General features: G+C 35.5%; 4 protein-coding genes across 6 annotated transcripts; 3 read left to right on the plus strand and 1 right to left on the minus strand.

Annotated features, from left to right (window-relative positions):
- Nucleotides 1–9,657: 9,657 nt before the first annotated feature.
- Nucleotides 9,658–14,040, minus strand: LOC123528204 (deacetylase EF_0837-like). The gene is made up of 5 exons (XM_053522756.1): nt 13,619–14,040; nt 12,834–12,984; nt 12,318–12,403; nt 10,766–10,999; nt 9,658–10,265 (listed from the first exon to the last, which is right to left on the minus strand). The coding sequence occupies exons 3-5, from the start codon at nt 12,361–12,363 to the stop codon at nt 9,925–9,927; spliced, it is 621 nt and encodes a 206-aa protein (XP_053378731.1). The 5' UTR covers nt 12,364–12,403; nt 12,834–12,984; nt 13,619–14,040; the 3' UTR covers nt 9,658–9,924.
- An 8,419-nt stretch (nt 14,041–22,459) lies between these two features.
- On the plus strand, nt 22,460–24,386 carry LOC128548150 (uncharacterized). Its single transcript, XM_053522566.1, has 3 exons — nt 22,460–22,532; nt 23,565–23,705; nt 24,241–24,386. The coding sequence occupies exons 1-3, from the start codon at nt 22,460–22,462 to the stop codon at nt 24,384–24,386; spliced, it is 360 nt and encodes a 119-aa protein (XP_053378541.1).
- Nucleotides 24,387–28,215: 3,829 nt separating this feature from the next.
- Nucleotides 28,216–44,807, plus strand: LOC123527160 (deacetylase EF_0837-like). 3 transcript variants are annotated; one of them, XM_045306459.2, is made up of 7 exons: nt 28,216–28,573; nt 33,377–33,832; nt 36,226–36,342; nt 40,832–40,982; nt 42,900–42,985; nt 43,232–43,465; nt 44,407–44,807. In XM_045306459.2, exons 2-7 carry the CDS (start codon nt 33,556–33,558, stop codon nt 44,793–44,795), a joined length of 1,254 nt encoding a protein of 417 aa, XP_045162394.1. In that variant the 5' UTR covers nt 28,216–28,573; nt 33,377–33,555; the 3' UTR covers nt 44,796–44,807. The 3 variants fall into 3 exon arrangements, with proteins under 3 accessions (XP_045162394.1, XP_045162393.1, XP_053379137.1); XM_045306458.2 differs by having other exon boundaries at nt 33,398–33,832; XM_053523162.1 differs by lacking the exon at nt 28,216–28,573 and having other exon boundaries at nt 33,669–33,832; nt 40,832–41,010.
- Nucleotides 44,808–47,626: 2,819 nt separating this feature from the next.
- On the plus strand, nt 47,627–51,256 carry LOC123566676 (chromatin assembly factor 1 subunit A-like). Its single transcript, XM_053523163.1, has 6 exons — nt 47,627–48,107; nt 48,430–48,603; nt 49,040–49,313; nt 49,524–49,761; nt 50,017–50,228; nt 50,534–51,256. The coding sequence occupies exons 5-6, from the start codon at nt 50,112–50,114 to the stop codon at nt 50,948–50,950; spliced, it is 534 nt and encodes a 177-aa protein (XP_053379138.1). The 5' UTR covers nt 47,627–48,107; nt 48,430–48,603; nt 49,040–49,313; nt 49,524–49,761; nt 50,017–50,111; the 3' UTR covers nt 50,951–51,256.
- The last annotated feature ends 20,833 nt before the right edge of the window (nt 51,257–72,089 follow it).

Below are 72,089 nucleotides of genomic sequence, written 5' to 3' on the forward strand. Positions count from 1 at the left end.
ATTTCTTGTTCACTGAATTTTACACTGTTTGGTATAACTCTTAATCGACACCTAACTTTATGCACTTACATTAACTCTTGCGGCTAAAATGACTTTTAAAGCAACTTTATTATCAGAAACAATGTGTTAAACTGGTAAATCTTTAGGAGCGATGGGTAGAAAGATTAGCTGATCAAATATTTTAAATTAGTAGAATTGTTGGCAAACTTTTAGGTTTTTAGTCCTCGCTTTAAATAATTACTGGAATATAACGTTAGATTATAACATGATAAACTCATTGTTTCAAACGGAGAGAAATCCAAATATGATTTTTCACTAGTACGGAACAACACTTGAACGAAAAAGGATATGAATTGTATGTAAGGACTGAAAACTTGCTTCAAATAGAAAAAAAGATGTATAATACTGCTTACAAAACACTAAAATAATACACGCCAAACTATTAAAATCTAAAAGAAACATATATGTATATCGCGTAGACATATTTAACCATATTTTTTTCCAACAGCATTGTGACATCATGAAATATAGCGTGACGTTACGCATGGCGCAGGTCTCAGCGCGGTTTAATAAGATAACATGAGATAAATTTATTTTGACTCTACAAGATAATAAAGCGGTACAAAATAAGCGATGGGTTTTTCAATTAGTTAAAAATTAAGAATTAAAATGAACGTGCAATACATATATACATATATAAATCTGGTGTAATAATAATGATGAAGATGATGATGATGATAAAAATAATTATAATAGATAAGTTTTTCAATAAATTAAACATTAAGAATAAAAATGAACGTGCAATACATAAATACATATATAAATCTGGTATAATAATAATAATGATAATATCAATAATAATAATAATAAGGAATCAATTTTCACGTAATGCCGAATTAACTTCCACTCGGAACACCAGTTTTCAGTTTATTCGGTGAAATAAATTTCGATCTTATACGGAAACAAACACATGCCCCATTTCTATATATTTTTACAGCAGTAGTAGGTAACAAACATCCATATTTTGAGGAGATACGGCTTAAAAAATAAGGTTACACAACCTAGGACTGAAATCATTTTAACTGTTGTTACATATTTTTTGTATTATGTTCCAAAGATATTCCCGTGAAGAAATTTAACTTCACATTATTATTCCTCAAGACTAGATGACATGTTGAACACATCACCTATGCCTGATGGTCAAAGGCCAAAGGTCACAATTCAAGGTCAAAGGTCAGATATTTGGATTTTGCTCCATAACTTCTGTGCCTAGAAGAGTTTTATTACTTTAATGGATTTGATTCAAACTTAAAATAGTTGTTCAACATCATCAACCATATCATATGACACAAGGTCTATAACTCTTGCAACAATATTTTATAAATTATGACCCCCCCCCCCCCATTTTAACTTAGAATAAAGTTTTTATACGCTTTCACTCTCAGTTATTACTAAATGGATTTGATTCAAACTTTAAATAGATGTTCCACCTTATCAGTCACATCATGTGACATAAGGCGCATAGCTCTGACACAAATTTTTCATGAATTATGTCCCCTTTTACTTAAGATTTAAGGTTAATTTTTATGTTTTGATACACTTTATCTGTACCTCTCTTATAATTTGATATTTTTTAACACAGACTCAAGCTATTGTGCAACATTTATCCACCATTGGAGTCATTAAACACTACAGTGACAGTTCTTGACATATTTAAATGTTTTTGGTACACAGGTGTAACATCATAAAATACAATTTTGATGCATTTTCACTATATCTCAGTTATTACGAAATACATTTGATTCAAACTTGAAGTATTTGTTCCACATCATCACCCACATCATATGACACAAGGTGCATAACTCTTGCACCAATATTTCCTGAATTATGCCCCCTTTTTAGTTAAAATTATACTTATATAGTGTTTTCATACACTTTATCTGTACCTCTCTTATAATTTGATATTTTTAACACAGACTCGGGCTATTGTGCAATTTTCATCCACCTCTGGAGTCAAATCAAACACGTCAGTGACAAATCTTGACAGGTATAAATGTTTTGGTACACAGGTGTAACATCATAAAATACAGGTCAAGTTCGATTTAAATTGCACCTTCTTTTGGCCATGTATTTCTTATGATTGCCATTCTTCTGTGACAAGACCGTATTGTGGGGGTATTCGTCACTCCATTGACAGTTCTAGTTCTGCTTGCTGGTGGTTTCTTAATGACAGTCAAAACTTTATATATATTCCTTCGATTATATTTTTGTCTGACGGAGTTTTACGTTTTTAGTGAAAGCGTAGTTCAAAGCAATGATTTTATTGTACATGTATTAAATTTTAAAAGTATTCTTCAGATTGAATATTTCCATTATGATTATACTTTACAATGTCATTTGTGACTACGTGTGCTATTTATTGCAGCTTGAGAAATGAATAAAATACCATACAGTTGTGTTGTTTATTTTGTTTAAATAAAATAGGACATACAGTTGCATTGATTATTGATGTTCATTTCCTTTAATAGGTTTATTTCCTTCATACCATTTGCAAAATGCAGGTTTGTTCAATTGGTCGTACTTCCTTGTCATTTGCAAAATACATGTAAAGAGAAGAGTATCCTTAACAACTAGCGCTTTGTCATCAATAGTTACCCTTCTTCCATTGACGCCATTTGTAAAATGCAGGTTACAATTGTTACCCTCGTACTGCCAGATAACCCCGACTTGCAAAATCATGGGGGAGTTACTGTTACATCTATTCCCATAAAAGGCGAGGTTAACTGACTCACTTTTCATCCAAAATTACTTCCCTTACCCAAAAGACGCCATTCCTAAATGGGAGGTTACGCTAACACCTCTTTTCCATGCAAAGTTTCTTTCCCTATCCCCTTTATTTGCAAAACCTGTTTTATCCATTAGAAATTACTTCCCCTACCACTCTGTCGCCATTTGCAAAATTAAGGGGAGGTCACCGACCTTTTTCCATTAAAGGTTACTTCCCTAACCCCCATGACGCTATTTGCAAAATTAAGGTGAGGTCACTCTAACCGACATTGTTTTATTTCTATTAAGAGTTACTTCCCCTACCCACCTTGACGCCATTTGCAAAATTAAGGGGAGGTCACTCTAACCGACCTTGACGCCTTTTGCAAAATTAAGTGGAGGTCACTATCCGACCTTGTTTTTTTCATTAAGAGTTACTTCCCCTACCCGCCTTGACGCCATTTGCAAAATTAAAGGAAGGTCACTCTTACCGACCTTGTTTTTCAATTAGGAGTTACTTCCCCTACCCGCCTTGACGCCATTTGCAATAAGGGGAGGTCACTCTATTCGACCTTGTTTTTTTCCAGTAATAGTTACTTACCCTACCTGTCTTGACGCCATTTGCAATATTAAGGGGAGGTCACTCTAACAGACCTGATTTTTTCCATTAAGAGTTACTTACCCTACCCGCCTTGACGCCATTTGCAATGTTAAGGGGAGGTCACTAACCGACCAATTTTTTCCATTAAGAGTTACTTCCCCAACCCGCCCTGACGCCATTTGCAAAATTAAAGGGAGGTCACTTACCGACCTTGTTTCTTTCCATTAAGAGTTACTTCCCCTACCCGCCTTGATGCCATTTGCAATATTAAGGGGAGGTCATTCTTACCGACCAATTTTTTCCATTGAGTTACTTCCCCAACCCGCCCTGACGCCATTTGCAAAATTAAAGGGAGGTCTATTCGACCTTGTTTTTTTTCCATTAAGAGTTACTTCCCCTACCCGCCTTGACGCCAATTGCAAAATTAACGGGAGGTCACTATCCGACCTTGTTTCTTTCCATTAAGAGTTACTTCCCCTACCCGCCTTGACGCCATTTGCAAAATTAAGGGGAGGTTACTCTATTCGACATTGTTTTTTTCCAGTAAGAGTTACTTTCCCTACCCGCCTTGACGCCATTTGCAATGTTAAGGGGAGGTCACTCTAACCGACCAATTTTTTCGATTAAGAGTTACTTCCCTTACCCGCCTTGACGCCATTTGCAATGTTAAGGGGAGGTCACTCTAACCGACCAATTTTTTTCATTAAGAGTTACTTCCCCTACCCGCCTTGACGCCATTTGCAAAATTAAAGGGAGGTCACTGTTACAGACCTTGTTTTTTTGCATTAAGAGTTACTTCCCCTGCCCGCCTTGACGCCATTTGCAAAATTAAAGGGAGGTCACTCTTACAGACTTTGCATTTTTTTTGCATTAAGAGTTACTTCCCCTACCCGCTTTGACGCCATTTGCAAAATTAAAGAGAGGTCACTCTTACCGACCTTGTGTTTTTTTTGCATTAAGAGTTACTTCCCCTACCCGCCTTGACGCCATTTGCAAAATTAAAGGGAGGTCACTGTTAACGACCTTGTTTTTTTCATTAAGAGTTACTTCCCCTACCCGCCTTGACGCCATTTGCAAAATTAAAGGGAGGTCACTATCCGACCTTGTTTTTTTCTCATTAAGAGTAACATCCCCTACCCGCCTTGACGCCATTTGCAAAATTAAAGGGAGGTCACTGTTGACGACCTTTTTTTTTTTTTTCATTAAGAGTTACTTCCCCTACCCGCCATTTGCAAAATTAAAGGGAGGTCACTCTTACCGACCTTGTTTTTTTTATTAAGAGTGACTACCCCTACCCGCCTTGACGCCATTTGCAAAATTAAGTGGAGGTCACTCTATCCAACCTTGTTTTTTTCATTAAGAGTTACTTCCCCTACACGCCTTGACGCCATTTGCAAAATTAAGGGGAGGTCACTCTATCCGACCTTTTTTTTTGCATTAAGGGTTACTTCCCCTATCCGTCTTGACGCCATTTGCAAAATTAAAGGGAGGTCACACTTACCGACCTTGTTTTTTTTTTGCATTAAGAGTTACATCCCCTACCCGCCTTGACGTCATTTGCAAAATTAAAGAGAGGTCACTCTATCCGACCTTTTTTTTTTTGCATGAAGAGTTATTTCCCCTACCCGCCTTGACGCCATTTGCAAAATAAAAGGGAGGTCACACATACCGACCTTGTTTTTTTTTTTGCATTAAGAGTTACATCCCCTACCCGCCTTGACGTCATTTGCAAAATTAAAGAGAGGTCACTCTTACCGACCTCTTTTTTTTGCATGAAGAGTTATTTCCCCTACCCACCTTGACGCCATTTGCAAAATTAAAGGGAGGTCACTCTTAACGACCTTGTTTTTTTCATTAAGAGTTACTTCCCATACCCGCCTTGACGCCATTTGCAAAATTAAAGGGAGGTCACTATCCGACCTTGTTTTTTTTCATTAAGAGTTACTTCCCCTACCCGCCTTGACGCCATTTGCAAAATTAAAGGGAGGTCACTCTTACCGACTTGTGTTTTTTTTGCATTAAGAGTTACTTCCCCTACCCGCCTTGACACCATTTGCAAAATTAAAGGGAGGTCACTCTTAACGACCTTGTGTTTTTTTGCATTAGGAGTTACTTCCCCTACCCGCCTTGACGCAATTTGCAAAATTAAAGGGAGGTCACTATCCGACCTTGTTTTTTTCTCATTAAGAGTAACATCCCCTACCCGCCTTGACGCCATTTGCAAAATTAAAGGGAGGTCACTCTTAACGACCTTTTTTTTCATTAAGAGTTACTTCCCCTACCCGCCATTTGCAAAATTAAAGGGAGGTCACTCTTACCGACCTTGTTTTTTTATTAAGAGTTACTTCCCCTACCCGCCTTGACGCCATTTGCAATGTTAAGGGGAGGTCACTCTAACCGACCAATTTTTTCCATTAAGAGTTACTTCCCCTGCCCGCCTTGACGCCATTTGCAAAATTAAGGGGAGGTCACTCTATCCAACCTTGTTTTTTTCATTAAGAGTTACTTCCCCTACCCGCCTTGACGCCATTTGCAAAATTAAGGGGAGGTCACTCTATCCGACTTTTTTTTTTGCATTAAGGGTTACTTCCCCTATCCGTCTTGACGCCATTTGCAAAATCAAAGGGAGGTCACTCTTACAGACCTTGTTTTTTTTTTCATTTAGAGTTACTTCCCCTACCCGCCTTGACGCCATTTGCAAAATTAAAGAGAGGTCACTCTTACCGACCTTTTTTTTGCATGAAGAGTTACTTCCCCTACCCGCCTTGACGCCATTTGCAAAATTAAAGGGAGGTCACTCTTACCGACCTTGTTTTTTTTCATTTAGAGTTACTTCCCCTACCCGCCTTGACGCCATTTGCAATATTAAGGGGGGTTACTCTAACCGACCAATTTTTTCCATTAAGAGTTACTTCCCCTACCCACCTTGACGCCATTTGCAAATTAAAGGGAGTTCACTCTTAACGACCTTGTTTTTTTTTCATTAAGAGTTACTTCCCCTACCCGCCTTGACACCATTTGCAAAATTAAGGGGAGGTCACTCTATCCGACCTTGTTTTTTTTTCATTAAGAGTTACTTCCCCTACCCGCCTTGACGCCATTTGCAAAATTAAAGGGAGATCACTCTTACTGACCTTGTTTTTTTTTTTCATTATGAGTTACTTCCCTTACCCGCCTTGACGCCATTTGCAAAATTAAAGGGAGGTCACTTTTACCGACCTTGTTTTTTTTTCATTAAGAGTTACTTCCCCTACCCGCCTTGACGCCATTTGCAAAATTAAGGGGAGGTCACTCTATCCGACAGTTTTTTTTTTATTAAGAGTTACTTCCCCTCACCGCCTTGACGCCATTTGCAATGTTAAGGGGAGGTCACTCTAACCGACCAATTTTTTCCATTAAGAGTTACTTCCCCTGCCCGCCTTGACGCCATTTGCAAAATTAAGGGGAGGTCACTCTATCCAACCTTGTTTTTTTCATTAAGAGTTACTTCCCCTACCCGCCTTGACGCCATTTGCAAAATTAAGGGGAGGTCACTATCCGACCTTTTTTTTTGCATTAAGGGTTACTTCCCCTATCCGTCTTGACTGCATTTGCAAAATCAAAGGGAGGTCACTCTTACCGACCTTGTTTTTTTTGCATTAAGAGTTACATCCCCTACCCGCCTTGACGCCATTTGCAAAATTAAAGAGAGGTCACTCTTACCGACCTTTTTTTTTGCATGAAGAGTTACTTCCCCTACCCGCCTTGACGCCATTTGCAAAATTAAAGGGAGGTCACTCTTACCGACCTTGTTTTTTTTCATTTAGAGTTACTTCCCCTACCCGCCTTGACGCCATTTGCAAAATTAAAGGGAGATCGCTCTTACTGACCTTGTTTTTTTTTTCATCATGAGTTACTTCCCTTACCCGCCTTGACGCCATTTGCAAAATTAAGGGGAGGTCACTCTATCCGACATTGTTTTTTTTTCATTAAGAGTTACTTCCCCTACCCGACTTGACGCCATTTGCAAAATTAAGGGGAGATCACTCTTATCGACCAATTTATTCCATTAAGAGTTACTTCCCCTACCCGCTTTGACGCCATTTGCAAAATTAAAGGGAGGTCACTCTATCCGACCTTGTTTTTTTTTTCATTAAATTTACTTCCCCTACCCGCCTTGACGCCATTTGCAAAATTAAGGGGTGGTCACTCTATCAGACCTTATTTTTTTCATTAAGAGTTACTTCCCCTACCCGCATTGACGCCATTTGCAAAATTAAGGGGAGGTCACTCTATCCGACCTTGTTTTTTTCCATTAAGAGTTACTTCCCCTACCCGCCTTGACGCCATTTGCAAAATTAAAGGGAGGTCACTCTTACCGACCTTGTTTTTTTCCATTAAGAGTTACTTCCCCTACTCGCCTTGACGCCATTTGCAAAATTAAGGAGAGGTTACTCTAACCGATCTTGGCTTTTTACCCATTAAGAGTTACTTCCCCTACCCGCCTTGACGCCATTTGCAAAATTAAGGGGAGGTCACTCTATTCGACATTGTTTGTTTTTTTTCACTAAGAGTTACTTCCCCTACCCGCCTTGATGCCATTTGCAAAATTACAGGGAGGTCATTCTTACCGACCTTGTTTTTTTCATTAATAGTTACTTCCCCTACCCGCCTTGACACCATTTGCAAAATTAAGGGGAGGTCACTCTATCCGACCAATTTTTTCCATTAAGAGTTACTTCCCAAACCCGCCTTGACGCCATTTGCAAAATTAAGGGGAGGTCACTCTATCCGACCTTGTTTTTTTACATTAAGAGTAACTTCTCCTATCCGCCTTGACGCCATTCAATTGGGGAGGTGACTACCGGCCGTTACTTGCGGCGAACAGGTTTGTACTCAGTAGGTTAACTAATCACCGTTATAATATGAAAAAGGCAAAGCCTCTGAGCGTAGCTTAAACGACAAAGAAACTATTCACTGCTTAAAACAATGCCGAGAACCTATTCACTTGAAAAGAAACAAAAAATGAGTGTCATTATACCTGTAACAGGCCCGGTACAAACCTTAATCTTTTAGACTTCAACTGTGTAAATGACCTGCACGGATGACATACATATTTTATATTACACCGGCTAATGTTCTATTATTTGACTTCTAGTAAATGTCGGCTGCTCATACGATGCATTTGATTGGAACGCGCAGCGCTAATAACCAATCATTGTCACTTGTATGTCATCTTGTGCATGGTTGGTCAATTGCACTTACGGAAACTTACGAAGTGTTGTTTTGTAATGCGTTGCTTAGATACTATTGCTGCGACCAATGAAACAATTGTTAAATCTTTTTACGCGGTAAAATGTGCATAAAATGGATAAACGATGATTGTTCGAGAGGGTTCTTTCTCTCGCTGCACAAGCGTCGAGTTCCCTCACTTGCTAACATGTAGGATTTATACATTGTTAATATGTACATTATATATTATTTGGGATATAACACAGGTTGAATATTAAATGTGATATCTACTTTTAAATTGTTGATTTACTTCAAGGTCTGAACTTTATTCCCGAGTCGGATTCGAACCCCGTACTTATATTTCTCTTACCAACTGATCTTGTCCCCTAAACCCCGGCTTAGGAAGGCGGTGCCCGTTACATACCTGTAACAGCGAATATCATACGTTGCAAAATTTATGGAAAGCCGGTGTCACGGTGACGTCATTACCTGTTTGCGGCGTTCTTATGGCTTTTGCTTATTTATGACATTTTATCCCATTTTCTGGCCAATGCTTGATCTTTTAAAAGAAAATCATATTTTTTCTACGAACTGAAAATTTTTCTTGCATTATTTTTGAGTGATGGATAATATTCAGCAATCAAATGAAGTTCTGTATTCACTGCCAACAAAACATTTCCTGTGAGCACCTGTCCTCTAGGGATACGCACTTCGTAAAATAAAAGCAAAATTGAAATTATTTCCATAACATAACTTTTTTAAAAATAAAGACACCTAATGAACATGGAGATTGTAACTCAAATATAAAATCAAAACAAAAAAAAAAAAAAAAAAAAAAAAAAAAAAAAACCCAACTTTGACGGAAGTAGAACAAAATGGCGGCGCCCAGACGAGAGGAAAATTTTTCAGCTACATCACTTTGCCCCATTCGGCACACCTTTGTTATATTCGCCTACACATTGCCGTAAGGCGAGCTACGCGCTCGCAATTGCTCGCGAGCTACGCTCGCTATTAACATAAATACTGTTGAAAAAACGGCGTTAAACCCAACAGATTCTCGTTTCTACTATAGCGTTTATTTGCATACTATAAACAGTCTTTATATCATATACGTTAGACAAATAATCTGTTTTTCGTACATTAGCCTGGGAATAAATATAACATACAGATCTATATTTTCACTTATATTAAATGGATGTATTTAACGACTTCTTCCAGTTGCAAAATTTTGTATGGAAACACTGATTTCAATCTTTTTTTCTTTTAATTTTAATCTACGCTAAATCAAACAGACGCAGCTGTGGTTTATAATATTTAACACTAAAAAATTATTGTTTATCTTTTCGTTAAAAAACACTCGTATATTCCCTGATCGCTGGAACAGTAACCGGATGATTTTTACCATCACGCCATACTGCAACCGGAAGTATTCTTTTCTTGACGTTCCTCGTTTGACCAACTGCGTCCTCAAGTTTGATGTCACACTCATCGATTCTTAAAATAGAAACGTCTGCGTCCATTCCATCCGATAAAGATCCAATAGAATTTAAACAATATGCACGAGCAGGTGATGACGTCACACTTCTGACGATTTCGGTCAATGGCATTCCTAAGTGAAAGAATTTTGTCATGACTGTTGGGAGGTCGTAAACTGGTCCATGTTGGTTCACTGTGTGTAAGTCACTTCCTAGATAAACAAAACAAACATATAAAAATGCAAAATGAGACAGTTGCTTGTAAAGCTACATTGATTCCTTTTGGTAAACATTACAAATACTTATTTAAAGTAGGTCCAGTTGATTCAGACAAAACGACAAACTATCATTCAAATATTAAAGCGAGATCAACAGTTACACAAAAGACACGGATCAGCAGGTCAATGTAAAAACGTCTCGACAATATAAATAACTGGCAGATCTAGATTTACGTAAATGCTATAACCGGATGGAAATCGGTTTTGATGTCAACCTTGTTCCTTTTAACTATATGCGTTTTCATTTTACTTTGCCTATATATCTTCTTTATACTTATGTTGTGCGTTTTCAAATTTTAGTTGATTAATTTGCTTTTAGGGGGGTACATGCATTTTAAATGAGTTATTCTTCTTTGGTGTTTGTCCATTTCTTTGATTTGATTAGTCAGTGAATTTTATATTCCACTTTTAATCCTACTTTCATAAAAAGTTACCCATTAAATCTGGCCAGAAATTTTTATTAGCAGCTATTTCTGCCACCTTCCAGTCGAATGAGCCTGCGCCATGTCCGCAGCCAAACAATACACCACGTGACTTAGCTTCTATGACGTCACTGTAAATTTTTTCAGTTTCCCGATCCACGATAGAACATTTCAAGCAATGGTAGGTATGAGTGTATATATCACCAACCTGCAGGTCTTTCGGACAGCCAAGTCTGGATGGAGATTCTGTAGAAAATAAAAACTGATGACTATGTTGATAGGAATGAAGCTGTTATGAAATTACTTGCACCGTTTTTGTATAAACTTTGCGTACAAAATGGTAAATTTACAGAGATATTTCATGCTGGTATTGTAGATGTATATTAAGAATTCAATCGCTATTATAATAGCTAGATAAATGTTTAACGTGTAACCACTCATAACATTTTCAATTTTCACATAAGTCTGCAATACTCTTTCACGATATAAAAAATACATGAAATTTAAAACCAAACAAGTAGATTTATGAGTAATTAGCGACTAGATTACAACTTAAAGACCTACTACCAATTAGTGACCTACTTTTTCCACCCATGAAATTTGTGAAAATCATTATGATAATACAGGTATAATATAATTATACTACCAGATGACAGGCTGACAATTCAGGCCCTGCCTAAATTAATGTGTTTTCACAATTCCATATGCCAGCATAATCAGTCAATCTCTTTTCAATTTAGTTTTAAAACATAGAGAAACAAGCAACTTGCTTACCCTATAGAAACAAAATGTGGATTAATACATCAAATACTCTGCTTACTAATATATTCATGAAATAAAATGCTTACACATTAAACACATTGTCTTGGCCTAATATATGTCACCGTCAATTTGTAACTAGATATACGTACGTCTTATCTTTATTATGGAAGTCATGTATAATTACCATCATGCGACAACAAAGGGATACAGTTATTCTGTGGCGCGTCTTTAAGCAATGTCGTTTGTTGGTAAACACGTTGTACCGGATATGTGTACTCATCGTTGAGACTGATTTATACATTTGAAAGAATTTAATATGTATAATGTCATTTGTTTTCAGGTTTTTTTTCGGCCGTTTTTATAGTCGTTATTCGGCTATATTCCCAATGCCAAAAAGTATGTATTTTTCCCAAAATGAGAGCAAAAATTCCCAATCTACATTCTAAAAAAAATTTCATCAAAATTGCACAAACATTGACCAAATTATGGACAATTTTGTAATGGAAGTATGTTAAAAGAGGTTGTACAATATGAAACAAGTGTATGAGAAAGTGCTTAAACACATCTTTACTATATCCTATGGGACTGAATATTTTCCAGTTCGAAACATATACGACTCAAAATGCCCAATTTTGGGGGTATAGGCTATGTTCCCAAATTAGCTAGAAAAAACCCTGGTTTTCATAAAAGTCAGTCAAATATTTGTAAGGAAGGTCTCAATAATTAAAAATCGATATAAATTGCGGAAGGCAGGCGAGTTCCGACTACAAATTTGTGCGAAAAATAATTTCAAAAACACAACCTTTATCTGTCTGTGTGGGTATTGCTGAATCTAAATGATGAACCATCAGAGGAACGCCACAACGTTTTGCCGCCGACAATGCTCGTCTGTTAATAGACAATACAAATTTTACTTCAGTCTGCTATAGGGAGTTGCAAAAAGTGGAATGCGTGTTCTCTTTTGATGTTCTAGCGCTTTTCAGTTGTTTCTGGAGTCAGTTCTATCCGTTCTTTTAAATTACATCGAAATTTCATTTGTTATTACAAGTGCAATCTTAAAATGGTGTACAGTGGCTGTGAAAATTATCCGTCCTGGTGCGTTTGTATCCATTTATGATCCTTCTGTAAATTTAATGTATATATTTAACAGTTCCTCTTAAACAGATGCTATGAATTCATGCAATTAGCAATTAGCGTTCAGAAACAGATTCAGTCCATTTTTATACTCATTTCTAATGTTGTCACGTTCTAAAACCTATCATAATAACTGAACGTACTGCTGATATTATTTCTGTTCCATGAACTGAATCTTACGTACCTGAAAGCTTCAGCCTCAAGACGGCCATTGTCACACACGCTGGCCGATAGTCTGACCTTGACACCGACAATAACATCACGATTGGCTTTGATACACTTAACACATTCCTCCTCATCCAAGATCACCAAAGTGTCTGATTCTCCACCGAGCGCTGAAAATGAATTATACACGATTGTGAGCTTTTCAGAAGTGCTATATGGTTGAATATGCACCGGAAAATACGAATTTAATACGATGTTTATTTACGTTATAATACTTCTGATCAACGATATTGACAAGTTATATTTGTACATCTGCAGTTGAGTATCATCCAAGAATTAGGCAAATTCATCTCATTATTTTGCTTTAAAAATAAGCTTTCTTGTTTGTTAGCAACAAAGTAATCTGCAACAAAATACTAGTATAACATATGAGCCGCGCCATGAGAAAACCAACATAGTGGCTTTGCGACCAGCATGGATCCAGACCAGCCTGCGCATCCGCGCAGTCTGGTCAGGATCCATGCTGTTCGCTAACAGTTTCTCCAATGATAATAGGCTTTAAAAGCGAACGGCATGGATCCTGACCAGACTGCGCGGATGCGCAGGCTGGTCTGGATAAATGCTGGTCGCAAATCCAGTATGTTGGTTTTCTCATGGCGCGGCTCACATATATATTGATACTGCTACATGTATAATTTTATCTTTTGAATTAACCTCTGCTGATGGTCACAAAATTTTAACTCGGTAATGAACATCGTTTATTCCTCCATATAAGTATTAGCAATCTAAAAGTGACACATTTACCTCCCCCAGCACATCCTGCCGCTGCTAGTCCGTGAAGAGCGATGTGTAGCAAGCAACGAACACATGTCTTTGACTTGTCAATAATAAACTTTCGGAATCCGAGAAATGTAGAAGCACCTGTTGAAGAACTAAGTACTGTATAACATGAATAGCATCACTGATATTTTTTCTTGTCAACTGTATATCTAAACCAAACAACAAAGTCACTTCGGATTTAATATGTAACACTTACAACATGGAAATGACAACCACACAAAACGCGCGTATATGAGGATGTACCACTTACATTGCTGCACGTTTGTCTCTAGATAATTTTGGGAATTAAAAGCCGAATCGTTTTATCAAAAAAAACAAACAAAAAAACTTTCTATCAATTTGACGTTCGCAAATTTTCAATTTGGGTTTAACTAACGGGTATTTCTGCACTTTTGATATTTAACCGGAAGTAATGGCGTAACACCATTTATCCTGTTAACTTACAATAAAGCCAGGCATATTTCAACCCGTGAGTATTTATTAAAACAGCAACGTTACTATCTTTCTAAATTTAAAACATATGATATTAAAAAGTTATTCATTTTTAAATAATTCAAGATAAGTATGCACCTCTTCGAAGAAGGCGGGGTATATTGTTTTGGAGATGTCGGTCGGTCTGTACGCATTTGATTTTGAGGTCACTAGGCAAAAGGTCAAGGTCACATAAACCAAGAACAGTAGAACTTATTTTGCCAAATAACTAGAGAATGCTTTGGTCCAAGATTAGCTCTAAGGTCTAAAAATTCCTCTTTAAATGTGGATTCTATTTAACATAAAACATGATTTCTATCTTTTCTGAAATGTAGATTGATACACTTTTAAATATATCCAATTGTTATCACTCTAAAATGGTTTGTATTAATTTAGATATTTACTGCAAATGCAGAAAATCCTCATCATAAATGTTTCACATTAGCAAAATTAATATATAAATTAATTGTTTATGTGGAGCTATATGTTCATAATTAATGTAATATAATACCAGTCAGTTGCTTAAAAAACTTTCCGTTCACGTCATACTGTGTTTAGCCATACATACATAAAGCGTGTACTTGATTTATTTTTAACCTGATGCATAGTACTATAAATACACAAAAGCCCGTAATTGTATGTTTACATAAACTCTATGTAGTATTCATTCATATTTTCCATCTAGATCTAGTGTGCGAGTTACCCATTTCCTACCTGAACTCCCAGCATCAATGACAGTGTTCACACCACGTGCTAAACATGCACCATCCGGATTAATTACAAGCGGTGTAGCGTACTGGTAACAGTGACATGTGCATCAATTAATCCCGGTGTAACAATTAGACCCGATGCATCGTATGTTGATTTAGAATTTAACTGAAGGTTCCTTCCGACAGCAAATATTTTATCATCTTTTATAGCTACATCAAGTATATCATCAATGTCATTATGAGGATCGATTACTCGACCATTCTTTATTAAGGTATTTCCGCAAATTGAAATTAGAAATCCATGTGAAAAATCAGACCCCTCAAAACAGCTTTCGAAATGCAAGGACACAAAAAATATATGATAAAAATTGAAAAGATATATCTGTAGGTAAACTTGCGAGCATGAAAGCTACGCTGAACCCTATCTCCACAGTGCTTTGGAAGAAAATGAGTGAACATTTTTGGTGCAAAATTTCGGTATCGTATGCAACCTAAATTGCTATAAAAGATTTATTTTCAAATCAAAGAAATGCCAAAATAGTGCACACGAGCGTTATTTTTTCAAGAAAATGTCGTTAAACATTCTAATGCGCAAAACACGTGCACAGTTTTTCTAAAATATTTCGCCGCCATGTTTATTTCAAGGAATAAAATATATGATTGTTCTTTTACCTGAGATTTCCTTACTGAAATATGTATGTCTCCTTATTCATGGTTAGAGATATCCATTTAGTATAGTTTTTCACTGTCCGATCTCCTTAATCTGTTGCCGATCCTTCACATTAAAAGAATAAACGCAATGTGTAATGATAGTTTTTCGCTTTACACACCTCCCTTGGACAAGAAAGCCGTTTCACTTAAAATTTGTAAGTATCCGCTGACAAAATATTACTGAAAGATCGAAACTTTTTCTAAAATAAAGTTGAATTTCATTTTTTTTTTCAAAAACTAGAAATATTACACTCTGTGTTGAATTTATAAATAAAACAAAAATCCCCAAAATAAACAATTTTAGATCTTTTCCGGGAACTATACGTTTCAGCCGAACTACACATTTCAAGATGACACAAAACTGACTTCTCTGCGTAAACAATGTCAAAGTTCACCTGAGGAACATTGCTGAAAAAGTAAAAGTGCTTACTTGTTTCAGTTTTACGTCCTGTAGAAAACAATCAACTTTCAACTTTAAATGCATAGATGTTCTATAATTATTCCAATGTAAAAAACCGTCCGATCTTTTCCGTGAGAAATAAAACGAAGCAAATTTAACTATTTGTTTACACTTCAACCATGTGAAATTAAAGGCATGTATTATCACGAGACTCACGTGCATTTTGAACCTCGTGGTGACTAAAGTAAATTTACTTTAAAGTATGGTGTCTCAGTTGAGTCAGTTATTTGTTCATTTCAGAGAACATACATTAAAGGTGTTTATAAGATTATGCATGTGTACGAATATTTACTAGTCTACTTTATATTAACGACGATAGAAAACAAGTGTGCACTCGGCAAATAGCAAGTCTATCATTTTCAGGTGTATACTGAACACTGATCCCAATGTTCGTAATTTTCAGATAAAGAACTCGTTATCCTTGGTTTCGTAGACAGTCTTAGTACTGGACCGCTGTTTCTGCTGTCAACACAGTAATGTAAAGTCAGTGTCCATTTCTATGCCGGAATTTCAATGCACATTTATTATCAGTTTAAATCTATGAAAATGTGAAAAAATATCATTGTTTAACGAAGAACCAAGATGCAGAAAAGTTACTTTTGAGATATTGCTGATTTTAATCATCAGGTTTTCGCGTGAGAAGTTCAACTGATTGCATTTTGTAAAATGTTTTGTAGTTATCTACAACTGTATACAAATTGTATTACCTCTTAACATATTTGGCTGTACATTTTTTCTGCGATTTATTCTCACTGTGTTTTCAAAAACATGCTGCATTATTCTCATATTGTTTAAAAAGTCGATATATCAAAATTGGTTAGTTTACGACGCATGAAACATCTAATAAGGAATCACTATACACATCGAACTTGTCCCGGACCAGTATGCGGAAATACTGTGGCCTAATGTTTCAAGATTGTCTAAAAATATTTGCATATATCGTGATAAAGCAAATATTTCGATTGTTTTATAATTTATAAATGTAGGGATAACGCATGTTTTTTCGTGTTATAACGTCTACAGAATCCCGAGGGATTCTAAAGATGTTATCAAACGAAAATAACATGCGCTAACGCTATTCTAGCATAAAACGCGAAAAAACAAACAAACAATAAATGAATACATTATCCCTCATATCATTAACTTTCCATGAAATGCGCGGGAGTATCAGAGTTGTTTTTTTCACGTTGACGTCATTTCCATTTGAATTATCCGTTTTGGGGCAGTAATACGTTTACGCTCTGCCACGGAATGCACATATATAAAATGGTGTTATAACAGCACGTGAGCGCGAGAATCTCTCTGTTAACACACGTTTCCTCTCCTTTTAAAACACCGTCAAAACGTGACAAGAACAACAGTTTTATGCTAGAATATACAATCACGTATGAGTGAGAAACTTACGTTAAGTAATTTCGGTAGTTACCGCAGGAAGTGCCGAAAATTCCATTTCCACCAAATTTTCTGCGAGATAAGCAGCGCGTAAGTACATAAAGTCCACTATAATAAATTAAACCTTTCTTATACTTGCACAATCCTTGAAAAGAATTTTGGATCGTTGCTAAACCTTGTTCACATTAAGTCTGAGACTTGTCTTACAATTTTAGGCAGTTTGGTACACCATACGTACAAAAATCATTGTCCGCACATTTCACTACTTTTATGTATGCTGAAAATAGCAATATGACAGATTTATTTTCGTTTTAATACATGAGGTGGTCAAGTTTGAAAACAGATTTTGTAATTAGTTTAGTTCTATTCAGTAAGACAATTCTCCTATGCACTAATTGAAACTTTGAACTAACTTTTGCCATTCATGAATTTATAATAAAGTATTTTGAAAGGATTTATAAATCTAACCAAAAATTTGGAAAAATACAGGTAAAATATCTTCTTTTTTAGTTTTTCTTTTTTATACAGCTACTTTTAGTTCAGGTCTTGCAAACTGAGCTGTTTTTGTATTCTGGAACAGCTGCATTTGAAAGATTTTGTTCACTATATTTTCACACTTCAAATGAAGGTCACTCTAAATTCAAGATGGCGGAAGTACCTTAATACATCCATAGCTAAATTTGTTTACAATTCACTTGCTTATACATTATAAGGTATGTTTAAAGCGTATCTTTATCTTTATGCGCGTATACCGGTAGCTTCTACACCATGTCTATGTACATGTATAAGATAAGGTATAGTGCGATTCAAAAGAATGTGTAACCTGTTATCTTACAATAAAATGGTAAAATATTATCTGAAATAATGATATTTGATATACGTGGTATTTTGAAATTCTAAATTGTTTTTTGTACTTTTAGCATGTGTAAATGTTGAGTTCTGCTCCAACCCGGGGCTAGAGGGCGTGGACGGTAGCATGTGTTTCCACTACCGTCCATGAACCATGGGCGTAGGAGCAAGTTTAACTTGGGGGGGGGGGAAACCTTTTCGACCGGCAGCGAAGGGGGGCGGGGGTGCGGCAAGGTACCCCCGGTGCATTATTCATGACAAAGCCTTGCACAGGGGCCAAATGGGTCATAGGCCCTCTCAAGCCTCTATGTTTTAGCAATCATTGAGTTATTCTGATGATACACATACGACTAGGCACTGAACTGTCTTAATCAGTCATATTATGTATTGTTCTAATTAAGTGTGCTGTTTTTTTTTACATTGTTCTGTTGAAGCCCTGGACATACAATCAGTTAGCGCTGCATTTGTCTAATTGTGATATAAAGTTGTGGAAATATCATTTCCCTAGAATGGAAAATGAAAAACAAAAAAATACATAACGTCGAAATAGATCATGTTTAAGTGCACTACAGGACAATCTAAAGCGTGTATGAAGTATTTGTAGCTTCCGCTGACCGGATTTAAACAGAGGGTTGGGTTGTGACTTGTTGTTTGCGTTTAGGTGATGTTTGAAAGAATGTAAGGTTGTTTGGCATGTGGTAGTAGATGGTAAATTTTTCCATTCTCTTATTGCAGAGGGCAAAAAGGATGTTCGATATAGTTCTGTTCTACAAGGTAATAATGGTAACCTCTCGGGTTGTCTTAGGTCAAATCTGTGCTTGGTACGTTCGGGAATTAGGTTGCTTAAATAATTAGGAGTTAATTTGTTTTTCATTTTGTAAAGCAGGGTAATTTTGTGCTTCCTAAGTCGTTTAGTTAAGGTTTCTACCCCAGTATCAGTGTAGAGCTTTTCCACGTTGCAATATTTTGTTGGACCTGTAATTATCCTTACAGCTTCAATTTGAATGGATTCTAATTCAGATTTTAAGTAGTCGGAGCAGTTGTCCTGTATAACATCCCCGTATTCCAGTAAAAGGCGGATAAAAGTAATGTATAAACGTTCAAGATTCTGCCTAGTTAAAAGATATTTTAGAGAGCGTTAGACTCCGAGTCTTTTCCAGGCCTTACTAACAGTGTTTGCGATGTGTGCATTCCATTTACAATCTTCAGAAAGAATTAGGCCGAGATGTTTATGAGTACTAACAGGTTGTAGCAAGACATGATCAAAATACAGATCAGGGGTTACAGGCTTGACTGTTTTCCTGGAGAAGGCCAGAGTATCCATGTTTGAAGGATTAAATGTTACCAACCATACTTTTGACCATTTAGATATTGTTTCCAAGTCTTGGTTTAGGATTAGGGCAGCTGAAGCAGGGTTATCTACAATGATGTACAAGCTGGTGTCATCTGCGAATAACCGGACATTTGAACGTAAATCTAGAACGATATCATTAATGTATATTAAGAATAGTATTGGCCCTAGGCTCGAACCTTGAGGGACACCAGCACTTATAGACGACCAGTCGGAAAATTCATTTGCAAATACTACCCTTTGCTATCTGGAAGTTAAATAAGATTTAAACCAGCGGATTATATTCCCACTAATACCAATTGCTGAAAGTTTAAACAGGAGACCTTTATGCCAAAATTTGATGTTCGGCTGTAAAAATATTAAGAACAATGGTTAGTTAAACATTGAAATAAGTTCATATTACAGTAACTCCATTAAATACTTTCAAAATCACATTTTTTTAAAGAAATTTATTTATAATATTATTATTCCGCTAAAAAACGAGTGCATATTTCTCGATGCAGAACTGATAATCTTTTTATTACATACGTATTTACACATATGAGCCGCGCCGTGAGAAAGCCAACATAGTGCGTTTGCGACCAGCATGAATCCAGACCAGCCTGCGCATCCGCGCAGTCTGGTCAGGATCCATCCTGATCGCTAACGGTTTCTCTAATTGCAATAGGCTTTGAAAGTGAATAGCATGGATCCTGAACAGACTACGCGGATGCGCAGGCTGGTCTGAATCTATGCTGGTCGCAAACGCACTATGTTGGTTTTCTCATGGCGCGGCTCATATTAGTATCATATCTATAGTATGAATTTGTTAAATAGCATGAATAAAATTGACAATAGTTACGTAAATAAAAAAAAATAACTCAGCGACAAAGATTTAAACGACGTCACGCAACAGATATGAAATTCAGGCGCCAAGGCGTTTCCAGTTTGGAGAGTATTTACGGGTAAGTACACTGTATTATTACATACTCGTTTCTATTCCCCGTTATGTTACACTGGTACCGGAAACGTCAATATTTTTCCATACACTGACGCCTGAATTCCATATTGGGTGCGTGACGTAATTCAGTGTGTGTTGTTGCACTATTTTTTCTATTTAGTTCAGTATTGTCAATCCTATTCAGGCTATTGAATATATTTATGATATTTACATAATATTTATACGTGTAGATGCGTATGTAATAAAAAAAGGTTATTATCTTTGCATCGGGAAATATGCACGGAAGAATAGTCGCGCAATATTTCCGCTGAAAAACTCGTGCATATTTCCCGATACAAAGCTAATAACCTATAAATATATCGAAAATACGGGATGAAACAGAAGAAAAAGATAGTTGTCATTATTTCAGCTGATATCATTATGATTTTCTTGTACGTTCTTGTTTTTGACCATCGCCATGGAGCGTTATTGACTAATAAAAGCACTATCCAAAGATCTCATAGAAAATTGACATTGACCCAGAAGCGTACACCTTTTCGTAATTTGGGTCATTATTTCCTTCCGCCAGACAGAATACTAGCACTCATCGAGCCTCATTTGAAAATTCATTAAGTATTGAAAACATTGGTTCACATATTTCAATCAGTCAAATGGTATTTAAACGGCATACAAGTAATACTGGTACGTTAAAAATATTTATTAGTACGTTAAAAAATATTTAAACTGGTTCCAAAATCAGTAGAAGGACTTTCCTACCAAACTCTAAATTTGTATTTTAAGTTATTAGTATGTCATGTATTCTTTCTTCGTTTGAAATGTTATCATTTTGACTGGTTATGTTCTTCAGGGGCCTCCATGGCCGAGTGGATAAGGTCGCTGACTTCAACTCACTTGCCCCACATCGATGTTGGTTTGAGCCTCACTCGCTGGCTTACGGTAGGTCGGTGGTTCTACCCAGGTGCCCACTCGTGATGAAATAATGAACGGAGGGGCGCCTGGGGTCTTCCTCCACCATTAAAGCTGGAAAGTCGCCATATGACCAATAATTGTGTCGGTGCGACGTTAACTCCAACAAAATAAATAAATAAATAAATGGTTATGTTCTTCATTTTCAGTTACAACAAGAGTGTAAGGTATCAAATGGCGGCCGTAAAATTTCTTCGTATTTTGATTGAGATATGTTTTAGTTCTTGTGCATCATAGAGCCTATTCAATAAACATGTTTTGTAGAATTCCACTTCAGTATGTGTATTAGGGCTTAAGAGTTTTCGCATATTTTTACCTCTTACAACCAGACTCAGTCAAACCAAATCTGCTCTTAAACTTGGTTGCGTTCGGTGTTGCCAAACGATATCCGTATGTAATTTATAAAAACAGTACGTATAATACAGTCATGTATTATGAAATTACATAAAATGCTTATAATAGATGTAAAATAGAAACAAGGGCCAGAAGTGCATTGCATGGTGAAATTTCAAGATAAATTATTTTATTAAACAATGTTGAAATTACCAGATTGAATGGGTACAAAAATGAAATCTCGAACTTTATAATCTATGGAAATTTTGGACAAAAAAAATGAATCACATCATAGAGTTAATATACTTTTGATTTGTCATTTCAGTAAAAAAAATGTGTCAGCTGCATCTAATAAATCATATGTAAGTTTTAAAACTTTTCACTGCCATAATTCAATCTATCACTCACACAAATGGACAATAAGAAATAATACAGCCATAAGTGTTGTAAAAGTTTTGTATGGTGATAAATTAGACAGCCTCAATTTTGTTTTAAAGCCATTATCAATGTTTCTCACGTCTGAATTGCCGACATGTCCGGGTCCCAAATGATGTAATTAGGCCAAGTATCAAGTCATCTTTCCAATGTATCTTTAGTCAGTTGATGAAGATTCTGACAGACTATGAATACCAGAAGCATCTCGGTGATTTTGGTTGCCTGCCTCGTAAGGGCTCTTCTAATTGAAAGCACTGAAGGTAAGTCAAACTTGTTTATTACTATAGAAACAGATCTTCCTTTATATCACAGATGTTACTTTAAAGCTATTCCCGAGTCGTCAACCCGATGTTGGGGAACCTACACCTGCGGTGGACACCGCCGTAGGGTAGGGGACTCTCATGCGTTGCACACTGAGCAACACAAGGTGTGCTGCCATGACATGACATGAAGATAGTCAGGAAGGCGGCTTGGCACCTCTGCATATGGTTCTTTAAAAGTCAGTAACACAGTCAGTTGCTCAATTGACCTTAGACATGTAAAAGCTAACGCAGAGTGAGAAATAGAATATTAAGACAATTAGTGTAGAGTAAAGTGCTGCGGTATCATTTTTTTCCGAGTCTGCTAGCTTTCGGGCATTGTATGCGACGACATATGTATTGGCACACCCATTACATTACCACACGAGAAAAGTTGGGACCGTCGCGGGCTAAATGATACCACAGTAATTCTTTTCTTTAAACTGATAAGAAATGCTATATAACAAAAGTTACCATACATGCACTGATGAATGAATTAGGTCCATCCAAGAGACTCGCGCCCTTTTAATGGGCAGTCAAATGTTATTAATATGTATATTGTGTATGCTTGTCACTAGAAACTATTTATGTTTTTGTTGTTGTTGACGAACAATCTGGAGGACAGTCCCTTTAATATCACAAAACGCCGCAAAAAAGAAACCAAAAATTACACACGGAGAAAACGTCAATTTAGGTTACTTTTACCTAAGTTTTCCTTATTACTTGAGAGATTTTCATAAAATAAAGTGCGTTGAAAACAGTTAAATGTGTGCTTTCCTCCGTACAAAGTGTCTGTATTTTTCTCAAACACTTTCCCTAACTGTTTTTCGTGGACTTACTGTGTCGACAACGTACACATTTTCGCAGTTGGGGGAAGTGTTTAAAATAACATCATTTTTAAATTTTGTAGTAATCATCTTATGTTTTTGCAAGATGCTGTCGAGAAGTCTGACCTTGAAAAAGATACAAGTTAAGAAAATATTTTTTTTTCAGCTTGGAGAAAACGATGTCGGTGTGCAAAGTTTTGTTTCAAGTGGGAGAAAATGAGGGGTTGGTGTGGAAAATGGCAAAGAAAGGTGGTCTGCTGTAGGGATGGGGCTGGGGATACGGAGGATACGGCGGTGGATACGGTTTGTATATCTTATCTATAGTTTTGCCTAATGGGTTCTGAATACCGATGTTTAATAAAATATTATGTCCCAGTGTCTAGTTTAATTTGAGATATAATATTATATTTTCACAAATACGACTTTTATTTGTCCGTGAAAATGGACACAACACATATTTTCGCATGAGAATAAGGAGTACTGCAGATTTAGTGGCAGGACGTCTTTTAAAAGCTAAATCAATCAAAGGTGACAACCGTGAAATAATCCTTACCAAATCAAACATGAGTTGCTTCCCTTTCTTATAAAAAAATATGTACATGTGATATTATATATTTCAAGCATTTCATCTAAGGGCATGTGATAAAAAACTACTCATTCGACTTCTAGAAAAAAAACAACGGTAAATTAATGCTCATTTTAGTTTGACGCTGCAAGTCCATATACAGATATTTTTTAACAATGTATATGTGCCCTAGACTTTTTTTCAAGATGAAGCTTTGAATTAATGAGTCCTTAACGTATCCCAATTAGAGTCGATACGTTTTTTCTTACAATTTTAGGTGGAGGATACGGAGGCTGGGGTGGTTATGGAGGATACGGAGGCTGGGGTGGTTATGGAGGATACGGAGGCTGGGGAGGTTACGGAGGCTGGGATGGTAATGGAGGTTACGGAGGCTGGGGAGGATATTACGGAAAGAAATACTAAACAGTTTGTAAAATTTCTATATCTTAACAGTATTTGGTTTTCAAATAAAGTGTGATCAGAAAAATAAAAAATATCGTGTCTTCTCGCCGTCACTTCTATAGGCATCCGTACACTGATAATTGACAAAAAAATATTTTATATATTAATGTTCAAAGTTACATCACTTTTACGTGATTTAAACAATTATTTGGCTATTTTCATACGAAAAAAATAAAAGTTGGATTTTGGTGGTAATATTGACTATTTTTTCAATGTAAATCGCAGACCTATTCGAATCCGCTACTTTAACAATTTTATAGGTTTTTGCAAGCAATGCACACCCATTTAAGATTGTCTTCGAAAACTGTAAATAATGGTAGCCATCTTGGATTTTGGCAGTCATCTTCGATTTCCACAATATGCCTACCAGATTAAAATGAGATGTTTTATTTTTATGTACTACCGGTCCAAGTTTTATGCTTTTCATAGATGCATCCTTTTTACGCAAGGGTTACTTGCGTTCTAAGACATGAATTGCGATTAAATAACAGTACTGTTTTGAAGTAATATTTCGTCGTCACTAAAGCAAGCTTCACTGAAGTGTAATATTTCTTACATCGTCAATAATTCTAATATTCTATCTTTGTAATTTCCTGTCTTGTTTAAAAGACGACTACCCAAACCGATAACAGACACCTGCATATGTTTCAGTCAAAAGAACCTCTTGAATGCCCGCATGTATATGTTTCTCATACCGTAATAAACGTCTTGTTCTTCAAACATAAACATTGTGCTTGTTCATTGTGAACAGAAACAAGAGTAGTATGTATCTAATAATTTCACAAAAATAATACATTTGTTTGCTTTTTTGTTGGGTTTAAAGTCGCACCGAAACAATTAACGGCCATATGGCGACGTTCCAGCTTTAATGGTGGAGAAAAAACCCAGGTGACCCTCTATCCGGCGAGCAATTCGGTAGAATCACCGACCTTCCTCAATTCAGCTGGATGGCTTCCTCACATGAAGAATTTTCGCCCCGAGTGAGGCCCGACACCGATATCGGTGAGGAGCAAGTGATTGACCTAGCTTAATCACATGGCCGTGGAGGCCCCCAAAAAGTGAATAAAGGGCATGTAACATCAGTGCGTTGAACTTAGGAAATCAATGCACTAGAGTATTTACCTTTTATCATTTAACTGCCTACAAATCAGTAACAGTCAAATCAGCCAACTAGAGTCTAGAGTGACACGGACTAAGAATAGAAATGAAACGATGGTGATACAAGCTTTTGTACCAACTTGATTGTAACTGCAATAGAAATCTAAGAAAACGAAAGTATGCCATGCTATACATATATATCTGTTTAACATGGTTACTTACTTGCTCAGTTTTTTGCGTCCCTTTGTCTCCCATACTATAATGTCTTGATACGACCGTGAAGCAAAGTAGTATTCCATGATCATTACAAGTCAAATGGTTTATCGAGGCCAGAAATTTGTACAAACCGGACAGAAGTTGCGAAATTGTCATTTGTGCAGGAAAGAAGCGTTTACCATAATGTCCAGTACTGGACAGGTATAGTGACCATGCACGGACACAGCCAATTTTCTCAGAGGGGGTCCGATCCCCTGCCCCCCCCCCCCCCCCAACCACCCCCACCCTGGAAATTTTGAAATTTAGCACTTCATTTTTTGCATTCTGGGGCAGTTTTATGGACTAACCTGTTAAATTTGGGGAAAATGATAAAATCAAGCTTTCTTGAAGGTAAAATTCTTAGTTTCTTTTAGATAAATAATATGAATTATGTCGGGGTCGTATGTAGCAGCAGCCGCATATACTTTACATGCAGTCCTAATGTTGCCTTTTTCGAAAAACATTTTCTTTCCTTCTTGTCTTCTTTCCTTTTTTAAAGATTTTCCAAAGGGTGTCCAGACCCCCCCCCCCCCCCCCCCCCAGCCCCCTCTCGATCCGCGCATGGTGACATATCACGCTTTCTGTTTATGCAGGTAAACTTGTGTTTGGTTAAATTTCAACAGAGCACAATTGTATGAACAGTGTACAAACTCATTACTGTTTTTTCAGGCAAGGGTGGAAAAAATTGGTAGAAAATGAAAGCAGTAACATTTTTATTAAAAAAAAGTAAACAATGAGACAAATATTTCCAACATCTTTGGACGGTTCAAAAATCCCATGTTAAACATACGACAAGTCGAAAGATTTCCTGCGGACAGAAGTTATACCAGGCTAAAAAGTAACTTATGAGTGAATATCGTACTTGTTTTTTTATCATACCATTACGCTTTACATAGGAAAAATAACTCCATTCTACATGTTGTACAAGTAGACCTATGAAATATATATTTCTTAATTCTGAAAGTTATTGTTCTGAGCAAAAATAACTATATTTCCCTTTCATGTATGGCATAACTTTTAGCTCAACAGGCCACATTCCTTGACTATTGAAATACTTTACTACAACTATTACAAATGTGATTCATGCCTTCACTTGGACTAAATTGACATATAGAGCAAAAAAAAAAAAAAACAACAACAAAAAAAAAACTCAAGACCATAATCCATGAAATTAAACAAAGAGGAATCTTAAAAATCCCTTATGCACAACTAGGTATCAATATTGATCACCGCTGAAAGTTTGAATAAGTTATATAAAATAATAAATAAGGAATTCAGGTCACAAGACTTTCTCTATATATATCATACAGAGTGCCAGCTTTATTGCAATAACGGCGTTCCATAAATGCGATTAAGCCAATCGCAAACCGGTAAAATATCACATGAAATCGCCCAGTCTCCATGTACTTTAATACTTGTTGCATTCCAATATACCTGCGGCCTCCAGGCCGCAGATAATAAAGCCCGAAACGCGTGAAAATGTTCCGAATGTAAATCGGGTGAAGTAAGCGCTCTATGTATGCGTCTAGATTGATTAAACTGGGCGAGTCTACTTACTTATTACTTGAGGATGAAAAAAAACGTGTTTTTTAAATGTTGCTCTTAAACAAGGGGGGCGGTTGAACTACTAAAAGTCATCAACAGTTAATTCACAACAAATCGTACGGTATGTTTTATAATCAGTAGAAGCTAGTCGTATTTACGCTTATGAGACCTGTTTTACCCACAAGTAAAGAATTCACAGGTCCATCATGAAATATTTTCCCCAGCACGTATATACTTGTTCTATTCATCGGCCGCGATCAATAAGCAAATAATGTGTGAAGAGATCCATATGGTGCAGTTCTATAACATTATTTATGAACTGACAATGAAATAGATTTTACCGAAATGATAAAAATAGCTGGAAATGAGCATATTCTATAAAACATTTTATCATTCAAACAACTTAAATCCTTAGTGTAAGTGGCAGGTATATGTAACCGTGTTACACGAAAACTAGTTTCACTCTAATCAACTGTTTTTAGTCAGTTCTTTTATATTTGAAAATTGTTTTGTTTTATTCACCGCCTTACTTGTAGGTATAATGACGTACGAGACTTCTCCGCTAATGTTAGACTTACAAAGTCTGTTGAGATTAAATAATCTGTAATAATATTAATTTCTTTCTTCATACTGACACTGATATTTTCTCAGAAATCCATTTTCTCTCTAGGCTCATCTCTGAGAGACAGAGGCAAGAGATATTGTAAATTTTTTCAGAAAGTGGTATCAGAGAGGATTGATTTTATGGCCAAGTGCTTTACATTTAATGACTAACGACTGATGCAAGTCTACCCTGAACCGTAACCAATACACTCCATACATCAGTTACAGTAGTTTAAACATATTTGTGCACCTGTCTTAATTAGGGTAAAGTTAAACCTAAACTATTTCGGGCGCCACTTTACGTTTAATTCGCTTGTTCAGGCTGTATCAATTCAGTTTGATGGTGTTTATGAAAAATATTTTGTTCATTAGCAAATGTTTTAATTAAAAATAAACATCTTGCGGGTTTAAATTAAAGAGTAATAGGCATTTTCTAACGTGAAAGAAAGTGTATTTTATAAACACCCTGGAGCGTAACCAATACAGTTAACCTCACGCGTTTAACCTTCAAGTTGATAATTTTCGACAGGATTATTTACTATCCAAACACAATTTGTAAACAATGTCGTTTTATTTGTACTAGTTAATGTTCTGCTTTTAAAATTTAAACATTGAAGTTGGATGGAGATACACGTTTTGAACAGATGGTAATTAGTGTATATTTGAATATGCACGCTGAATGCACCGTTAACACTACGCCCGAATGATTTCAATTTTTCCCTCTTTCCAAGATGGCGGATTTATATATACCGGATAATACGAAATGATGTGATAATTCCAAAATGCTACAAACAGGAGTAAATGTCAAACTTGGTATGGACATTGTTTTGGTCAATATTTTCTTATCACTCATTCTGATTGTTTAAAGTATTATAACTGATTCAACATGGTTTAGAAGCTGTACCATTTGCACTAAACAATTTGAATATGGGACATATTGTTCAGTATGGAGAGCGCCAAACAATGTGTACATTTTGCTTTTGAGAATGAGTTTGGCGATTCAAAGCATTGTCAACCTTATTTAATGGACTTTCGGTAATGAATATTATTTTGTATTATTCAGTTATTATATAAGCAATGATATGAACATGTTCAAAAGTTTTTATTTTAGATCAAATAACCTATATTGACAAATATATAAGCATATGTAGTAGTCGATGGATACTGACCCAAGTGTTCAAAGAAATTTTGAAGATAAAGCCCGAAATGCCTTAAGGATAATAGCCAATATTGTAGTTTGAAATTTTGCATATGCTGTTCTAAAGGTACCGATTGATGTATATTGAAGAAGTATACTCATAAAATGTGGTAACTAATGGTTGTAGCATGTCCAAGTTTATGTTTTATACACATGGTTAGTACCAGATGTTCCTGAAACATTTTATCGAAAGGGTAAATGTCTATATCTTTGTAAAATTCTGTTTTAGAACTCAAGTCCGCTGTCAGAAGGTTCTAAAGCCTGCACCTTTTCTGCTAGATTTTTGTAAAAAATTAAACAAGCCAGAAAAGGTAAATAAATTTAACACCTGAATCTAAATGTGCTGAGATTCCACAGGGGGAGGGGTACACCCATATTTAGAAATTAAGTATGCTAGGGGGCTGTTAGCATTTTAAGAGTGTGAAAATAATGGCCATTTAACAGGTCAGTTTTGCTGGAATATGTTGAATACTGCTGTGAATTCATAGAAGTTGTCACAAACTGACATACGGGCCTCATTGTATCTGTAGTTTAAATACAGGTATTGCATCATCTTTTTGTAAATTCTTAAGTTATTGAGGTAGATGTCAGATTTGTCGCATGAAATACATCTCATGTTTTTCTGTATTTTATAACTTAAATTTCCATGTAAATTGTATTAAATTCGGTTCAGTAATAAGAAAGTTGATATTTATAAACTTCAGTAATTTATGTTTTTATCCCCAAAACCACTATAACGGGCCCTAAATTGTCAATTTCAATCCGCGCCAAAGTAGTTTCCCGGCTATATCGTGATTCCCGTGGAAATACAAGTAGTCAGAGTACACGCATAAGCCGTGAGTCCCATGAAATTTAGTATTTGGCGGGACATTACCCTACAATTAGACTGGACTAGATATGCCTAGCGCACACCACTTTCAACATTAGACGAATTTACGTAAAATTGATATTTCTTGGTAGAAAGTTATGCTCGATCGAGGTAAGAAGTTTATTTGTTAGATTTTTGTATAATTTTTGAATTAGTATTTTCATTTAGTAATTTTTTTTATTCTACAGAATTTTGTAACACGTTTGCTTTTCGACATGTGATTTTGGCTAGTTTCGGTATGTCAGGTTTATTTATTAAATTTTTCAGACATTTGTAAATTATTTCGAAAGAGGAATCTAAAATGTTTCGTTTGTATAAGCTGTAAGATTTGCACTGAAATTTGTGTAACATGATAATTGTAAAGTACTCTTTTTCAAAAACATATGTCAAACATTTCGTTGTTAATTATGAAACCCCTTTACTGCATTGCATTGTAATGTATAAATCTATGTGGCAAGTCTAGTATCATGTATGTAATATGTTTTTGTAATTTGGAATTATTGTGTGCCAGTCTATAGCACATCTAAACAGTGTCCGTTTTGTTGAATGGCACTTGATATTATAGTAATACCAGCTATGGTATAACGTTTGAGTTGCATTGAATTTTGTTAATTTGTAGTTGTAAATAATAGCTGCAGTTTATCATTTCCTTATCTATAATTTTTCATCATAAAGTTTTCATATCTTGCCATACTTTAACTTTAGACTTTTAAGTATTTTTAGAAATAATGGAAGCAATAAGTGACGTATTTTAATCACGTGACGTATGAACTTAGTAGCACATGTATTTTGTATAAGTAGCACGTATCATTTATGGGAGCCTACGGAGGTATGGTGTACCCAAAGGAGCAGTTTTATGCCCTGACTTTTGTTTTGCTATGGTGCTTACCATAAAATTATGTTATATATTTTAGCTTCTTCCACCAGACGACTTTTACCTGGTGATGATGTCACGACCTGGAAGTACAATACCCGCGGTTCACTTGTCTTCACTCACCTGGATGTGATTTTCCCAGCGCAGAGCTTTCGTCCCATGGTTGTGCCGTAAACCGCAAAGACGATGATTTTTGTGATTCACTGAAGTCAGATCAGGGATCCAATCACCTACCATCATAGGGAGGCAAAACGGAATCAACGTATTCACGGTTAAAAGGGACTTGACTTGAAGATATGTTGTTTAGTTTTTGTGCTACTTAAAGTTCAAAGTTAACTGAAACATCTGTGTCAACGAACAGTCAGTGTTAGAACTTTATACTTCATAAAAGAGTTACTGAGCTCAGTTTTTTTTCTTTCTGATTATAAGATTTTTTTCACTTTTCATTTATTCATTGTAAATAATCATTTTCTGAAAATAAATTTGTAAATATTGTAATGGGTGTTGATTTGTTCTGATAGGTATTGTCCCCGGTATGTCACAGAAGTACATCCCCTTAATCCCTTAACTGATAATATTTCGATATTGTACTAAATAATTTAGTACACTTGTTAACTTTTCCATACAAAGTTGTCCCCCTAAGAATGTCTACCAAAATTTAATCTGCAATACAAGACTCACATGCATTTCTATACTAAAATATAAAGAGTTAGTCCGTGTGTATAGGATAAGATCTACCTTTATTAACTTAATATTTGTCCAATATCGCCTTCCCTCTTCTTCTGCAAGTTCAATACATTACGTTGGTGTTATGAATTGTAACTGAGATCATATTTTTTGCTTTGTTCCTTGGACTATAATAACCATGATATTTTGACTGCTGTTCAAAATCTGCGGTATGTGTTATGGTGTTGAAAATCCTGGGCATTTTTGAAGACAGTATTATACGTTTGTAGATCTTGGTAGGTTGAAGATAACCTCCAGCCAAACTCCAAAAGCCATTCTAAAGGAGCCAAAGATCTGTATAGGTTGGCTGCCGGGTACACCCTCCCCTCCCACCAGCACTGAAACAAGTGCCAATATATGGCCATATCTTTTCGGCATTCTTTATCAGGTCTTTATCCAAAGTCGTCATTCGGACTATCTCTGTAATTGTAAGAATTACATTCATGGAAAGAGAGTGTTAAAATTTCTTTCTGATAATATATGAGGCAAAAACTCTTAATCTGCGATGGGTTTCATTTGCTCTACTTATTAGGTTGCTGTCGGAGGAACGCTCGACTATACAACAGCCTTGCCAACTGAATGAATACAAAAGTCGAAAAAGGGGCATAATTTATTAAAAATGGGAAAAAGGGTTATGGAACCTTCACAGTGCTTATCAGCTTATGACTGATACTCATAACTAAGTGTGTGAAGTTTCAATCCTTTCCCATTAGTGGATACTGAAATACCAGCTTACATATAAAAACTTAAAACCAAAAGCTGCTAAGTTGAAAAAGGGGCATAATTTTGAAAAAAAAATGCAAAATAGAGTTATGGGACCTACACAGTACATGCCAAATCATGACAGTGAACAAGTGTGTGAAGTTTCATTCCATTCATATTAGTGAGAACCGAGATACCAGCTTACATACAAAACCTTAACTAAGAATTTCTAAGTCGAAAATGAGACATAATTTTGTAGAAAAAAAAGCAAAATAGAGTTATGGTGGAACCTGTGCAATATAGGTCAGTTTATCACAGTGATTAAGTGTGTGAAGTTTCAATCCATTTCCACAAGTGGTTACTGAGATACCAGCTTACATACAAAACCTTAACCAAATCGGGACGCCGACGCCGACGCAGGTGTGAGTCCAATAGCTCTACTATTCTTTGAATAGTCGAGCTAAAAATCGTTAACAAGTTCATATCATCATGTTGTTACAAACTCATTCACCAAAACATGTCCACACACACAAAACTGGTCAATGTGTAATGTTATGTAAATGAAAGAAGTCAATGACGGCTATTATCCACTTTCAAAGACAACACATCTAGGGCATTATCCATGTTCATTTTCGGCTATTATCCATTTTTCACACAAGGATCAATATAAATGGTTTTGACATAAAATCGGCAAACGTAAACAACTTACTCTAAACTATGTCAGATAGGGAAATGGTAGAGTTGTATATACAGTGAATTACAATCATAAAAAAAACAATTCTAAATATTTTTTATGAATTTTCAAACTAAACTTACATGGATTTTGTAAACTATTTAACATATTGTGTATTGTATTTACAAAAATAAAGTAAAATAGTTTGAGTTCCATGGAAACAAATCACCATTCGTTCTTTCTGCAACATCAGTTGGCTAAAATCTCTTATCAAGCCACATCAACTTACCGAAAAACCTGACATTTTCAGAAGCGTTCATCTGTCATTTTGTAGCATTTTGGAATTATCACAGCATTTCGTATTATCCGGATAACAAGGGTGATAGACTATATAGTAAAATGTACCCAGTGACCTGGTCTATTCTCCTAGCCTTGACTACTTACGACTATAAATATAATCTTCGTATCATTTTCGAAACTAATTGAAAGTGTAAAGAGGCGATTCTCATAGAGACACGTATAAAGATAACGAAGGTATGCGTCCTGACATTATCTACTAACAACTGATTAAGTAAAACCAAATTAGCCATGGATACGTTAATAAGGAATGGACGGGTCATCGATCCTCAAAATGATATTGATGATATACTTGATGTAGCTATAAAAGATGGTAAAATATTTGCTGTCGGAAGGAACCTTCAGTTAAATTCTAAATCAACATACGATGCATCGGGTCTAATTGTGACGCCGGGATTAATTGATGCTCACGTACACTGTTACCAGTACGCTACACCGCTTGGAATTAATCCGGATGATGCATGTTTAGCACGTGGTGTGACAACTGTCATTGATGCTGGGAGTTCAGGTAGGAAATTATGATAATGTTATGAAATGATTTATATTGCATGGCATACAAAATGTGTCAGTGCGACGTTAAACCCAACAAAAATATTATTAAATGAAGCACCAGTCCATTGTTAAGTACTTAAATGCACACTAGCACTTACTTGCTGAACTGCAAATTTCAGTTTGAAATATTATAGCCAGATATCCACATAATGTTTAATGCACAGAAAGCTAACATATTTCAACAGGGGATGGTACCTGGATTATTTTTAAACTGTACACAAGATATGGGCAGCATAGATACGAACCAAGCAGACATGCTGCAAGTGTGTAATAGGTGAGGAAGGGGGTCTTAATCTCACGGCGGATCGGGTTTAAAATTGCAACTGGAGCAGCCCCGGAGTACAACCCTTTTTCTTATAGAATCCTATGTAACTTTATCCTGAAACCTGTGTGCTTCAATAGCTCGATCGCTTGGACACGAAACTTGGCCCGTACTAGTATTCAATGTTCTAAGATTTGCTCTATAAAATACAGTCCAGGACACAATAGCTTAAATCAACAGTAAAGTAGATATATATAGTTATGTTTCAACATATTTGCGTCATTCAAACACTGTGCCATTCTATGATATATTTATTGTACAACTGCCATGACCCGTGCAGGCATATTGTGTATCGCCAAATGGACCTAACAATGTGTCTGTTAGCATTTTTATTCTTACCTAATCACAGCTGCTACTAATGTGAACAAATCGCATATTCGAACCGTGTGCGAACCGGTATGTTTAAATAATCTATATGTAGTAAATGTTCATATTTTCAAAATAATTAATGTGAAATACAGATCTAGTATACCTTTGAGATATGGTCTGTAGTTTGTATCCACTCGTATCTTTGTATGTTCGAAACTCCGCACGAGGTATAAGAGTAAGCAGTCAAACTAGTAGTACTGGCTTTGTGAACAGTTCATGGCTTTATCCAGGTACCAGTTCATGACTAAATCTTCCTCCTGACATTAAACATTGCTAAAAGCCGGATAGGTCTTTTGAGACACAAACACGAACTTGTAAAATATTGCAAGTTTGCTTTAATTGGTCATCCTATACTAAACTTTTGAACGTTTCAGGGTTTACCTGCATAGTTTCCAAGGTGTTTAGTTAGACACTTGCTTTAGTCATTGTTCGAATGCTTCTACTTAAGTTTACCAATTGAGCATTTTAGTTCTAGCGAGACATATCTATGAGAAATTTTTCTATAGAAATCAATGGATGTCCAATATAAACATGTGTAATCAAGGTCAAATGAGATGTGTGAAAACCTTTACAAGTTCAGTTAAAAATAAATGATATTTGCAATAATTGATATACTATCAACACCAGTTGGTATGTCCGTACACATTTTTCGAGGTTTGTTCTCTTTTGGGCTTTTGTTTACAAGAAAATTGAATACACTAATGAAAATTGATGATCATGAGAACTTCAAAATGCAAATATGATACTGTCAGTAAACCAGCTTTCGTCTGCCCAATGTGTTCCCTTATCCATTCATTTTCCCCTTGCTGTCAGTTTATGTACTTGTGCGTGCGTGCATGTGTGCGTGGGTATGTGTGCGTGTTTCTATTTGAGGCAGGTCTATTTCGTGATCTGTGGCTCTGGTGGTGCTAGCTGTGTTCTATGCTTCCAGGATATCTACATTTACCTTTTATGTTTTCCTATAATCACGATTATTAAAAAGCAAAAATCAGCGTAATGTTTCAAAAATGAATTTTATAATCTCATAAAGATCATATTGTCCAAAAGAACAAATTTTAATAGCCACCTACTCTCCTTAGGCTTTACATTTTATTGCATTTTTAGCATTTTCAGTATTTTCATTTTCACGATGTCAAATTCAGATTGTACGCACAGGCGTATAGGCGTATACCCAGATATGTCCCTGTTTCAAGTATATAAGATATTGTCATTATCCAAAGCAATACCTTTTTTTTAACCAGTTAACCAATTGATACAAGTTAATCTTCACAATTTTGTTTAACGACATACCAACATAATTAAAGTCATATAGCGACTTTTCTAGCTTTTGATGTTGAAGGAAGATTCCAGGTGCCGACAAAGAGTTGTATCAGGAACGGGCGAGCACTTCGGTAGAAACAAAAATCATCCCCGGTAAGCCAGTGGAACGGCTTCCTCACATGCAGAATTCTTAATCCAAAGCGAGGTTTCGAACCCAAAAAGTCACTAATAATAAGATCCAATAGCAACATCCGACAAATCTCACGAGAATGCCGTAACTCGGCGTACGAGCAGTGTCTGGAAGCCACACCTAGCCGGTTCTCTGAAGAGAAACGGCATACGCCACTGGTAGTTATCAATACATCTTTTCATTAAGTAATTTTTTTATTTAATTACAGGTGCTTCAACATTTCTTGGTCTTCGAAAGTTTATCGTTGACAAGTCAAAGACACGTGTTCGTTGTTTGCTACACATCGCCCTCCACGGACTGGCAGCGGCCGGCTGTTCTGGCGGAGGTATGAGCTATGTTTGTATTTTCTATGTTTTCAAGTGTTCTTGCTGACACAGCGTTGTAACTAGATTATCTATGTCACTGCGTTCAAAGAATTCGCGTCTACTTTTACGTTTGGTGACAGTAAATTATCATATCAAACTCTTTTTGAACAAAATGTGTATTAAACTATATGTTATGTTAGAGAAGCCTGCAAACTAACTGTCAAAGAAATCAACCGGATAGTGCGCTTAGTATCATAACTCATAGCGTGTATTCGAATGTCTTGGATTGCTGATAGATGAAACCCAATTTCGCTAATAGATAATGAGCCCCACTACGAGAAAACCAATATAGTGTGTTTGCGACCAGCATGGATCCAGACCAGCCTGCGCGGATTTTCTATTAATTCCAATAGGCTTCGAAAGCGAACATCATGGATACTGACCAGACTGCGCGGATGCGCAGGCAGGTCTGGATCCATGCTGGTCGCAAACGCACTATGTTGGTTTTCTCATGGCGTGGCTCATATATAGATTTGTATATAGATATGTTTGTTTTAATTCTTATTAGTTATAGTTTACTAACGAATTAGCTTGGTGTTGCTATTATCCGTTAAAGCCGGTGCTAGGGGGCATTGCACATTTCAATAGTCTCACTAACAGACTCGGTCAAATCGTGTCGGCTATTGCTTTGATTGGCTGCATTCTTGCATTCTTTGCTTATAAATAATCTTCTTACAGATTCCATTTGCTTTAGTAACACAAGCAGAATTTTGATGCTACATTGAGCCGTATATGTCACAGAACGAATATATAATACGAATGAAAGATTCGACCGAATATATATGTCTTTAATTTGTATAAATGTTTGATCAATTGCCGACCAAGGGGTTCGGAAAGTTACAGACTGTGTTCGTGCGACCGTCGGGTGGCGGTCATGTTAACACTAACAAGAAATTGGGAAATGGTCGTTTATCCGATATTTTTTATACGTTAAAAATTGAGTAGGGCCGGTTGGCAAGAGTTCTTGAAGAAATCGTGAAAAGATCATGTAGCAATCGACTCTTGATCGTTTAGAAATTGCCTTGATCGGAAAAAAAGATCGAAAAACGATACTCGATTGCTGTATGAAATCGCCAACCGATCAATGCCATCTTTTGTCCAGATTAGTTCTAACTACCACTACCGCCACTACCACCACCACTACTATTACTACCACTACTATCAAAACTACTGCCACTACCACCACCACAACTACTACCACCATCACCACCATTACTACTACAAACATCACCACTACCACTACCATTAACACCACCACTACCACTACCACTAACACCACCACAACCACTACCACCATCACCACCATTACTACTACTAACATCACTACTACCACTAACACCACCACTACTACTAACACCACCATTACCACTACAACTACCACCACCACAACTACTACCACCATCACCACCATTACTACCACTAACACCACCACTACCACTAACACCACCACTACCACAACCACTACTACTACTACCACCACCACTATCACTTCTAACACTACCACTACCACTTCTACCACTACCACTACCACTACTACCAGTACCACCACCACCCGCCCGCCTGTTCAGCTCAGTAGGGAGAGCGTTGGTCTACGGATCGCGGGATCGCGAGTTCGATCCCCGGGCGGGACGTATGTTCTTCGTGTCGATTTGATAAAAGACATCGTGTTTGAAATCATTCGTCCTCCACCTCTGATAATTCATGTGGGGAAGTTGGCAGTTACTTGCGGAGAACAGGTTTGTACTGGTACAGAATCTAGGAACACTGGTTAGGTTAACTGCCCGCCGTTACATGACTGCAAAACTGTTGAAAAAACGGCGTTAAACCCAAAACAATCAAACAAAACCATCACCACTACCACTACCACCACTGCTACTACCACTACTACCACTTCTACTTCTACCATCACCACTACAACCACTACTACCACTATCACCACTTCTGCTACTACTACCACCACAACTACCACTACCACCACTACCATTTTATTTTTCTTTCCTATGAGACAACATGTGTTCATTCGGCGCACGTATATATGAAACTCAAATACCGGTAATCCCCTGTGTATACATTTTTTTTTCGGAATAACATCGAGTATAAAACATCACTATACATTTTTATCGGTATGGGTGTCCGGGGACATCCAATAGCAATTCATGCTCCGCCATGTAGGCGTAGCCGGCTGTAATTTGCCGCAATGCAATGAAGGGAGTATCTATAAAAAGTCCCAGTTACACGTGCGACCATAACAGTACATTTATTTCAAAGCGATCAGCTTTCAAAAACACAGAGGAAGCTTGATATATTTGCATGACCGGCTCCTATCGGGGTCCGGGGATGGGTGGGTTCCGACCCCCTTCCTGGAATGAGTTTAACTAAAGCATTATTTGTAGTCCTTGAATGAGTTCATCGTGTTGGTAATAATCATCGAGCATGGCCGATCTCGCAAAGTTCGGCATTCTGATGATGGCCTTAGCTGAGGTCGAAACCGTCAAATATTAAGTGAATTTTTGTGTTGTGTTTAGATGAAAAATATGATTCTCAAATTGCATTATTTGTAGTTTCATGCATTTTTATATCACAACGAATGTCACATACACGTTTCGGTGTGTACTGTCAAAAATGACCAGACGAATATGTCACAAAAGACAAATGCCAAATTTACGGTCGAATATATCGCACACGTGTTACATATTCGATCTTTGACATATATACGGCTCAACAATGCTATGCTGGCTTGAATAAAAGACAGTCTAAATCCTATTCTCCTGTAACTGTTTAAGAAAGCGCATTTAACTGGTATGCCCAATACAAAATCAGTGTCTGCACCGAAAACCGAAGTTTTGAGTAACAAAGACTGGTTATTTAGGTTTTTCAGCAGCCTGTTTTTGATCATCAACATTTTTCTTCTGACAAGCATAGGGGATGCACCAGTTCTCTATAAAATGCGTCTAAGGTCAAAATTAGTAGAACGCTGAACAAATTACGTATACTTCATTGCACCAAGATATCATCTCAACAACTTAATATCACACGTTTAAACTACTGTTTAAACTACTAACTAGGTGAAAAAGACGTTAAACCCGAACACACACACACACACTAACTAGGTATCTGCATTATTCATCACGTGTAGCATGGGTCTATTACTATTATTCAGTGTAAATTTTATTCACAAACATGAAACATTTCTATTATAAACCTTGTTTGTTTTGATGCAAGTACTCTAGCGCAGATGAAAACATGCTAGAACAAAGTCATGTAGAATAGACACAATTTAGTTAAAGGTCACCTGCAAATAAAAGCCATTTTAGCTCTCTTAAAGGAAACCTTTTCAGTCAGTTTTGTTTGTAAAGTAAAAAAATGTCTCGACTGAGTGTTGCTTTTTTCATCACTGTGTAACTATGCAGAATGACTTTCCTGTAATTTGCTGTCTGTGAAAAACTTATATATACGTTGCAATGATACACGTGTAAGAGGTTTATACGTCGTGTAATATGAAATAAGGCAGTGCCTCAATTCGAAATCGATCCGACTTCCCATATTTGTACTGATGTGCAAGACGTTTCGATTCGGACAAGATATGTGGATGCTTATAAGGCACAATGAAAAAGCGTATTCTTCCAAAAAATCCGAAGTCAGACGCTCTGTGGAATTACAAATTTTTCAATTGAATAGTAGATATCTCATTCGGTATATCGCATGTTAGCATAGAGGGATCGATCCCACTTCGCGACGAAAATTGGTAGAATCTATTCCCAAATTAAATATTCTTTTATTTTACTAAACGGCTGACTCTTCAAAAGCGTCAGCGAATCTATAATGCTATTAGGGTAATTTACTTTCTGTTTATTAGGAAACAGAATCATATTTGCGAAGGGGTACATATGTATTTTATAAAAAAAAAAAAAATAGAATGGATATATGCACATAGTAGACATCTATTTTAGCTTTCCTACGAAAACATACTTACCAAAGAATAAATTTATATATATTTCAAAAAAAGTTTGCATCTTCATTTTCAAACATACATTTATATCAAATGTTAAGAGATAATAACTACATTATTTTTATAACCTGCTTTGTGTTAAACGGATGAAACAAAATTGAAGCCACTAATTGAAACTGTTCTTTCTTATTTATTATTGTATTGTATGGATACCCGACCTTTTTTTCCTTCTAATGCTTTTCTGACCAATCAGCAACTAGGTTACAAACGTTGTTCGATTTATTAAGATCTAAAGTTTACCTCACAATTTGCAGTAAAGTCGAAGTAGGACTGGTTTACAAGCCGCGGAATATCACACAACAAGGCTTGTCTTAATACAACTTCGTCAAAACATAACTTATCAATTTAGCTGATGAGAATGTAAATACTGACCGTACTGTACAGCTGAAAAGTCAATAATTGTGCAATCATTCATGTGTTAATATAAATATTATTTTCAGCACTTGGTGGAGAATCAGACACGTTGGCGATCTTGGATGAGGAGGAATGTGTTAAGTGTATTCAAGCCAACCGTGATGTTATTGTCGGTGTCAAGGTCAGACTATCAGCGAGCGTGTGTGACAATGGTCGTCTGGAAGCTGAAGCATTCAGGTGCGCAAATGTATCATTTTAGTTGCAGGTATAGTTCAAAAGTAAAAAGAATTAAAAATTACTTTCAGCTACTTCTTAAGAATGAAGTATGAATATTTTAAAGCACAATCAACCTTTACACTGCTGGTTGCAAGTGATTCTGCCTTTGCGACCAGTGCAGACCAAGGTCCTTGCAGGTTGATCATGGGCTAATGTTTTATTGCTGAAATATTTACCTTTTTAGATTGAAACGCATTTGTGCAGATTTATGTATCCGATAACATGGCATCTTACGTTTTTAGTTATTCATTTAATTAAATACCCAAACGCCGTGTGTCAAGTTCATTTTTACATTATAGGGTTTGAATATTATTAAATACAGAATTTAGACCACAGACATTGTCGATTACCAGGTATTTTCAAACTATTACCAAAATATTTAATGATGCAACATAATCTATTTAATTATATAGTTTTCACTTTTCGTTTTTTCCGACCAGTAAATTTAACAGTGTGTTTTTTACTTTTTTATGACCTTTCGGCAAAGGTTGTACACATATTTTTGGACATTGATTGTATTGAACAATAGGTAGACCCCGTGTATGATAATAATAAGCAGACGCTCCCCTCAATCTCTTTATAGGAAGTCTTTATTTACAGGTAAATGACCCTTGTTGAACAGGTCATTTTTGATGTAAACAACAAGTGAAATAATTTGACATTAAACTGTCCCCAATTTAAATGATTTAATTAATAACTCTTACACGCTGTGATCATTTTCAATTATTGAGATATTTATATTTGACCATATTGGAGCATTCTGGGGGAATATTGATCTTATTTCGGACCTTTATAGTTGCTTGAAATAAAAGTTGACGTAGGTTGTATTCCAAATATACGTACTTCAACAGTGGCTAAAGCAAGGGAGAAAATATGATTTTATTATCTGTGTTATACCAACATTGATAAACTTCCTTTGACATACAGAAGAGTAACGACTGTCTTTTATGTTACTCATCTCCATGAAACATTATCTTTACAGCATCTACATATAACATTTTGATCTAACTTATCATTCCGTCGGCTGCACAAAACAGATTTTTCTTTCATTTTCTTACGCAAGTGACATTTTCGACACACATGCATTTGCCCAGATATAACTGAAGAGTTTATCAAGCGGATAAATACTACTACTTGGACTTATTGAAAAACATTAACATTTGCGTCATTATATTTAACGGATATTGTGCTTGCTTTTTATTTTCTGTTTGACAGTTTCTGTGATACGAAGGCTCTAATAACTCTGGTCTTTACTATAAAGTCTTGTTTATTTTGTCCTGGTAATTGTTTTTTGTTGTTTTTTTTATTAGTTTTGTGCTAACCAATTATTTCAACTTTGGACCCTACGCCGCTTTTCATGAAAACTCACTCCTGTTCGCCATCATATGAACAAATCTTCAGGTGTCTTTATATTCCTTTTATTGTCCTTTTAACATGTTGCGTTCTGCTCATCCCGGAGCTAGAGGGGGTGGACGGTTGCATGCATTTCCACTACCGTATACAGGTCCAATCAAACTGAGCCTGCAGCGTCTCCTTTTTTTTTGTCGTGATGGGCGGTCTGTGTGTTTTACACTTTTTTCTATTGCATAATATATACTTACCACGAACCTTCCGAAATTAATGAACAAACAGCATTATAGACGTAACAGCCCTCGAAACTGCTGTGACTAGTTGCTCAAAACTTTATAAACTCGATAGCAGGTTTTGAAAATATGCTTAAAACAAACCATACTTCCGTCTTGAAGAGAGACACTCCTCATTTATTTGTGAAAACGAATTCCGAATTTAGCCAATGAAAATCGCAGCGAACGGATAAAATGTTGATCAAGTCGGTCCTGATGTTAGTAATTGTGAAACATATTTTTTTTATTTTGTTAGACGAGCATTGTCGGCGGCAAAACGTTGTGCAGTACCCTTAATGGTTCACCACGTAGAGTCAACGATACCCACACAGACTGACAGAGGTATATTCTAATTTTACAGAACCAATATCTTTATATAACTTCAATGTGATCACCTTAGTCAATCACTTATGGAAACAAAGTTAGAATTTTTTACGTGTACCCTGAACCTTACAACTATGAATTCTCTTTTCTTTCTTCCTAATTTATTCACAAATTAAAAAAAAAAAAAAAAAAAAAAAAAAAAAACGACATCATATTAATGACAGATTCACATCAATTGTCAAAAAAGTTCTTCTATTATTGCAGCATCACCGTCTAGTCTTGGCTGTCCAAAGGACCTTCAAGCTGGTGATATATACACGCATACATACAACGGATGGAGATGTTCTATCGTGGATCCGGAAACTAAAGAAATTCACAGTGACGTCATCGAAGCTAAGGCACGTGGTGTGCTGTTTGACAGTGGACATGGTGCCGGTGCATTCAACTGGACGGTGGCGGAAATAGCTGCCAAACAAAATTTCTGGCCAAACTTAATGGGTAACCTTTTATGACAGAAGTAAAAGTAATAATGTATCTTACATCATAGTCCAAAGAAATCATCACAAGTGTATGTCTAAAATAGTCTCAAAGGACAAAACTTTGTAATATTAAAAGCCTACATCAGTGAATGGATCGGTGACTGCGTATAAAATAAATATTTGGCAAATGAAAACAAACGCAAATACAAAGAGGGACAACAATTCTATTTACATACGATTGTATCAGCATACGGCCTAAACATTATTCAGGGGCCAATATTGATTTTATTATTAAGACAAAAGCTTTATTAACCTTTGGGCAACTGCCGTAAGTGATTATGCTTTTGCGGCCAGTGCATTATCAAATTTTTAATGGTCTGCACTGTTCGCTTTTCAGTTAGTAATTTTTCACTGAACAACTCTTCCAATAAAAAATGGTATTGCCTTAATTAGATATTGGATCAGTCCATTATAATAATAGCAGGGTAAGAGTAAATAAGCTTTTCTTAACTTATGATAGAGGATATGAAGTGAATTATTTATGAGCCGCACCACGAGGAAACCAACATAGTGACTTTGCGACCAGCAGGGATCCAGAGCAGCCAGCGCATCTGCGCAGTCTGGTCAGGATCCATGCTGTTCGCTAACAGTTTCTCTCATTGCAATAGGCTTTGAAAACGAACAGCACGGATCCTGACCAGACTGCGTGGATGCAAACGCACTATGTTGGTTTTCTCGTCGCGCGGCTCTTATCATCAAGAACCTCTAGGCGACCGATTTTTCATTTCATAACACCTGTCTGATTTTTTCCCCTTTTTCAGTGCAGCTATATATAGATCAGCCTTTCAAACACATGTTGTACAATTTGCACTGTTTTCATCAATAAGAACATACATATCATTGGTTGAAAAAGTAGAGAAAATATATTCCAACAATGGCACTTGTTTTATTTTTCTGTAGGAAGTGACTTGCACACCGAAAATCAGGAGGGACCTGCTTACGACATCCCAACGGTAATGACCAAATTTCTTCACCTTGGAATGCCTCTTAATGAAATCGTCAGAAGTGTGACGTCATCACCTGCTCGTGCATATAGCTTAAATTCGATTGGATCTTTGTCGGAGGGGATGGACGCAGATGTTTCTGTTTTAAGAATCGATGAATGTGACGTGAATCTTGAGGACACTGTTGGTCAAAAGAGAAACGTAAAGAAAAGAATACTTCCGGTTGCAGTATGGCGGGATGGTAAAGAACATCAAGTTGTACTACCAACGATCTGGCCAAACACGAATGCAATAAAACGAGGTCTTATGATTAATAAGCACCAGATTGTAAAAGATAAGGAGTAAACAGCGCTCGACTATTTTATGTACATGTATTTTATTTAGACAGTTGGTCCCTTTAAACCAGGCTATGTACGCAGAAATAGTATTGTAGAATCTACATGTAATAAGTATGTAATGTATTTAAAGAAATAAATCAAAATCGGAATGAACAAGGTATTAATCTGCATCTGTTTGATCTAAGTTTCCAAGGCAATGGGAACCGCAGATTGTCTCCCTTTTTACTTCCTATTTTGCATTATTTTCATCATTAACAATATATATGTATATGCTCAATATAGAATCGCGATCAGTAGGCTAATCGACATCTCATAGGTTGAAATACTACTTAATTAAATGAAATTCCTTTTCCCTGAGAAATAGAAACGGATTTCAAATTGTAATTCTGTCCTTTTGTTGATATAGGTTTAATAGAAGGGATACATTTTTACAAATCCACCGAAACCTCCCTACATTGTTTACGATTTCAGTTGCAAGAGCTGCAGTAGATTCTAACTGACTTTGACAATCATACACTTTTTTACTGGTGCCTCCTTAGTCCTGGGCAGTCGCGTTGGTGTCGATTGATGAAAGAGGGTCGCCAAGCATTACGATCTTGGTAGACAATGTGGGAGATACTTTTATTGTATATAAATATTGCAAAGAGAAAAGTTACACTAATGTCTCAACTTGTCTTACAGATGCGACGTGGTTATAATGGTGTTTACGGTGATTGTAATGTACTTGTACAGCGTTTACACGAAACTAAGTTTTCAATAATAAGCTGTAGATTCTAATTATTGTTGAATTGCTGAATTTGTATTTAGTAAACGTACCTTTCTTACCACTGAATATAATATATCAGCTGACTCCATATGAATATTTAGAGATTATTTCGAAAGCTGGAATTTGCCTGTTTTTCAGATTAATCAGAGTCTTACAGGCTAATCTTAACCTGCATCACGATACTAAGTTTGTAATCAGAAAATATATACTGGTTAGCGACCACCAAATCCGGACGACCACCAAACTGGACGTTCTCGTAAACGCTTTATTTCTGTTGTTTACTTTGATCATCTGTTGTCGATCAAATGGACGCTTGATTTTCAACAACACAGTGAAACAACAATAGTTAAGTATTTGACAAGAAATGCTACCTTTCATTTCATCTTCTCTCATACAGCATGTTTACATGGGGGGGGGGAGTCGGAAGTGACACGTTGCGCATGCGCAATTATTCTGTGAGGCCCTTAAATTAAATCTATAGGTTTACATGTAATTTCAGTAAGCAGACGATATGTTTAGTAAACACATAAAGCGGAGAAATAAAGCTTTTAGAAATTAGTGCAGGGTTTCAAAACGTCATAAAACATATTTTATATCTAAATGTGAAATAGAAGGGAGAGTTATGCTCAAATTCAATTCAAGGGAGGTAACTCGTACAATTCTATGTGCTCGGATAGTGTACGGTTGCTTCCCTTTGTTAATAAAATAGAAAAAGTGGAAACTCCACAGGTCGCTCAACACAACAAAAACGAAAATGTTGCAGGCTGGGTTTGATTGAGCCTGTACATAGACGGTAGTGGAAATGCATGCTACCGTCCACGCCCAAGAATATTTAATGAGTCTATATTAACCTTTAATCTGCTAACTTTCTAAATAAACTGGTCCATCATTCAATTTGGGCAGTACCATTTATTTGAAGGGATGTTCACTGAAAATTTACTGACTGAATAGCGAACAGTGCAGACCATGATCAGACTGCAAGAATGTGCAGACTGATCTTCGTCTGCACTGGTCGCAAACGCAAAATAACTTGCCTCAAGCAGACTAAAGGTTTAAAACAATGCAAATGAATAAATGAAACTTATGTCGTAAGCAGGCCCGAAACTAGGGCCGGGCCGAGCCCTCCTCCAGTTGGCTGAGAAGTGACCTATGCTAAAACATTTCCAGGGAGATCTCCCTGACTCCCCTAATTTGAGAGGAGTAGATCTACACCAACCAATTAATGCACCTGAGGACACCATTTCGTACAGGTCTGTATTCCAAAAAAAAAAAGAATCCAGGGAAAAACCTCCTGACTCCCTACCAAACATGGGCAAAGGCACCCCCTCAAATACCTCGCTATGCGCCTCGGCGGTGAAATCTTCGTTCTAGGCTGATGCCCCCACCCCCACACACACACCCTCCCTGTCATAAATTTCTGGACCCGGGCCTGGCAAGTTTTTCTGTCATTGAAACCAGTGCAGATCAAGATCAGCCTGCACATTGATCAGAGCAGACTGATTTGCTTTTCAGTCAGTATTTTTTTTATGAAAATCCCTGTGACCTATAAATGGTACTGTACAAACTGAAAGATGGAGCATGCCATTTTAAAAAAAATTGCAAATTGCCAAGGAATATTCACATTAATAATGAACTTTTATAACTGTAGAATCATGCAAGCCAGGGCTTACACAGCTGAATGCTTAGAAAAGGCTATATCTGCCGTAAGGCAGCGAAAACAAAAGATCCGTACAGTTGCGCAGGATTTTGGCATTCCAAAAAACACTTTGCACGACCGGCTAAATATTTGTTGGGTTTAACGTCGCACCGACACAATTTTAGGTCATATGGCGACTTTCCAGCTTTAATGGTGGAGGAAGACCCCAGGTGCCCCTCCGACCGGCTAAATAAGCAAACGACATCTGTTAACCTGAAAAAGCAACCACGTCTGCTGACCCCTAAAGAAGAGTCTGCTCTAGTCAACTTTATTCAGTATATGGCAGGACAGGGCTTTCCTATGACGCGGACAATGATCAGGTGTTATGTCCGTGAAGTAATCCGCAAGTCAGGTAATTAGGTTTCTATCTATTATTAATTAAGTATTTAATTATTCGATCTAATGGAAGCTAATTTGTTGAGTCGGTCTAAGAGAAAAACAGATTTTAAGAGTTATTCTTATGGAGTTTTGACAATAATCGTAATAAAACACTAAAATTTGATATACCGTAACAGTGCCATCAAAATTAAATTATCTTATATGAGAGTAAATAAGGGAACATTAACTGCCAATATTTTCCACAGTACATGGGCATGTTGAATCATGGACAGCGGTAGTGCTGTTATGCATTTTATGTTTCCTTTTTAGGCCGTGATACCACAGTTAACCAAGATTTCGGACCTTCTGACAAATGGTTACGTGGACTGATGAAACGCCATCCAGAACTTTCTGAGGGGACACCTGAAAATATGGACAAGTCTAGAACCAGGATGTCCTCTCAGAAAACAATGGATGAGTGGTTTCAACTGTTGGATAGGGTATTGGAGGAAAATGGTATAAAGAAAAAAGAGTCTCAGGTAATTGGTCTACTTAAAAAAAAAGAAAACAGTCAAATCTGTGTTAACGGCCACCTCTGAAAAAAGGCTACACTGTGAATAACGGACAGATTCTGAGAAACATACATTAACATAATCGAGCAAGTATACCCCTGAACAAAGTTCAGCTATGAACAAAGGCAAGTTTTTGTCTTCACCTCGGGTGGTCTTTGTTCATAAGTTTGACTGTACCATCGTTCAGTCGAATATAATATAACACTATAATCAACAATATATAATATGTTTCTTAAACTTTAAACCACGTGTTGATATTAATCTTAACATATACATTTCGATTCTACAGATATTCAATGTTGATGAAGTCGGATTCTCTGGCAAAGAGAGACAGCTGTCATAGGTGATAGGACCAAGGCAAGGACACGTGTTTACCAGCAAAACAATAACTAATGATCATGTAACCGTAAACATGTGCATCTGTGGAGACGGCAAGATACTTCAGTCGATGTTAATTTACAAAGTAAGTTGATCTCCTCTTTCTTTTTTAACCTGATACAATAGGTGCAGTCAACCGCCTTCTTTCAGGAACGATGTTTAGGTGAACTGTCCGTCTGAAAAACCTGGTACAAATCGTAGAAACAAACACACAAACAATCACTTTCATGGTCCAGTAGTTAAAATCACTTTGTAATCTTTTTTTATCTCTGGTTTCGGCGGTATTTGGCCTTTTTGTGTCTGTTCGCCGTAAAATCCAACTCACTCACTCTGTTTGATTGAGACACATGGGCCAAACCCTGCTACCGGCAATGCATGATCTTTAAGTGAGAAAAATGGCCTTTTCTTGTGCAGGATAGAGTTTCGTTCTATTCCTATTCAAGAACGATAGTAAAGTAACTATCTGTTTTCAAATAACTTAACGCTGTTGAAACTGGTGTAAATTCTGGCATGTTTTCCAGGAATCTCTACCTCACCGCAACTACAAAGACGGCGTGCCGGACAGCTGGCTCTTTGGGACGTCACAGTCAGGTTATATGGATGGAGAGCTCTTTTGTCTTGGTTTAAGAGAATTTTTCTCTTGAACTGCGGCAGAGAGAGACCCGTCCTTCTTGTACTTGACAACCATGACTCACACGTGACCCTCCCTCTTGTAGAAGTGGCGCGGGAAAATGGTGTTGTACTTCTTGGGATGCCTGCACATACAACCCATATCTTACAACCATTAGATGTGAAGTAAATAAATTAAAATATTTAATGACAAAAAATTCTTATATGTGAGAAAGATTTGTTAATACACCATTGTTTTATAGAAAACATAGTTTACAATATACTAGTATTTTTGTATATTAATATGATAAAGTCAACATTTATTTAATATGAAGAAAACGATAAGATTGTTAAAAATCATGTTCATTCTATAACATTACCTATTTCATTTTTAAGGTGTTTGGTCCGCTGAAGGGTAGATTTAGTTCCCTTGCTGTGAAACTTGGGTTTGCCAACCCTAATCTAACAATCGGAAAATCAAAATTCCCAGTAGTACTTCGGCATGCAATTGATTAGACGACAGCAGCATCTGTGCGGGAAGCATTTGCAGCAACGGGCATTACACCGTACAACCCAGCCGCCATCGACAAAAGTCAGCTCATCCCGCCTACTTTCACCAAAAGAAATGAAGAAAGTACGTATCAAATATTGATCAAAGGAATTATGCCGTTTGATATATCAGTAAAAAGCATTATAAAGTTTTAAAAAATCCATAACATTTTTGACTCTTCAACGAGCCCAGTGTTGTGCGAACATTTCTTTGATTTATATGAAGCTCTTTGTTACCGACTGCTTCTGTTCTACATATACAAACTGCTTTCTGTTGTATCTAATATTTAAATCTTGTTAGTAAAAACACGTATGCACAATATAATGTATTGCTTTTCAGGTGGTACAACTGAAGCTACCAACGTTAAAACATGTGAGACGTGTGGTTCGTTCACGGTGAACCCTCTAGTTGAGCAGGGGCTCAATACACAGTCCATGGCGCAGATACTGATCCCACCACCAAAACAGTCATCAAAGACCCAAATAAAAAGATCTAAAGTAGTCACTGGAGGGCGCGTTATTAGTGGTGACGAAATGCTGAGACAGTTGAAAGTAGGTGCTTTGATTTACGAAAAAAAAAACGGACTGGCTGTGTCACTTAAAGATGGGGTCATACATTTTGAGACCACGATTTCTCCAATTGTCAAGACAAGTTGGATTCATTAATAAAATGCCGTTGCCTTGTTTAGTAAAGCTATAATTTAATAAAGAATGATTTATTTATTCTGAACTTCTTTTTCGATCATCTCTGCAACTTTTTTAGCGGGATTTAGCATTAGCCGAAGTAATAAGGATGATATAACATAATCAAAGGTCTTGGACACGATACGCGTGTAAAATTTAATCCAACATTTCAGGAAAAGGAAGAGCTTATTAAACGACAGATTGCGGCTAAGGAAGAGAGACTGCAACTCAAAGAAAAGAGAAGGCAAGAGAAGGAGAAAGAATCAGAAGAAAAACAAATTAAAAAACAGAAGAGAGAAGAAGAAAAAAGGCTAAAGGAACAGAAAAGAAAAGACGAAATTATAAAGAAAGCAGTTGGTGGCCGTTTGGCAGCAAAGAAATTCACGTGTGGAGTGTGCGGTGAGACAGGACGGATGATTGACGAGATGAATGGAGTAAAGTGGTATGGGTGTGAGGAAAATAGATGCGAGAGGTGGTATCACGAAGAATGTTTAAGTTTGCAGGAGAGAGAGTACTTGACAGAGAGCGTGAATGATGGAAGTGAGTGGTATTGTAGAAAATGTAAGCCGTGGTTATATGATGAGGAATGAATGCACATGAATAAGTTTATGTGCGTGAAGAGATACTTTATGGGATATCTATTATAGTTCTTTGGATGATTTTATGTTGCATTGTGTACAAAAGGGTGCATTCAACTTCCGGCAATCTGTAGTATTCATTCAGGATCCCAGATCTATATTCGAAATATCTAAATGATGGTTCTGTGAACAATGGTGAACAACACGCCTTTGTGAATCTGTGTTTTAAGTTTATCAGTGTGATGTTTAAAAAATGTTTTCAATAAATTACAACTCATAAAAATAAATATGCTTGTCATAGGGCTAATAAATTAGCAAAACCAGCGTTGGTTTTTTAGTCTCTTTATTATTCAGTAATAAAAAAGCCTAAAAAAATAACATGACATTAGCAATCATGATAGAATAAAGATAAATTGATAAAAAATTGCACAAACAATAATTCACGCGGTAAAGAAATTAACAATATATCAAAATATTTCTTACCACAGCGTCTGGTTAATTCACTGAAGTTGATTAAATAATTCAAAATGATTTGGATCTGTAATCTTTAAGGTTTTCCGTCTTCTTCGTTAGAGAAGAATACTGTTCTGAGGGCCTCGAATGAATTTGGCGGTGAAAAGTGTAGAGTTTAACTTTGGAAATAAGACCGGCGTATTTCTTTCTCTCATTTTATCTCCCATTCATAGACAAACAAGACGATTGGATATATGTAAGTGTTCACAAAGACTACACGGATAAACATGCGGATGAATTGCCTCGGAAATCTCCATTAATATCCGTTAACTAATGAACACTAATGAAGATCCCTGATTCAGTTTAATAGCAGACGACACAAATATAATACAAACTGACGGACATTTGCGGAAATTTGGCGCATGCGCGAGAGTTAAGCATAAGTTTTTTTTTTTTTTTTTTTTTTTTGTTGTTTTTGTTTGTTTTTGTTTTTTTTTTAGGTAAATAGTATTTTATTTCATTTGTTATTTGGCATATAAGCAGTAATTTACGAACACAAAAGTAACATATACAACGGATTAGGCACAGTTATCAACATCAGCAAACAGCCGTAGTTGGAGCAGAAAAGACTTATGCGGCGCATGTTGCATAAACACTCTAAAATTTCGACCCGAGACGGTCATTGAATCACTTAATGCCCCAGTAATATATCCTTATATATTTTAATCCATTTTTTGCGACATTTGTTCCCTGCATTTCATTGATTCTCAATATAAATGTAGATTTCCGCGATTCGTGAAAAAAACAAGAAATCCTCACAATTGGGAAATGAATATTAAGTACGTTGTAACCTAGATAAATCGTTGATTTCCTCAATGGAACTATTGCAAAGGTAAACTTGTATAAATTATTCGAATACTCTAAGCATTTTTCACGATTTAAAATGTCTCCTAATGAATGAATGACGTTATTTTAAGCGACAACTCGCAGTCCGGAAACGTGGTACTGTTACACCCTAAAATAACGTGATTCGGTGACCCTTTGTTCGGGCTTAAAAAATATACTTTACCTACTTTTAGAAGTAAACAAATTAGCTCTTCATTTGGGAAAGGAACCTAGCTTTGTTCATGTTAAATTTCAATCACTAGATATTTATATTTCCCGAGTTATCGTGAAAAATGCGCCAAAAGTGTCCGGTTGTAGGAAATACTGTTGAAAAACGGCGCTTAACCCAAAACTAACAAAAACTGGCTGATCATCGTGGCCCTTAGATAGGCTGTAATTTAGTTTAGCAGTGTTCAGTAGATGTAAACCGCTCTCAAAACTCCATCACAGTGTTACTTCCCCTTATCGATACAGTAGACACTGCCACCATGTATAAATTGGGATTAAATTTTTCATTATTTTAATTTTGTTGTACAAAGTTTTTATCTCAGTAGTTAAATATTAAAGCGAGCAAAAAACTAAAATATAATATGGAAATAGTAAAATTATTTCATTTTCTGGTGTTGTGACGTGCACCTGCTAAAATGTAAACAATGGAATTATTTGACGGTATTTTGAGTACAATAAGAGAATTTGACGAATGCATACTGCAAAATATAGATACATTAAATACTTTCATTATGTTCTAAAAGGTTGTGACATAAATGTCAATTTGCCTCGAGATTATGGCAAGCATTTAATTTACAAGGCGTTGACAAGCATGTCGCCATTTTAGGATCACATGGTTGAACCATCATCACGTGATTTGCTTGGAGGCAGGGATGATTGTTCGACAATATTCCTGCGCGAAGGTTGAACCGCTCTAAGCTAGGGCAATGGAATCACACATATCTGTTAGTCAGTTAATCCGTACGCGTCCGGTCCATATGCGTCCGGTCTATTTTTCCATATTTCCCTAATCCAAGGTAAAGGTCACACTTAAATGAACTTAACGTCCAGTCCATATTTATTTGTATAAAGTGCTTGAAAGCTTTCCATAATCTTAGCATCAATTGTTTAACTCATCAAGACGACGTGCGGAGCGCGCAAACAAGATGTCACTAGGTTCAATGTAAATGGCTTACTTGGAGATCAAACGGACGAACTTCGTGTCCGCTCCATATCGTTTCAACTGCCTTGAATATTCTCATAAAACTTGCAATATATATTTACCTCGAGAAAACGATGCAAAAGGGTGAACAATCCAGGCCATTAGATACAAGGTCAAGGTCACATTTCGATGTCAATGGCCAAATAGTTTTTATTCATGACTGTTAATTGTATATGTTTTAAACTACTGTGAAGAATTTCGTAAAGCTAGCAACCATTGTTTACCTCATCAAGACCACGCACAGAGCACATTACTCTTGTCTTTAAGTGCAATTTCAAGGTAACATTTAGAAGTCAAAGATCAAATTGCTGAAATTCATGTCCGCTCCATATCTTCGGAACCACTAGAATGAATTTCATAAATTTAGCACCAACCGTTAATCCTGTCCAGACGACATGCATAGTGTAATACACAAGTTACTAGGTCCAAGGTCAAGGGCACACTTAAGTTAACATTTAGCTTGCTGTTGGCAAGTGATTCTGCCTTTGCGACCAGTGCAGATCAAGATCAGCCTGCACATCCGTGCAGTCTGATCATGGTCTGCACTGTTCGCTATCCAGTCAGTAAATTTTCATTGAACATCCCTTCAAATAAGACATGGTACTGCCCAAATTGAAAGATGGACCAGTCCATTATAGAAATTTAGCAGTGTAAGAGTTAAGACGTCAAAGATCATACTGCTCAAATGAGTGTCCGCTTCATATCTTCTTAACCTTTGGAAGGATTTTAATAAAAATAAGATTGATTGTTTACCTCAACAAGACGACCTGGTCCAAGGTCAATGCCACACTTGAGGGTCAAATCTCATGATCACAACATTTTACGTTCCCTGTATCGAAGCGGAGTCTGATGGTATTAATCGACTTCAGTGATAGCTCTAGTTTATACAGATACAGACATATATAATATCTGTACATCATGTAGTAGTAGTCACTATCTTTATGTATAAACATGAAAAAAAACGAAAAAAAAACATGATATTAGATTTTATTTGTTGATAACCAAATTTTATGAAATGATAAAAGGAAATAAAAAGACAGACTACTAAAAATAAAGCAACCATAAGATAGAGAAACTTGCTGCAAAGTTACTAAATTTATTTTGCCTGAAGATGCAGTACACAGCCGTATATATCAGTAGATAATATTGTCAGAAAATATCGAGAAACATTTATATCTCAATATAGACCTCGAACGTCCTCTATAAATTTACATTTCCATAACATTTAATAAAGATATCCATTTGTTGGACAAGTTTGGTTGCTTCCAGTGCCATATTTCATGTGTCTGAGATATTGTGTTAGCCTTAGGTCGGAATAAATTTTTTATATGGTTTCAGTGATTGTGATGAATGAGATGCGATCTTTATTTTCAAAAGGTGAATGTCTTAGACATGATGTACTTGAATAAATCACAAACAGACTTCATAGTGCAAGATAAGTATTACATACATAAAGATTTTCTTTAAAATATTATTCGCACAAACTTCAAGGTTTCATTTATCAATTAGCAATACGGGTCACCGTTCTTTTCTTAGCATTACCCAATTCATGAAGCAAGTTATAGTTTACGTACTCTGGATAAGTAGCGTTGACAGGAAATGATTTCAGGTTAAGCAGTAATACGTAACTACCATAGCAAACAAATGATATTATAACATTTTAGTTATACAGGTCAACGCGTCAGATTGTCTAAAAATAGCTACGACATACAGTTTTCCTATTCTGACATTGTACTAACTGTTGCCCCATTTTTTCAATTTTCTTCAACATAGCATAACAGTAATAGTTGAAGTAATAGTTGAAGATATACAATGTATGTATTCACGATATATATAACACGATTTTGGAATCAATGATTTAAGAAATAATTTATAGCGAAAGAGAGCTTTAACACTATTTAGGCACAATGGGCGGTTATACGTCGGGCGTAATAATTTCACGAGGGCGCTTCCCGAGTGAAATTATTTGTACGACGTATTACCGCCCGAGTGTATAAATAGTGTTAAAACAGGGTTTTGGTATAAATTATTTATAAATTATCTAATACGCCCTTAATCTAAAAATGCAGATACAATACTTAGCGCTCTTTCTTGGTCGCAACAAAAACATTGACGTCACCGCACGTTAGCGTGACGTCATTCTAGCGTAAGAGTGTTTTAACAGAGAAAAGCACTTTAGAATGTCTGATATGGCATGTTATATGATGTTATTTATAATTCCACAAATGTTTAATAATGACATACAAATTAAAAAAGTGTACATTAAGGAGGTAGGTTACCTTGTTACAAGGGTAAATTCAAGTTAGTTTAACCGCAGCATTTGTTTGTATTTCGTGTAATATAAAGTTTTACCTGCTACAATCTCAATTTCGTTTGTCTCTGTCCCTTCAAATTCAATTTTTATCTAAGTTTGAAGAACATGACCCTCTAAAGGTATTTCATATTGAAAGAAGAAGGAAAATACGGATATTTAACACTTTTCAGTGTATTTTAGTTTCATTGATATCCGTAGAAGTCTGCATAATTGATAATTTTACTAGTATGCACGTTAGCTTTCTAATATAAGTTTTAAATGCATATGTCGCGGGGCTCGTGTTTCCATGGTAACGCATTTTCTCTCATTTTTAAACAACTATGTATAAAAATAGGGGTTTTCGACGGCTTAAGTGGCATTCTGTTAATGACTAACATGGAATATTTGGGAACTATTATAAGCAAAATACCATGCACTTTACATGGTACCCTATTTTTCTTAAAGTTTACAGTAACCATGGCAACAGAGATGTTTAAAATAGCTTATACCTTGCTTTTTGTCGTAATTTCTTATAAAAAAAATATTGAATAAGATTATCTTTCTAGTTAAGGTAGCTTTAAAACATATTATTTCTAACGTAAGTTATATTTTCTTGTTATTTGCATTGATTCAAACAAATTTCACAGCTTAGAATACATACGGCAGTACACCTCGCCTGGCATTTTTCATTGAAAAATCGTTCAGCATGCTGATATTATTCTAATGGATATTGTTGAAATGAAAAAAAAAGCCGAAGCTGTGTTTCTTAAATAGACCAGTGTCAACGCTTTTGAATTTTACATTTAGATACATAGGTCACGGGCTTCGTTTCCATGGTAACATCAATTAAATTTAAGGAATCACATTTTTCTACTGAAATTTGAACAATTTTAGATCTTAGTTTTAGTATATAAGTTACACACAACAACAAATTATCGATGGAACCTGAAAATAGGTATTACAAATCAAACTGCTAGATTTTTTATTTGAAAATGGCCGTTACAAGTAACCTTTCATCCAACTATATTCCAAATTACATTGATTACCATCATCCATTTTCTTACAACCCGCATAACGTTTCAATATAACTACATAAAAGAAGCAAAATATTGATGATTATTCAGAGCAAAAGATTCGTAACAATTATTTCAGCAAATATTTGTTATTTGAAGATAGTTAAAATAAAGAAAATTCACAGAATTACGTACTTTCAAGATAAAAGCTATTAATTTTGCGCGGTAACTGACACGTAACGTCATGACGTCAATGACGTCATTTTAAGGCAACATTGTTTTGAAGCGTTTCTGCGGCAATTGATTCATTATTTCTGCATTATTAAACCATAAAGTATCAGATCGGAGGCAGGTTCATGATTTGTTTTCAAGAGAATAAATATACAAACACATTTAATTTGTCGTAAACGTCGTCGTAAATCGTCACGTTAGCTTCCGGTTGGACATGCGCACATACAAATATGAAGGTAACCTACCTCCTTAATGCGTTTAAAATCAAATTTGTGAAGACAAAGATAGCTGGGAGTATATAATACAAGAAAGCCGCCGGCCGACTATTTGCGAATAAGGACAGTTTATATTCGTGTAAGTTCTTTCAGCATGTATTACTGTTTTTTTTTGTTTTTTTTTGACAATGAAATGCTACATAAATAAGTATCTTTACAAAAGGTACACGGCCGCACTTTAAGCAACAAAACGTGCATAGACTCGGCACTTTTACATACGATCAGTTATTTATAAAGCAAAACAAGATGTAGTTTTTAAAGTAAAATCTTCATGTTTTTTTATGTAGGACATATTTTACAGATACATATTTTACATCATAGTTATATTAATCACAATCTAGGAAATTTTGACAAATAAATAAGACTAAAAAGGAGGGGTCGAAAAGTGGAGGACGAAATGACCAATTTAAAACCGTCAAGGGATACGAAATGACCAAAATGGGGACGAGTTGACTGTAGATAGTTTACGGGAGATCACTCCGTATCAGAGTGGCAGAGTTGGCAGGTTTATAGGGGATTCAGGTTTATGACATAAGTTATTTCAATGATACAGCTCAGAGCACCTGCACACCCCTTAAGAAAATATTGTCTATTTTATTCGAAAACCTGTGGAATTTTTCATCCACCAATCAAAATGTACAGTTTTTATCAGCTGTTAAATGACCTTCACACCAGATATTTACAGGAAAGAAAGGTGAATTCAATACCGGTCTGCGGCTGGAAAAAGAGTCAAGAACGATGTAAATTATCTATCGATTTTCGGATCTGTGGTAAGTATATCACTTTTAAAACGGTTATATCTCTTAAACTTTTCTATCTCCATTTTTCACAAATATGTACGACATGAAATTATGCGCAGTTCAATTTACATCTTGTTAGCATTTAATCATGTAATGACTTCATGTACTCAATGGATTTCGCGTATGTACTTCGCTTTTATGTCCCCTTTTTATCACTTTTTGCGACATGTCCAAGAAAATATTCTTTAAGTGTGAAAAGACACATGGGCCAACCAATAAACAATTTTGTCTCGTGACAGAAGAAGTCGCCTCCTTTCTTGATCTTCATTTTGTTTATTTTCCGTTAATATCTTTTTTCAATGGAAACGTTAAGAATTTAAGAGCAATCTCATACACCATCCTTACAAGTTTCCAATTTTCGTTTCAACCAGACAGCATAAAATATCTTATTTGTTTGTTTTTGGTTTAACGCCGTTTTTCAACAGTATTTCAGTTATGTAACGGCGGGCAGTTAACCTAACTAGTCTTCCTGGATCCTGTACCAGTACAAACCTGTTCTTGGCAAGTAACTGCCAACTTCCCCACACGAATCAGAGCTGGAGGGCGAATGATTTCAGGCACAATATCTTTTATCAAATCGTCACGGAGAACATACGACCCGCCCAGGGATCGAACTCTCGACGCCGCAATCCGTGATCTCCCTATTGAGCTGCGCGGGCGGGAAATATGTTTGTTTCATTGTTAAAACCAGTTCTTTTGTTCTAAAAAAAAAGAGAAAAAACACTCTCCAGATTTGCGAAGGGTACGGCGACCAGAAGGTGATTTTAAAATGACTTGTCACAATCCTAATACATCTTTTAAGTGATCATAAAAAGTAGACACATTTTTTTTAAAACAGATGTAACTCATTTTTGAACTTTTGATTATTTTAGCCAATAACCTAGATACATTTTATTAATAAGTTATTATTTACAATATTGTTTCATCTTTTAGCAGTATGACATATTAATTGCCAATTAGCATTAAATTGCGTTTTCGTAAGAGAAACAAATGTATACATTGCTAAGTTGTTTACGATAATTTGTCATACGACTAATTTACATTTAATTATATAATATTTTTATGTCGGCATGTCAGGCTATTAGACAAAAAAGGTCAGGCAATTGATCAATCTAAATTATAATTGACGCTGTTCTTTTAAAAATATTTATAGCAAGATCCTGTTGAAAGCATTGCACGCAATTTAATAAAATCTGTGAAAAAAAGAGCCTTCAACATTTAAGAAAATCGATGAAAAAATCTTTTAATTTGTCAGAAGTTGTTCATAAACCTTTCAATAAAACATATTTTGACAAAAATCATCAATTTAATCCATTCTGAAGCTTAGCTCAAAAGTAGCAATCTTGTTTATAGTTTATTCTGCCAGTAAAGCATACGGATATCATAGTTATGTAAAATAATCAAATATTTTTTATTTGTTTAAGTTGTTTTTGTAAGGTCAGTAAGTACATCCATAAGCTTTCGACATCTGACCGGTCTTGTCAAGTTGATATATGATGCATTTGTGTAATTGTTTATTAATTGTCAGACAGTGCATATAACTGATGTTAGAGAATTGCTATATATTGCTGTTTTAGATATCTCAGATAGTCAGAAAGGGTCTAAGACAGACCAGGTTTAGGCCGGTTGTCCGGACTGAGACCTAGGAAATGGGTCTCGTAGATATTAAATTAGGCTTTAGATATGACACTTGTTAAGATTAGACTTAAGAAGTTACAAAATGAATTATACTGTGTAAATAAACATCAAAAACGTCCAGACTCGTGTTGTGTTACGTTAAACAAGTTCTAAAATTTTTGGCGAAGAAGTGCCACTACAAAGGCCGTCATAAAATAAAAAAAGACTTTCTATGAAATGTGAAAATTGCTTAGGTTTAAAATACTGTTCTCCTTTATTCTTGTTGACATTAACTGCATAAATGACTTAAGATTTTTTCTTTAACACTGTTCTTTAATATCATTTCTTCATATTGTATTCTTATGTTCTTGATCAGATTGAACATTATTCTACATGTTACTATATTGTAAAACAAGAGATAGTTCTTAGAGATCAAGTCTGAAAAATTTTAATTTGCAATTCAAATTTTTTCTTTCGGTGGGTAACGAGTGTAAAATAATCAAATATTATTTTATTTGTTTAAGTTGATTTTGTAAGGTCAGGAAGTACATCCATAAGCTTTCGACATCTGACCGGTCTTGTCAAGTTGATATATGATGCATTTATGTAATTGTTTGTTATTTCAAACCCTCACGTTTTATACGTCAAATTGTCAGACAGTGCATATAACTGATGTTAGAGAATTGCTATATATTGCTGTTTAAGATATCTCAGATAGTCAGAAAGGGTCTAAGACAGACCAGGTTTAGGCCGGTTGTCCGGACTGAGACCTAGGAAATGGGTCTCGTAGATATTAAGATTAAGTTAGGCTTTAGATATGACACTTGTTAAGATCAGACTTAAGAAGTTACAAAATGAATTATGAAAGTTATGTACGAAATATTCTACTGTGTAAATAAACATCAAAAACGTTCAGACTCGTGTTGTGTTACGTTACACAAGTTCTAAAATTTTTGGTGAAGAAGTGCCACTACAAAGGCCGTCATAAAATAAAAAGGACTTTCTATGAAATGTGAAAATTGCTTAGGTTTAAAATATTGTTCTCCTTTATTCTTGTTGACAACTTGACATTAACTGCATAAATGACTTAAGATTTTTTCTTTAACACTGTTCTTTAATATCATTTCTTCATATTGTATTCTTATGTTCTTGATCAGATTGAACATTATTCTACATGTTACTATATTGTAAAACAAGAGATAGTTCTTAGAGATCAAGCCTGAAAAAAATTTAATTTGCAATTCAAATTTTTTCTTTCGGTGGATAACGAGTGTAAAATAATCAAATATTATTTCATTTGTTTAAGTTGTTTTTGTAAGGTCAGGAAGTACATCCATAAGCTTTCGACATCTGACCGGTCTTGTCAAGTTGATATATGATGCATTTATGTAATTGTTTATTATATCAAACCCTCACGTTTTATACGTCAAATTGTCAGACAGTGCATATAACTGATGTTAGAGAATTGCTATATATTGCTGTTTTAGATATCTCAGATAGTCAGAAAGGGTCTAAAACAGACCAGGTTTAGGCCGGTTGTCCGGACTGAGACCTAGGAATTGGTCTCGTAGATATTAAGATTAAGTTAGGCTTTAGATATGACACTTGTTAAGATCAGACTTAAGAAGTAACAAAATGAATTATGAAAGTTATGTACGAAATATTCTACTGTGTAAATAAACATCAAAAACGTTCAGACTCGTGTTGTGTTACGTTACACAAGTTCTAAAATTTTTGGTGAAGAAGTGCCACTACAAAGGCCGTCATAAAATAAAAAGGACTTTCTATGAAATGTGAAAATTGCTTAAGTTTAAAATACTGTTCTCCTTTATTCTTGTTGACAACTTGACATTAACTGCATAAATGACTTAAGATTTTTTCTTTAACACTGTTCTTTAATATCATTTCTTCATATTGTATTCTTATGTTCTTGATCAGATTGAACATTATTCTACATGTTACTATATTGTAAAACAAGAGATAGTTCTTAGAGATCAAGCCTGAAAAAAATTTAATTTGCAATTCAAATTTTTTCTTTCGGTGGATAACGAGTGTAAAATAATCAAATATTATCTTATTTGTTTGAGTTGTTTTTGTAAGGTCAGGAAGTACATCCATAAGCTTTCGACATCTGACCGGTCTTGTCAAGTTGATATATGATGCATTTATGTAATTGTTTGTTATTTCAAACCCTCACGTTTTATACGTCAAATTGTCAGACAGTGCATATAACTGATGTTAGAGAATTGCTATATATTGCTGTTTTAGATATCTCAGATAGTCAGAAAGGGTCTAAGACAGACCAGGTTTAGGCCGGTTGTCCGGACTGAGACCTAGGAAATGGGTCTCGTAGATATTAAGATTAAGTTAGGCTTTAGATATGACACTTGTTAAGATCAGACTTAACAAGTTACATAATGAATTATGAAAGTTATGTACGAAATATTCTACTGTGCAAATAAACATCAAAAACGTTCAGACTCCTGTTGTGTTACGTTACAATTACATATTTTACAATTGTTTTCAAAATTTTATTATAAAAATGATGTAACTACAAGTTGAAAGATCACGACCAGCCTAGCTACCGGGTCCTTTTTAGCGTTTTCTTAATTTAGGCATAAATCAAGTTTTGTACCGTGACATTAATTTTCAGCTATAAAGGAATTTAAGTTACCTGCAGAAATCTTTGTCTATATGCACACGAAGATCTTTTCAGTCCCATCTAGAAAGGTAAAGAGATGTTTCTACCAGTGCTAAAAACTAATTGTTGTAAAATTTTAAAAGTCACAAAGGTTAAGGTCATGAAAAAATATGTTGCTTTTAATATATAACAGATATTGTATAAAATGTACATATTCAGATTAATAGCACTATTGTTTAGTCTTTTTTATTCTTATTTTATTATTTCCTTTTTCTTTCTTTCTTTTTTTATATATTTTTTTTTTTGGCTTTTCTTTTGCGCAGTACAATTTATAGTATTTTTCTTTACTTGTTTTTTAGTGATTCGTGATACGCAACATACATCATATAAGAAGGCAACGTATTCAGCCTATTGATATTTTTGATTTATCAAAATGTGGGTTTTGTTTTGTGGGTACAGTAAAATATAGAAAAGTTTTCTTTTGTTTAATGAAACTTTTAATTGCTGTGTAATAGTTTTGTAGTTTGACATACAACACATTGATATGCCATATCAGCAATAAAACTTTTTCAACAAAGACATGTTGGCGGCAAATGCTACACACAATATGTAAAATTTCCACATTGTGACACGATTACCAACAAAAAAATGTCTACATCATGACGTTCATATTCGGCCCTTTTGATTTATTTCACATTCATGTTTCGTCGATTAATTGATCAATTGTACACAGGACACGCTGTTAGTCTGATATTTATATCATCTATTGAAATTACTTTCCAAGTTTGAATTTAGTTAGTGTACCAAATGTTGTTTCAAGCTTATTCTTTAAAACGCACAATTAAGCATATTTGATTTACTTGTCTATTTTTTACTTCAGTATGTCATTACAATGGTTCTTGGTCTTTGAAATAAAGTTGAGATATACTACTTATTCATAAAACACATTCTGATCAATTGCTCTTCAAACCATACTTCTTTCCGTCACTTATTTTGTCGTTAGTAAAAAAAAAACCTTATCAGGAAACAGTATGCGGCGTAGCTCCCAGTGGCAGACTGTCTCTATAATAAAACACATTGTGAAATTACGTTTAAATGCAGCAGATGCACAAGAATTTCACACAATAAAATTTTCCCTAAATACATTTTCAAGCATGATTTCTAGGTGTCTGTTGTTTATTATTGAAGAAATAAAATTATAACTCGTACTTTATAATAGTGTAATATCAATGATGCATTGATTACAATATTAGGAGGCAGAAACCTTAACTCAGCTACCCACGTGAATCCACCTGAGAGATTGGGCCCATTCAGGGTCAAAACTGCACCTCCTAAAACGGAATAAATTCCAGTTGAATAGAAAACAGACTAGCTATTGATTCATGTAAGTTGTAAATACAGCGTAAGCAATCATTAAGTGCCAAGTGGCATCTGGGAAAAGTCTCCCCGTACCTGGACTCAGTGTTGTTATATCTTCTAGTCCTTTTGGGTCATGGAGTACATTCATTTTTAATATAATAGAATTCCGCTTAAGCCGGTGCTAGGGGGCGTGACTGAGAGATGTTGCACATTTCATTACGTCTCAAGAACATACACTCAATCAAACCAAATCTGCTATTATGTGGCTTGGTTTCGTCATAGGCTTCCAAAGAGTCTTTTCACAGATTTTATTTCTTAATGGTGAGATTTTAAAACAAGTAACACAGTCAAATGAAACCGTCACTTTTGCGAATATATGCTTTATACCGTCACACAATTTTGCCGTTATTGCAAATGTATAAAGATCAGTCTGGGTTCTGTAAACTATGACAGAAGTGAATCATGACTTACCGTCAAAATAAATGTCAACATACGCATGTTGATATATAAATTACCAAGGTCATGATTTAATCACTTTGATAATATGCAATGAATATGAAGAGAACAATAAAAAAACTCATTAAAATTTTATAGTTCATTTTTTTCTTTTTTTATTTTGTTTATCAATATTACATCTAACACAACAAGTCTTTGTCGATACTGCGGTAATTTGATCAGCCATGGCACAAATTCTCTCCAGAAACTGTTTTTCTTATCATAATCGTATTTTTTTTTTTCATTTTTATTTACTTATAGCTGACAACTTGATAACTTATTTCTATAACGACCAATCAGAATCGATGATTTAAATAGAATTGTTTGGAAAAGGCAGGACTATAGTCTGTTTCCTTAAAACGCGAGTGCATCCAATAAGTAAAAAAAAAAATAGTTCAAAGTATACATTCCCCCTCCTTTCCTTGAAACCCGCTCTTTAGTACTTTTTTCTCTACTGTATATTATATTTCAATTCAACGTAAACTTTGTGCTTTTTTTATACACCATGTCACATTTTTCAGATATATATAATGTCTTACTGTATACTCTTGTGTCACTTTGTGATTTGGGTTTAATAATGGTAATGCTGTTGTCTATTTATATTGAAACACATGCTTTACACAGTATACGATCTTCCGCTTACATCTTTATCACGCAAAGGATTTAACTGAAATGAATTGACAACTTTTTAACTTGCGCAGTCACAACAAAAATATATTTGTTTTGACGTGTCAAATGCAGTTTCAATATCGGTTTATCAATATAATGAAGTTTATGTAACAAAGTAATAAATAAAAGTCTACCATCATTCTGAGGTTAACACCAAAACGACTTATTTGTCACTAGTTGCAATAAGGAAATATAACGTCACAGGAAAGAATATGCAAAATTGTTGAAAAATATATATTTAAATTGATGAGACAATAACAATGAATAATTTATTAACTAATAATTAATTTTTCAGCTGTATAAGGCAGCTTATGAAAATGTACTGTTAAAATCAGTTTTACTTCAACTCTAAGTACTAGCCTGTATAAGGCAGCTTACGAAAATGTACTGTTAAAATCAGTTTTACTTCAACTCTAAGTACTAGCCTGTATAAGGCAGCTCACGAAAATCAGTTTTACTTCAACTCTAAGTACTAGCCTGTATAAGGCAGCTTACGAAAATGTACTGTTAAAATCAGTTTTACTTCAACTCTAAGTACTAGCCTGTATAAGGCAGCTTACGAACATGTACTGTTAAAATCAGTTTTACTTCAACTCTAAGTACTAGCTTTTATTACTTATTCAATCGAAGCAACTGTATTAAGTTTTAACTCACCTGAATAAGACAGCTTACTTTTTACTGAATACAATTTAACTATAACTCTTTAGTGTTAAACAAAGTTCATCATCTGTTAATAGAGTAACATGAAGGATTCAGTCTGTTAAATGAATGCTTTTCTGGTATGACACTCATTCACAAATAAAGCTGCACTATGTTCTTCTTGGAACAGATAACGTGTTTTTTTCTCAGTAAAACGCTACAGTATGAATACAACATTTGGACGTTGAAACAATGTCTGTAGCATTTTGAATTTTAGGATCAATGCAAATGTAATTTTAACAGTACAAGTTGTTTCAAACTTTCATTGATTTACTGCATGATTATGGTTAAACGTAAACTGCAATTTAAGATTCATGTAACAGTTGCATGAGTGAATGTTGCATGAATGAAATTGCAAATAGAAATAACATAACTCCTTTGATATTTACCAGTTAAAACACTAGTACTAAACTTTGTTGGCATGTTTCAGCATTAAATACTTATATCCTCCCGCCGCCCCGCTCCCCCCACCCCAAAAAAAGAGGAAGAAACAACAAAAACACACACGAAAATTGTGTTTTCTCTATTTTATTTCAAGAAAATATACCAATAAAGAAAGCATTTGCAAAAGTAATTTGTGACTCTTCTGTGACACATACAGGTGTATCGTGACATCCCGTCCATATGGTTAAATTCTACCAATCTACTGGCATTTGGTTCGATCCTTAAAGGACGTACCTTATCAATGACGTATACCTATGCTACTGTAAATCGTAACAAAAACGTGTCATTCTGGCGGTGTCATGTCCCACGAACAACGATTATGCAAATTTTGCTGGCGCGTGACCGGTATTATTTGGTCAGAACAGTCTCCTTAACTTTTTAACGTGACGTCATAGACAACGTAACTAAGTAAAATTACAATGGCCACTATGTTGTATGTTAGTATCAGTGTCTTTCGCTTGGCTGTTTACCTACCATTTGCTAAGAAATATAACACTTATTAATAGCGAAACAGTTTTCCACCTTTTAATCCTTATTTTATCCTGTCATGATGCAGTTATGTCACCCTTGTCAAGTCTTCAATTTAAAGGAATGGCTTTTAATCTAAGTGTCAAAACGTTTATAGTGTAAAACAATTCAAGAAAGCTCTAATAATATTGCCAGCGTCATGATACTGTAATACAATAGTCACCACAATATGCCTAGATCTTAATTACATGTATTTTTATACGACGAAAACTAGCCAGTTCCTACCTGAAGTTAAAATCGATCCAATGGCCGTTGCCTGTTGATAAATTTTAACATAGGTTTTAAAGGTATTTATGTTCAATTTCTCTGCATAATTATATAAGTATTAAAAGTAGTCAAAACTACAAAAAACTTTTTAAGAACAAGTCACTTTATTTTTAACCGACGTTTCGGCTACATCAGCCTTCTTCAGGGTTCAAAATAAACATAATAAAGGAAGTGACGTCTACGTCAAACGACGTCGATGACGACAACGTCAAAGTTGAACAAGGAGTTTGGCGTAAAAATCATAAACAGGATCATAGTATGATACATAAAAACTGGTGAAAAAATGCAGTATAAGTGCAATGATTAAGGAATGGCACCAGTAAAAACTGATTATGGAATACATACAAGTAATAAAATATACATATATAACAAGTATTTCAGAAAGGCATTAATACAGAATTTTTGAATTCATTCCTTGTGGAGACACAGTGCCCAAACGGTACATCCAGGAAGTCTCTTTTAAAAGCCTTTTCCAAGGATTAGTTACTTTATCAATGGGCATAAAAGAGAAATCCTGGATAGTATGTCCTTGAGAATTAAAATGTTCAGAAACATTAGTAGTAGTTTCTGGATAATGATTGATATCAAATCTATGACTATTCATTCTTTGTGAACATTGCTGGTGCGTTTGTCCAACAAACTGTTTAAAACATTTATTACATGTTTTTAAGTAAATAACATCAGTTAAATTGCATGACAGATCATGTCTAACATTATAACAAGATGAATTGGTGGAACTAGAAAATGAATTATCTTCATTAATATTTAAACAGTGTGTACAGCGACGTCTATAACATTTACTTACACTACAATTTTTGTCTTTCTTACTCAGCCTAGAATGAACTAAAACATCTTGAATATTCTTGGGTCTTTGTAAGCAACAATAGGTTTATAGTCATATAATTGTCTAACACTTTCATGTTGAGAATACTTTAAAAGATTCCAATATTGGTTTTTTATTTTACCAATATTGGGCAAAGGTGGATTGTAGGTACATACAAAAGGAATGACTTTATCCGTATTTTTGCTACTGCACGAATTAAGAGCATCTTGCATTGATAGAGAAGAGGCCTTCTTTAATGCCTCATTTATAACACATTCAGGGTAGTTACGTGCTTGAAAGTATTCTCTGAGCTTGTCCATTTCCTTGTCAAAAATGGTATTATCTGCATAATTATAGAATAACTGGGGTCAAAGTGAATAATGACTTTCGGAATTACATCCACCAAGTCACTAAGCACTTATTCGGGTAGTTAGCGCATAATTACAATCAAGAATCTATCTCGATATACATGTAGATCTTTAATTTTCAAGATCTGATTCACGTTGTGAACTTCATCTTGATAGTTTAGCTTTGCACAGCAGGTTTAGCACTTTTACGAGATACGTGTAAACTGTCGTATAGGACAACAAATTAAACTATTGATGAACTTCGACCCAACGAACTTCATATCGTTAATTAAAAGTGTTATTTTACTGTATAAAATTATTAAAAGTGCAGAATGTACAATACATTGAAGTTCTCAACCTTGTACTCGGGTTTAAAGGGCATTGACCTCCATTTACAGCTAGGGACTATTTAATCTGGGAATAATTAGTAACATTTTACCATTGTGGACAATAAGTTTTTACGATGTCGCTCAGTTCATTTATCTTTATGAATGATTATATTCATGCAATCATGATAAATGTAGCATAGCGTCCTTTGACTGATGTTATCTCTGGGATATATAATAAAATTAATAATATTCTATTATTCTACTCGTACACAGATCTGATTTCAATGTCATGTTGTGGAAGTTAATGTCGTCGCATATTGAATTGTCTGATTAAAGAGCCATTTTCAGTTATTGGAAATCCAATTACCCACATTATTCGGAAGAATTCCTTCCTTATACATAAAGGGAGTCGGTAGTATTGTTAGAGTGGATTCTCTAACGTGCTTGGAGTCTAGGGTGCATCTATACCCCAAATCTATCAAAGACAAAATCTTGACAGGGTGCCTTTAGGGAAAGCCCCTCGACGAACTTTTCTTTCAGGCTATCTGAGAAAATAAGTTGAAATACAACTTTCACATCTGTTATGTATAGAAAGTGTTTTAACCAGTTCTCAAGATATATGAGTAAGAAGGTCTAATTTTCTTTTTTGTACCTCTCCATGATTAAGTGTGAAGGATAGTTAGACTAGATAGATGCTAACAGATAAGATGCTTTGGCAGAGGTAGTATAACTCTAAATCATGCTGCACATGTAACTTTGGGGTAGAAAGACTAATTTGCGTAACACACGCATTTAAAATAAAAATTAAAAAAACACCTAATTACTTGTACGCATGCAATGCAAATTATACAGTCAACCAACATATTACGGAATAGGTGAGTGCAGAGACTTAATTAAAATGTAACTCTAGGTTTCAAAAAACAATACATGAATGCGGAATCACCTGGCTACATGTATAGGTAGACACCGGTGTAGGGCCCCCAAATGTACAAATGGTCACATATGTAAAAATGGTAACAAACGTAAAATGATCTTACCGTATATGTGAAAACTGTCTACAAATGTAAAACCGAGTTGTTACAAATGTAAAAACGTTGCTAGTTACATATGTAATAAACAAGAAATATCTTTAAAAAAGATAGTCGGCGTGATGTAACTGAAGCACAAGTTATATATGGGCAGAAACCTGTATTCTAAATCTTTTGGCAATGTTGAAAGGGGCCGCTGTGAAGTTTTGTATAAATGAGGACAGTAGCTCTGAAGAAGACTGTGTTTAGAAATTGCGGAGGGACACACGACGGAGACCAAACAATCACAAAAGCTCACTTTGAGTCTTTGGTGCTTAAAAGATGGTAACAGTAAGCAAACAATATTGAAATACGTTCTATACTTTATTTCTGGAATTGTTGGTAGCAACATGAACCCTTACCCTACTTCAGCTTATTATCAATTTGTCTATCATTCTGAATATGTACAGTACTGTTTTCATCGGAAAGATTAATTTAAAATTTAGAGTCTAAAATTTAACAGTATCGGACATGTTGTTGCAGGTTAGTAATGATTTGCACTGGTTAGAAATTGTTGCTGTAATGCAGTGTAAGAGTTAATGACTGTATAAAACAAAAAACTTAAGGAAAGGAAACTTAACAAAACAGAAATAACTTAACAAGAAAACTTAAAAAAACAGAAGTATGTCCGGTTGAGCAGATGAATATTTGGTTACGCACACCTGTTCAAGTGGTACGCATACAACCCGATGGTGCTGTACTTATAGAGGTTATTAATGACGAACGCGTTGTCATTTCACTCAGTGTCACACATGACTAAGAGTGAAGCATTTTCAGCCTTTCCTCCAATCAGCGTCACTCTTACAAAATATCTCATTATGGCTGAAAATACCGAGAATACCTTACCAAGCAATCCGATTGGTACATTATTCAGGCGGCCTAAGGTCATACGAGGTCATAAAATCGTGCTTAATACGGCACGCCGAAAAAGTGTCACAAATGTAAAAACAAACTTTTGATCACATATGTAACAAGAAATATCTTTAAAAATGATGGTCGGCGAATTGTAATAAGGAAAGAAGTTTATGAATTTTTCATCTAACATTCATCTTTCATCTAACATTTTTCAAATTGCAAAACTAAACACCGCACTTTAACAATTTAAATGGTTCTCTTTTAATTTTTCGCAAAGGTTTCGTAGGGTTGCAATTTTGTTTCGTTTATCCTTAGACGAATAATTACAGCAGTAGTTTGATGAAGATTCATGAAGCGGTTCATGAGAAGAGGTCATTAAACGTGTTTTTATATTTTTAGCTAAATTGGTCCCTATCCCCATTTGTAACAAAATAGCAGGAGAACTTACGATATTGTTACACATCGAGTTTGATAAAAATCCATTACATTTTAGTGGTTAATGCGAAGGAAGGCATATCTACTTTTAGCTATAGTGGTCTCTAATAGGGCCCAAGTTCCTATATAAATAAATTTGGGAAAGGACCTTATAATGATGCTCCAGACCAAGTATGACAAAGATCCACCAAGCTGTTCATGAGACGCTGTATAAAGGCATTTCTAGTTTTAGCTCTAGCAGCCCCTAAAAGGGGTCAAATGTCCCAGCTGAACAAAGTTGGCTTCGGGCCTAATGAAGATTCTACAAATCAAGTTTGATTAGAATACATGAGAAAAAATCAATTAAAGGATTTTTTTGTTTATTATTTTCATTTATTTCTAAAATAGGCTAACTGATCCCGCTTTAACAAATAGCATATTCGCTATTCATGAATCTTTGGACAATGACGTCACACCTATAAAAAAGTGAAAGTCAAGCAAAACATACAATTGTAATTATTTCAATATTTCTGTTTCATAAGCAAAGTTTAACCGAAGTCATATCACATAGATAAACTGTACTCAGCGTACCTTCATTTCAGTATAATGAGATTCAGTCATTATATAGCATATATATAATAAAATAGATTTCAACTGAGTTCAATACATGTATTTGCATACCATACTAAAGAAAAATATTCATATATAATAAATCAGTTAAATAGTTTATAACAAATATATCAAAGCAAACAAGTACTCATTTTAATATGCAATCTGAATAAGTCACAAAAGCAAGAAACCTTTTCATATACAGACGACAATTGTAACAAGGAAAATCTTTTAAAAAACACTTCTCTACATAAAAGACTCTTATCAAACCCTTATTCATGTGATACGCAGACCGTATTCAGCTCTTTCTTTAATTTGATATATGTTGGTATTTGAACAGGTTTTTATCATATTTATTAAACTTACTTATCTTTATGAGATATATCAATATTCTTGCTAAATATACTGAGCCAAAGTTAGTTTTAAAACTGTGAACAGCCTCGTTTAGGATAAACGCTTTGTCTACATATCACTCATCGTGGCACAATCAACAGAGTGAAAGAAATTGACACTCTCGTCCAATCAGGCAGAGTGTAACATAAATCTTCCATTTTGATAAATTATCTATAATGCGTTATCAAGTAGTTTGATTTGCAAACTGAAGTCACGTGGCATAGGTAACGAAAACGAATTTAGACGGCGTTGCCGAAAAACAACTTCCTACAAATGTAAAACACAATATTTGCAGTCACCTTGTGATTTCATCTATATGAAATAGTTTCGCCTTCTATTTCCTAAAACTATATAGCCAGTGTGGTCTACAAAGTGATGTGTAGTGTGCACGCGTTTGTGTAGTAATGGGCTTGTCCGTCCCTCAGTTTGTATGTT

Source organism: Mercenaria mercenaria, chromosome 14 (genome assembly GCF_021730395.1).
Source record: "Mercenaria mercenaria strain notata chromosome 14, MADL_Memer_1, whole genome shotgun sequence".
Lineage (NCBI taxonomy): Eukaryota > Metazoa > Mollusca > Bivalvia > Venerida > Veneridae > Mercenaria > Mercenaria mercenaria.

Coding starts and splice junctions, on each gene's coding strand:
- LOC123528204 (XM_053522756.1), bottom strand. CDS start 12,363: ATGGTTCATCATTTAGATTCAGCAATACCCACACAGACAGATAAAG. Junction 11,000..12,317: donor ACCCACACAGACAGATAAAG/GTTGTGTTTTTG, acceptor TATTTTCTACAG/AATCTCCATCCAGACTTGGC. Junction 10,266..10,765: donor TTTCTGGCCAGATTTAATGG/GTAACTTTTTAT, acceptor TTGTTTATCTAG/GAAGTGACTTACACACAGTG.
- LOC128548150 (XM_053522566.1), top strand. CDS start 22,460: ATGAATACCAGAAGCATCTCGGTGATTTTGGTTGCCTGCCTCGTAAGG. Junction 22,533..23,564: donor TCTAATTGAAAGCACTGAAG/GTAAGTCAAACT, acceptor TTTTTTTTTCAG/CTTGGAGAAAACGATGTCGG. Junction 23,706..24,240: donor TACGGCGGTGGATACGGTTT/GTATATCTTATC, acceptor TTACAATTTTAG/GTGGAGGATACGGAGGCTGG.
- LOC123527160 (XM_045306459.2), top strand. CDS start 33,556: ATGGATACGTTAATAAGGAATGGACGGGTCATCGATCCTCAAAATGAT. Junction 40,983..42,899: donor CTGGAAGCTGAAGCATTCAG/GTGCGCAAATGT, acceptor TTATTTTGTTAG/ACGAGCATTGTCGGCGGCAA. Junction 43,466..44,406: donor TTTCTGGCCAAACTTAATGG/GTAACCTTTTAT, acceptor ATTTTTCTGTAG/GAAGTGACTTGCACACCGAA.
- LOC123566676 (XM_053523163.1), top strand. CDS start 50,112: ATGGCGCAGATACTGATCCCACCACCAAAACAGTCATCAAAGACCCAA. Junction 50,229..50,533: donor AAATGCTGAGACAGTTGAAA/GTAGGTGCTTTG, acceptor CCAACATTTCAG/GAAAAGGAAGAGCTTATTAA.